The 64,767-nt window shown below is 54.9% G+C and overlaps 5 protein-coding genes, 2 long non-coding RNA genes and 1 other non-coding gene across 21 annotated transcripts in view; 7 read left to right on the forward strand and 1 right to left on the reverse strand.

Annotated features, from left to right (window-relative positions):
* The first annotated feature begins 3,230 nt into the window (after positions 1–3,230).
* On the forward strand, positions 3,231–20,912 carry ERBB3 (erb-b2 receptor tyrosine kinase 3). Its single transcript, XM_037514964.1, has 28 exons — positions 3,231–3,312; positions 7,063–7,214; positions 8,177–8,363; positions 9,065–9,190; positions 9,852–9,917; positions 10,079–10,197; positions 10,300–10,441; positions 11,108–11,221; positions 11,304–11,424; positions 11,887–11,960; positions 12,135–12,225; positions 12,823–13,028; positions 13,225–13,354; positions 13,544–13,634; positions 13,852–14,006; positions 14,398–14,451; positions 15,010–15,151; positions 16,020–16,139; positions 16,255–16,353; positions 16,523–16,708; positions 16,862–17,017; positions 17,188–17,263; positions 17,423–17,569; positions 17,664–17,761; positions 17,855–18,046; positions 18,186–18,257; positions 18,463–18,757; positions 19,229–20,912. The coding sequence occupies exons 1-28, from the start codon at positions 3,231–3,233 to the stop codon at positions 19,750–19,752; spliced, it is 4,017 nt and encodes a 1,338-aa protein (XP_037370861.1). The 3' UTR covers positions 19,753–20,912.
* Positions 20,913–21,848: 936 nt separating this feature from the next.
* Positions 21,849–29,608, forward strand: PA2G4 (proliferation-associated 2G4). 3 transcript variants are annotated; one of them, XM_054696699.1, is made up of 14 exons: positions 21,913–22,094; positions 23,921–24,049; positions 24,290–24,395; positions 24,486–24,555; positions 24,774–24,866; positions 26,631–26,694; positions 26,949–27,027; positions 27,210–27,288; positions 27,374–27,507; positions 27,773–27,867; positions 27,984–28,111; positions 28,261–28,314; positions 28,484–28,550; positions 29,375–29,608. In XM_054696699.1, exons 1-13 carry the CDS (start codon positions 22,007–22,009, stop codon positions 28,547–28,549), a joined length of 1,185 nt encoding a protein of 394 aa, XP_054552674.1. In that variant the 5' UTR covers positions 21,913–22,006; the 3' UTR covers position 28,550; positions 29,375–29,608. The 3 variants fall into 3 exon arrangements, with proteins under 3 accessions (XP_037370865.1, XP_054552674.1, XP_054552675.1); XM_037514968.2 differs by lacking the exon at positions 29,375–29,608 and having other exon boundaries at positions 21,849–22,094; positions 28,484–28,815; XM_054696700.1 differs by lacking the exons at positions 21,913–22,094; positions 29,375–29,608 and adding an exon at positions 23,023–23,168 and having other exon boundaries at positions 28,484–28,815.
* A 1,394-nt stretch (positions 29,609–31,002) lies between these two features.
* On the forward strand, positions 31,003–32,525 carry LOC119248045 (uncharacterized). 2 transcript variants are annotated; one of them, XR_008552315.1, is made up of 5 exons: positions 31,003–31,017; positions 31,279–31,391; positions 31,506–31,530; positions 31,904–31,926; positions 32,165–32,525. It is a non-coding gene; the product is annotated as an uncharacterized LOC119248045 (long non-coding RNA). The 2 variants fall into 2 exon arrangements; XR_005125856.2 differs by lacking the exon at positions 31,003–31,017 and having other exon boundaries at positions 31,169–31,391; positions 32,165–32,524.
* A 369-nt stretch (positions 32,526–32,894) lies between these two features.
* ZC3H10 (zinc finger CCCH-type containing 10) lies at positions 32,895–37,191 on the forward strand. 4 transcript variants are annotated; one of them, XM_037514965.2, is made up of 4 exons: positions 32,895–33,051; positions 33,809–33,872; positions 34,709–34,889; positions 35,227–37,191. In XM_037514965.2, exons 3-4 carry the CDS (start codon positions 34,876–34,878, stop codon positions 36,587–36,589), a joined length of 1,377 nt encoding a protein of 458 aa, XP_037370862.1. In that variant the 5' UTR covers positions 32,895–33,051; positions 33,809–33,872; positions 34,709–34,875; the 3' UTR covers positions 36,590–37,191. The 4 variants fall into 4 exon arrangements, with proteins under 4 accessions (XP_037370862.1, XP_037370864.1, XP_037370863.1 ...); XM_037514966.2 differs by lacking the exon at positions 32,895–33,051 and adding an exon at positions 33,321–33,471; XM_037514967.1 differs by lacking the exon at positions 34,709–34,889.
* A 5,102-nt stretch (positions 37,192–42,293) lies between these two features.
* ESYT1 (extended synaptotagmin 1) lies at positions 42,294–57,513 on the forward strand. Of its 2 annotated transcripts, none has more exons than XM_037514970.2 (31): positions 42,294–42,378; positions 43,484–43,525; positions 43,689–43,823; positions 43,942–44,015; positions 44,120–44,192; positions 44,320–44,409; positions 44,579–44,634; positions 45,578–45,701; positions 45,783–45,959; positions 46,074–46,156; positions 46,415–46,463; positions 46,591–46,677; positions 46,779–46,871; positions 47,065–47,136; positions 47,319–47,405; positions 48,466–48,615; positions 48,889–49,044; positions 49,151–49,327; positions 49,786–49,868; positions 49,965–50,013; positions 50,124–50,213; positions 50,326–50,421; positions 50,708–50,779; positions 50,876–50,962; positions 53,185–53,325; positions 53,457–53,611; positions 53,717–53,815; positions 53,896–54,027; positions 54,103–54,208; positions 55,067–55,116; positions 55,259–57,513. In XM_037514970.2, exons 3-31 carry the CDS (start codon positions 43,725–43,727, stop codon positions 55,296–55,298), a joined length of 2,847 nt encoding a protein of 948 aa, XP_037370867.1. In that variant the 5' UTR covers positions 42,294–42,378; positions 43,484–43,525; positions 43,689–43,724; the 3' UTR covers positions 55,299–57,513. The 2 variants fall into 2 exon arrangements, with proteins under 2 accessions (XP_037370867.1, XP_037370866.1); XM_037514969.2 differs by lacking the exon at positions 42,294–42,378 and adding an exon at positions 43,162–43,227.
* LOC119248049 (uncharacterized) lies at positions 50,456–62,592 on the reverse strand. Of its 7 annotated transcripts, XR_005125858.2 has the most exons (5): positions 60,425–62,592; positions 59,481–59,640; positions 53,453–54,327; positions 51,395–51,496; positions 50,456–51,217 (listed from the first exon to the last, which is right to left on the reverse strand). It is a non-coding gene; the product is annotated as an uncharacterized LOC119248049 (long non-coding RNA). The 7 variants fall into 7 exon arrangements; XR_008552319.1 differs by lacking the exon at positions 53,453–54,327; XR_008552317.1 differs by lacking the exons at positions 50,456–51,217; positions 51,395–51,496 and adding an exon at positions 52,511–52,860.
* LOC119248521 (small nucleolar RNA U13) lies at positions 54,230–54,333 on the forward strand. Its single transcript, XR_005125951.1, has one exon. It is a non-coding gene; the product is annotated as a small nucleolar RNA U13 (small nucleolar RNA).
* The window catches only part of MYL6B (myosin light chain 6B), a 5,286-nt gene continuing 2,463 nt past the window's right edge, over positions 61,945–64,767 (forward strand). The window contains exons 1-3 of the mRNA XM_037514971.2: positions 61,945–62,112; positions 62,797–63,027; positions 64,117–64,339. Of these exons, the coding sequence (XP_037370868.1) occupies positions 64,163–64,339 (177 nt within the window). The 5' untranslated portion in view covers positions 61,945–62,112; positions 62,797–63,027; positions 64,117–64,162. The remainder of the gene's footprint in view (positions 62,113–62,796; positions 63,028–64,116; positions 64,340–64,767) is intronic.

The following is a 64,767-nucleotide window of genomic DNA, read 5'->3' on the forward strand; positions in this document are numbered from 1 at the left end:
TTAAAAACTTAAAACTAGATAAAAGCTTATAAACATTTCTAGGATACAACTAAAACTTTAATTATAAATGTAGAATGTTAAATACATTTGTAAGAAACAAAAAGTTTGGAAACTAATGAACAACGCATTCAGCTCAAAAATGAATCAACTGTGACATCTACAGATTTTAATACATCCTCTCAGGAATTGATGCACCATGCAGACAAACAGTACGCTGCAATGCAGAAGTCTAAAAGGTACAGCTACCATGCTAAATCTATTTAGAAACATAGGGAAGACATAAGGATAATGAGAATAATATAATTAATGAGCCAAACAGAAACAGAAAGAAAATTCTAGTTAGCATGGCTAAGAAAAAAAGATGCCAGTAAACAAAATACAGAGTGAAAGTGAGAAATTACTAGACACAAGTTCCATCCATGAATATGGCAAGATTTTATCTTTTTTCATGGCCAAGTAGTATTCACCTGTGTGTATATAGCACGTCTTCTTAATCTGCTCAACCTCTGTCAGGCACTCCAGTTGTTTCCATATCCTAGCTATTGTAAATACATATGAACATGGGTGTGTATGTATCTTTTTATTTTTTTTAAAAAAGATTTATTTATGTATGCACATAAGAACTGGGGTACAGGCCAGAGGTATGGGGGGGGTGAGAGGATTCACCAGAGACAGAGTAGGGAACAGAACAGGCAGATGAACTGAAATACACTGCTGGGGGGAGCAGCGGGCGAGTCAGGAGAGGTCTGCTGAGCCATGTGGGTAGCTCCCTGGCTGGCCGGGAATCGAACTCGTGCTGCAGAGGCTGCAGACAGCTTCATAGGTTGTGTCTTAACCCCTTGGCGCCACCAGGGAGGCCCCATAGGTTGTGTCTTAACCCCTTGGGCCACCAGGGAGGCCCCTGTCTTTTTATTTTAATGATGGGTTTCACAGTGCAGAAGCTTTTTGTTTTGATACGGTTCCATTCATTTATATTCTCTTGTTCCATCAGGGCAGACACCAGCAGAGATGGACTCTTACTTATCCGGTGTTTATATCCCTGATGTTTAGCATGAAATTTCCCTAAGTATTGAAGAATGGATACCAGCAACATACCTTGGGGCTCTAATGGGGAAGGGAGTTGAGATTGGTAATAATAGGAATTAATACACTAGCATTCTTTGAATGCTTCTTGTAGGTCAAGCACAACAGGATAATTATGAGCTCTCCCGGCCTTTACTCATTAAATTCAAACAACAATCTTATAAGTAAATATAACTGTTTTATAAACAAGGAAATTAAGGAGGGCTTCTTCCTTCACAAGGAGGACCTGGGACACAGCTTGAAGAGAGGAGTAAAATGCAAGTCCCCATAGGTAGGAGGTATTAGCTCAGCTACACGACGGGAATTTGATTCCAAGCAGGTCAGACTCAGGCTTTGTGTGAGGTGAGCAGCCCTAGACGAAAAGCGGACCCCTGCCTCTTTCCACCTGACCCCTCATTCCCTGGGAAGCCACACACTCCCCGTTCTGTGAAATGGAAGACGACGTCGCCTAGTGCAGGTAACTTGTACCTGATCTGGCACATTCTTTGAGGAAGTGCTACTAAATGAAGTATTAATGAATGTAGGTTAATGATTTTGCTGTGGCTATTACTACCGTGATCCCTTTGCAAGTGGTCGGGTCCCGCCAACACCCCGGGGGCAAAGGCAAGCCCGGGCTGGGAGTGCGTCCTCCAGGCTGCATATCAACACCCGGCCCGTTTAAAGGGTTTCAGCCCCAGTCTGGGCTTAAGGGTGAAGGTCGCAGCGTTTTATCGAGCTTCGACAGTTCTTGGAAGTCTTAAGGCTTGAAAATCGGGGGTAAAAATTAGACTCGGGGGCCTCCCTGGTGGCTTAAGACGTGACCTATGAAGCTGTCCGCAGCCACTGCAGCACGAGTTCGATCCCCAGCCAGGGAGCTACCCACAAGGAGCAGCAGACCTCTCCTGTCTCCCCGCTGCTCCCCTCGGCAGCATGTTGCAGCCAGTCTGCCTGTTCTGCTCCCCACTCTGTCTCTGGCGAGTCCTCTCAACCCCCGCGTCTCTGGCCTGTACCCCAGCTCTTGCATGCATAAATAAATCTTAAAAAAAAAATTAGACTCTGGGAGATGCCGACTGCCAGTTGAAGGGATTTGGAAAGCAACGCCCTGTGGGGTCTCCCTAGCCCGCTGGCCCCAGGGGGTGCCCGCTGGATCGGACTGGGGCTCGGCAAGGTTCTGGGGCGTCGGGCCGCTCCGGGCAGGGTCGGGATCCGACGCGGCGGTGCCGGGGACTCAGGCCCAGCGTTCTCTCCGCGGGCCCTTCGTCGCTCGCCCCTTCTCTCCAGCGCGCGGGGGTTCGCAAGGCGCCGAAGGCGGGGCGCGGGCCCACGCGGGCCCCCCTCAGCGGCAGGGGCTCCCGCCGCCCCGACGGCGCGGGCGGACCCGCGGAGGCAGCTGTTCTCCCAGGCGGCCGTGGGGGGCAGCAGAGGGGACAGCGACAGGTGCGGGAGCCCCCCGGGGGGAAACAAAAAGGCGGGATTCGGGGTCTGTTCCCAGGCTGGAAGCCACCCCCGCCCCCCGCCAAATCCCCCCGGGAGGCCGCGCCGGCGCCGGGCTGGGGGCGGACGCGGCCGGAGACGGCGCGATTTCACGCGGCCTCGGGGCTCGGGTTCCCGCGGCGCGGAGGGGCGACGGGGTCGGGGGCGCCCGGGGAAGCCGGGGTGGCCCCGGCGCCCGCCGAACCCGCCCCTCAGACGCCCCGGGAGCGGCGCTCGCGCGCGCAGAGAAAACCCCAAGTGGCCCGACCGGCTCGGGGAGTCGAGCGGGTGGCGGATGGGCGCGGCGGCGGTCTGGGGGCCGGGCCTCGGCGTCTCCCCACCCCCCGCACCGCTCCCCCTCGGGGGCGTCTGGGGGCGCGCGGAGCCGCGCCCTCCCGCGGCCCGACCCCCGGGGCGGGTCCCGCGGGCCCGTGGGCCGCGCGCGGCCGGGGGCGGGCTCGGGGCCGGACCCGCGCCGGAGGGGGCGCGGCCGGCTCCCCTCCCCCGCGCGCCCCGCCGCGCTCGCGCCCGCTCACCCCGCCCCGGCCGGCCCGCCCCGGACTCCGGCTCCGGCTCCGGCTCGGGCGCACTTCGCCGCTCGCGGCCGCCGCCTCCGCCCGCCGCGGCTCAGGTGGCCCCGCGAGCCCCAGCGCGGCGGCCCCGCCGGGGCGACCACCTGCGCGCCGCCGGGCGCCATGAGGGCGGGCCGCGCGCTGCAGGTGCTGGGCTTGCTGCTCGGCCTGGCCCGCGGCTCCGAGGTGGGCAGCTCGCAGGCAGGTAAGCGGCGCGGGCGCCCGGCGGCTCCGAGCCCGGACCCGAGCGGGGCGCGCGGCGTCGGGAGGGCCGGGCGGGCGCTCGGCGGCGCCGGGCGGGGGTGCTGACTCCGGGCCCACGGGGACCCCCGGGGCCGCCCCGGCTGTGTGGGTTTGCGCCGTTTTCCGCGCGGGGGGCGCGTCCCGGACCCTCCCCGCCACCCAGACGCTGTCACCTCCCGGCGCGCGGCGACCCCCGAGCGTCTCCCCGGAGGGCGCACTGGAAGGGGCGGACGCAGCCCGCGCGCCCCGGAGCTGTGCCCGAGGGGCCGGGACCTCCGCTCGGGGTGCGTGAGGAGAGGCTTGGAGGGAGCGTCCCTGGCCCTAGGGGGAGGCTCGGTTTGCGCCCCGGCCCCCTCCCCCCTGGTTTCGGCAACCTCCAGTTTCGTTGTTTTGCCGACAGGGCGGAGCTGTGGAAGGGTTGAGGGAGTTGTTGTTTTCTGATGTTGGAAAACAGGGGTGGCGCCTCCCCTTCCGTGAGTGGCCTGCCCCGGGCACGACTGCGGTGAACCCGAGGGCCAAGTACAGGTGGCATCAGGGCGAGGCCGGGCGCCGGCCTCAAAACACCTTTTCCTCAGGATCCGTCTGCCTGGGTCCCCCCTTTGACCAGCCGGTCTGTGGCAGCGCCTGGACGGCGCCCGCTTCCGCTCGCTGAGCATCTGCCGTGGCTTGGGCCCAAGCTGGAGGGTTTGCTTCCAGTAGGTGCTTCTCTCTCCTCGCCCCTGACTGGTAGCCAGCAGGGCACCTTCTCAGCCCACGTCTCAGACTTGCCCTGGGAGTGTGTCCCGGGCCCAGCACCTCTGGCCCTCCCCACCCCTCCCCTGCTTGTCTGAGGCTGTGTGTCGGCATCTCGCAAGGGTCAGATTGCTCTTCTGGTCTTTCTCCCGCTCCCAGGACATCCGAGCCCAGCCTTGGGGGTGTCCTGGGACCACAGGCACCTGAGGGGTGCTGGCCTTGCTGGCCTTGGAGGAATTTGTTGACTTCCTCCCCTCCCCCCAGACCTCTGCTTGGGGGTTGGCACAGCCAGGGCCCCTTGGCCAGGGTGGGAGTGGGAGAAACACCTGTGCTTGCCCCACAGTTGCTGGGCCTAAATTTAGACCCTGGATCTGGGGAAGTGAACACTCCCAGCTGGGGAAGGGCGGGGGTCTGGGGACCGGAGTGGGAGGGGCCAGTAGAGTGACTGTCACACTGTCCCAGCCAGACCCCTGGAATCCTCAACCTGGAACCCGGGCGTCCCAGATCCTGGCCACCCTCCCCAAGGAGACAGGAGGCAGGCTTGGTTGGGTCTCTGTACCCTTTATCTGGGTCCTGCAGCCTCTGGGCATCCGGCCCTGTCTCAGCGCTTCTATAGCCCCTTTGTCCTGGCTGTGATGGGGGTGGGGGATCTTGGAGGGAGGCCTCTGCTTGAGGAGGGGCTGGAGATTCTTGCTCTGACCCACCCCAGTGCGCTCTACCAAAGGAGGGTCTGTGCATGACTCTGTCCGTCCTTGTGTCCCGGCCTTGGGTACTGCAGGGATTTTTAGGATTCCCTTTCTCCTGCGTCCGCCCCAGGCTGCCTGGTTCTTCCTCAGAGGCATTCATATTCTCTTCCCGCCCAGGCCTTTGCTCCCTGTTTGTGTAAAAGAATTGTACGGACTTTACCCTTAGGGTGGCGGAGCTGGGCCCTCCAACACTGTAGCCTTCCCAGCACAAAGTCTGCCCAGACACCTACGGACAGACAGATGGAAGTGGCCACTGAAATACTTCCAGTACTCCCAACAGGGAACCCCAGGGACAGAACTAACACAGATTTCTGGGCCAGCACAGAAGTGTACATGTTCGTCAGTGTGTGTGTGTGTGTGTGTGTCTGTGTCTTGGGAGTATGTGCATGTACACACGTGCGTGCATGCACACACGCGCACACACACACACCACTTCCTTGTACAGAAATCTTGGTTCCTCTATCTGGGCAGAATGATTGGCACCTCAACTTGGAAGAGAGGGTGTCCTGCCAGGAAGGGGCACAGGGTGGGGCTGTTGGAGAAATGACTAACCGTCCTAGTCCTAGTCGCTTTCTTTTCAGCCCTAGGACCCTGGAGTTCCCAGCCTCCTCTGGGAGCTCCAGCCCGTTAACTCCTGCTGGGCCTACCCTTCTGCTGGGTCTGACCCACCTGCTTGCTTTTGTGGGGCGGGATAGGGATTGGGAGCCCTTACAGGCCAAGTGGTCAGACAGGGGTATAAGGAGGATGAGAAGTTGGAGTCTTACCCTCACCCTTTCCCTCCCATTCCCACTGTTGCCTCCCACTAGGCTGCCACTGCCCCGGGGAAGGGTGGTGTTTGGAACAGGTGCTGTTTACTAACCCCCATCCCCCTCTCAGCTCTTCACTGAGCCAGAGGACAGGCTTCAGGATTCAGGCTTCAGGATTTCCCATGGTCCCACGTCTGCCATACTCACTAGGTCAAGTGAACCCCCAAGACTGACATACCTCTAGCACCTTGGGTCTACTAGGCTCTTCCTGATGCAAATGAGGATTGCCATGGGGAAGCCTTGTTAATGAAGCTCTTTTTTTTTTTAAAGATTTATTTATGCATACAAGAACTGGGGCACAGGCCAGAGGTTTGGGGGGTGAGAGGATTCACCAGAGACAGAATGGGGAACAGAACAGGCAGATGTATTGAAATCCACTGCTGAGGGAGGCCGTGGGCGAGACAGGAGAGGTCTGCCATGCCCTGTGGGTAGCTCCCTGGCTGGGGATCGAACTCGTGCTGCAGTGGCTGCGGAGAGCTTCATGGGTTGTGTCTTAACCCCTTGCGCCACCAGGGAGGCCCTGAATCTCCTCTGACAATGACATTGGCTGGAAGACTTAGAATGCAGAGAGTCCGCTGCTGTTTCCATCCAGGCTGCTCTGTATTTGCTGAAAAATACTTTAGGGTTGGAAAGTGTGATGCTGAGGGGGATGGAGTGAGCTGGAATAGGGGCAGAGAAAAGGGACGCCAGAGCTGGAGTGGGGAGGCAACTAACTCCTTATCTTCCAGTTTTAAAGACAAAGCTCACATTGAAACACCCCCCCTCCAGCCAAAGCTCCCCCCTCTAGTGAGGTCACTTGTCTGAGCCCAAGGTTTGAGGTTGGAGGGGGTGCTGCTGAGGACTGGGTGTCTGGGGATAGGGTGGGGCAGCCCCCTCCTCCTAGACAGAATTGCCTCATTGTGGGCCCGCCTGTGGCCCCAGGCACTGCCCCCACCCTCTGCCCCCATCCCACCCTCAGGAGACACAATAGGGGCTGTGTGTTAGCCCCAAAGAGATATTTATTCCAGGACCTAGAGAGAGGCAGGGTGGGGGGGAGAGGAGTAAATGCCCTAGTTGTAGGGGGGAGGGGAGTGGAGGGTAACCCAGTTGTGGTCCTTTTCTAAGTTCTTTCTAGGGAGAGGAAAAAACTCCACCGCCTTGTTGATTAACCCCTTAGTACCCAAAACAGCATCTGAAAGAGGCCTTGCTGGAAAAGGGAAACCTTTTCACCTTCTTGTCCAGGGGGATGGGATTCTGAGGAGAGTGGAGGTGCAGGTTCTCAGTCCAACACAGACCGTCATGCAGACCCCCAGGGCTGAGGGTGGAAGCAACCATCTTCTGACCCCGTTGCATGTGACTGAGAGGCAACGGAGGGGTCTCGGGGGAGGCGGGCAGGGGGCTGGAAACGCACGTGGCGCCCTCAGCCATGGTTACCTCCGCTTTTGCCAGTGTGTCCCGGGACTCTGAACGGGCTGAGCGTGACTGGCGATGCGGAGAATCAATACCTGACGCTGCAGAAGCTCTACGATAGGTGTGAGGTGGTGATGGGGAACCTGGAGATTGTGCTCACAGGACACAACGCCGACCTCTCCTTCCTGCAGGTTTGCATGCCCGACCCCCTTCCCTTCGTGCGCCTGCTCTGCTCTTAGTCCCCAGGGCAGCCGCCTCCCCCTCCTCAGGGCTACCCCCAGCTGGAGTTCAGCCTTCCCAAGGTCCAGACCTGTGTGTTCTGGGGGCCTGCAGCGGAGTCATAGCCTGGGAGACTCAGGGCCTGGCCCGGGAAGCGGGAGGGGCAGGGCCGGGAGCACCAGGGACTAAAGCAGAGAGTCACCTGGGGAGACAACCTAAAGAAGCAAGAGTCCTCCAGCTGTTACAGAGCAGCCCCGACTTTGAACGCGTTCCTGGCTGTGGGTCCTCACCCGCGCGCTTATAAGGGACTTATGAATACTCCACTGCAGGCACACACAAAAGGTTCATAAAAGGTTTATTGACAAGGGAAAGGGAAATAAGGAAAATGGACAACTCAGGGAGAAAATAGGGAAATAAAGTCTTTAATGCGTCCTACCCGATCCGATGACCTGGAAACCCAAAGGCACTCTCAGAGCTGGCCGGACGCTGGGAGCTGGTGGAGAGCCAAAATGGGGGACCCCCCCTCCAAAGCCCACGTGTCTGGCTTTATACCAACCTGGCTGCTTCACCCCACCCTCAGGTCCCAGCCACCTTCCCTTGGGTGGGGATGGGGTTTGGAGTTCCCAGTGTCTTTGGCTTGGCCTGGGGTGGGGGAGGAGTCCACGAAGCCTGTGTGGAATCAGCTTTAGGACAGCCTTTCCCCCTAACACTGACACCAGGAGCTCTGAGGAGGAAAGGGTCGGAGACTAGGACGCCTCCATCATTTCTGCTGCTGTCTTCACGGCAGCAGGGACGCAGCCACGTGACCGTGCTGCCTCCCCCCCCCAAAAAAAAATAAGAGTTGGAGCCGGGGATTCTGCGATGCTTTAGGGAGGGAGGGGGGCTGAGGCCGTTGCCTCTCGCCCCCTCCCTGACACACTCTGTCCCATCCCAGTGGATCCGAGAGGTGACAGGCTACGTCCTCGTGGCCATGAATGAGTTCTCTACCCTGCCGCTGCCCAACCTTCGAGTGGTGCGCGGGACCCAAGTCTACGATGGGAAGTTCGCCATCTTTGTCATGTTGAACTATAACACCAACTCCAGCCACGCGCTGCGCCAGCTTCGCTTTACCCAGCTCACCGGTCAGTTCCCGATGCTTCCTGGGGTCTTGCCCTTCAGCCAGCCTCCTGGCAGGCACCTCCTCGACAGGGACCCAGACTGCTCTAAGTGCCCCTTCAAGGTGCCCACCGCCTTGACCGCTGTGGTCTGGAGGCCATGACTCCTCAAACGAGAGGGCCCCAGTAGGAGGTTTGGGGTCTCTGCCCCAGCGGGGAGGGTCTTTTGTTTGATGGGGCCAGAACTGGAGCTGTTCCCTGTGCCTTAAATGTTAAAGTGTGGTTTTCCTGGATGTCCCTCTTTCTCTTCTCATGGGAATCCTACCTCCCTACCCCCCAGGAACCGAAGGAAGTGGGGGATAAATACCACCCAGCCACCCGGGCGCTGTTTACTAACCCCCATCCCCCAAACCCAGTTGGTTTGAAAACACACAGGTAGTGCTGGGGTAGGGGGTGTTGAGTCAGGAGCAGCCTCTCCTTCCCCGTCCCCTCCCCCACTGGCTAAACCGGATCCGGACAGGTGTCTGAGGAGGCAGGAATTTCTTTCCTCCTGGCTCCTCCTCTGTCTTACTAGGCAAGGCTTCTCTGCAGTTTGAATTTAACTGGATTATTTGTCTGCCCCTTCCCCAGGCACCTGAGTCTCAGGTGTCCTTCTGGACTGGCGGGCAGGTCGGGCAGAGGAGGCCTGCTGTAGTCCTTAGCCCCGTCACTTCTCTTCCCTGCCACAGAGATTCTGTCAGGGGGTGTTTACATTGAGAAGAACGATAAACTTTGCCACATGGATACAATCGACTGGAGGGACATCGTGAGAGACCGAGATGCGGAAATAGTGGTGAAAGACAATGGCAAGATCTGTGAGTGGCTGCACCCAAGACATTCCCCGACCCGGCAAGCCAGGCTGATTCCTTTCCCGCTGTCCTTCTATCCCTCAGCGGAGCCACCCGCTCCACCGAACAGACACCTCGTACCCTAGACCCTAGGCGCCTGGCAGGAGGGAGCAGATAAGCCCCCCAGATCTAAATCACAGCACTGTGTCCAGAAAGGGAGCAAAAGATCTCTGTCCTCAGATGTTTAGTCGCCACATCCATTTCTGTCTCCACTGTAACATGCTCTTTTCCTGGGGACCTACTGACCCCACCTTTAAGCTGCTGCCCCTGTCCACTCACACACACACACACACACACACACACACACACACACACACACACACACACTCAGTTTGCTAAGGAGGAACCAGGTTCCTGGGCTGGGGCTGAAGCTGAGCCTGGCGAAGCCCCAGCGCCTCCCCTTCACCCTGCCCTGTGGGTGGTGTGGGGGCGGGGCCCCACCCCTTGTTGACAGGTTCACTTGAGCCCAGCCCAGTTCTGCAGGGCTAGGAGGGACACTGCCTGGCTCTTCCCTTCCGGGGACTGGGGTGCCTGTGTGCTGACATCATAGCCTGTTGATTCGAGCAAGTTTTTCTGGGCCCTGATGGCCCCTTATGTTGCTTTCCTCCCCCCCCCCCCATTCCCACAGGTTCCCCTTGTCATGAGGCCTGCAAGGGGCGATGCTGGGGTCCTGGACCGGAAGACTGCCAGACATGTGGGTTCCTTGCTTCTAAGTTCTTCAGACTCATACCCTTTCGTGTCCCTGCTTATCACTTGTCGACACTGGTGGGGTGTGTGGGGAGAGGGAGGGGTGAGCGGGGGCCTCAGAATACAGCAGTAGACGCCCTGACGGTCTTGCTTTCTCTCCTTCCATAGTGACCAAGACCATCTGTGCCCCTCAGTGTAATGGTCACTGCTTTGGGCCCAACCCCAACCAGTGTTGTCATGATGAGTGTGCAGGGGGCTGCTCAGGCCCTCAGGACACGGACTGCTTTGTACGTACTCTTACTATTTTCTGGGCTCTGAGATGGGGGTGTTGGCTTTGGGGAAGAAGTAGGGGCACACATAACGTGAGTTTTGTGGATCTGTGTCTCTAGGCCTGTCGCCTTTTCAATGACAGCGGAGCTTGTGTGCGCCAGTGTCCACAGCCTCTTGTCTACAACAAGCTGACCTTCCAGCTGGAGCCCAATCCGCACACCAAGTATCAATATGGAGGAGTTTGTGTAGCCAGTTGTCCTCGTAAGTGTCCAGAGGGAAGTAACTGTGGTCATGGAACCAGGATTATAGACATTTTTAGGAAGCAGAGGGATCAAGTTGGGTGGTAAATGGGGGATATACAGGGCAGTGGTTGTGATCATCCAACCATGGCCAGAGAGAGCCCCATTGTCCTTCCCTCCACCTACTTCCGTAACTTTCAGCGACTGTTCCTAGTTCTGCTCTTTACAGCAGCAGAGAGCAAGGGACTTTCTATTCTGTAGGGCAGTACTTAAGAAGTCTTTATTTATTTTTATTTATTTATTTTTTAAATATTTATGCATACAAGAGCTGGGGTACAGGCCAGAGATGTGGGGGGTGAGAGGATTCACCAGAGACAGAGTAGGGAGCTGAACAGGCAGATCTACTGAAATCCACTGCTGAGGGGAGCAGCGGGGAGGCAGGAGAGGTCTGCTGTGCCATGTGGGTAGCCCTCTGGCCGGGACTAAACTTGTGCTGCAGTGGCTGCGGATAGCACAGGCTGAGACTTAACCCCATGTGCCACCAGGGAGGCCCAGCATTCAAGAAATCTTTAGATGGTAGGTTAGGGCAAATCCAGTTCAGAAAAGGAGGGAGCCAGAGGCCGGCTGAGGGGCTCAGTGGGAAGCTGGCAGTTTCCCTCACCGCCAGTGGTGCTCTCCTTTCTCCTAGATAACTTTGTGGTGGATCAGACATCTTGTGTCAGGGCCTGTCCTCCTGACAAGATGGAAGTAGATAAACATGGACTCAAGATATGTGAACCTTGCGGGGGGCTTTGCCCCAAAGGTGAGTAAGAGATGCAAGGAGTTGGTGAAGACACATCCCAAGGCTTCTTAGCTCCCTCTCTGAACCTCTTTTGTGTTTGTAGCCTGTGAGGGGACAGGTGCGGGCAGCCGCTTGCAGACTGTGGACTCCAGCAACATTGATGGATTTGTGAACTGCACCAAGATCCTGGGCAACCTGGACTTTCTTATCACTGGCCTCAATGGGTTAGAGATTTCCTTCCTTGATCCCCGACTCCTTCTGTCCCCTCGCCCTCGCTGGTCACTGCATTGCTCAACCTTTCCCATGTGGAGCTGATTAGGAATCTAAATGTTAACATTTTAGAGGCTGCAAAGGACCTGACAGTGCTTTTTTTTAAGATTTATTTTTACTTATTTATTTATTTATGCACATAAGGGCTGGGTGTAGGCCAGAGACACGGGAGGATGAGAGGATTCACCAGAGACAGAGTGGGGAGCAGAACAGGCAGATCCACTGAAATATACTGCTGAGGGGAGCAGCGGGCGAGTCAGGAGAGGTCTGCTGTGCCAGTGGATAGCTCCCTGGCCAGGGCTCTAACCCCTGCTGTAGTAGCTGTGGATAGCGTCATAGTGCTGAGACTTAACCCCTTGCACCACCAGGGAGGCCCCTACCTTTACCCTTTTGACTGGTTTTTGCTATTCTCTCAGAGATCCCTGGCACAAGATCCCTGCCTTGGACCCTGAGAAGCTCAATATCTTCCGGACAGTTCGGGAGATCACAGGTGAGTAGGAGGAGAAGCTGCCTTTTTTGAGAGGAACAGATGAACCATTGGCACAAGTTGCAGTATGACTACGTGTAAAATCACATCTCAAGCGATGGGGAAGGGAGCAAGAGAACCAGAGAAAGAGGAAGGGGAGAAGACTCCCTGTTCATGTGCCTCCCTCCAACCCCTCAGGTTACCTGAACATCCAGTCCTGGCCTCCCCACATGCACAACTTCAGTGTCTTTTCCAACCTGACAACCATTGGGGGCAGAAGCCTGTACAAGTAAGTAAGGGCGGAGGTGGTAACCTCTCCAGGCCAATGGCCCTGTTTCTTAGGCATCCTTGAGTGAAATACAAGGCATTCTTCCATCTAGCAGGCCTCAAGGGTCTGAGTTTGATGGGGAAAAGGAGGAGGGAGTCCCTCTTGGTTGGTCTGACTATCCCAGAGCAAATCTGTTGAATGAACCCACTGCACAGTCAATTTTCTTTTCTTTTTTTAAAAGATTTATTTATTTATTTTCAGAGATTGGCTTATTTATGCAAGAACTGGGGTACTGGGCAGAGGTGCGGCGGGAGGAGTGGTGGTGAGAGGAGTCACCAGAGACAGAGCGGGGAGCAGAACAGGCAGATTGACTGAAATCCACTGCTGAGGGGAGCAGTGGGGAGACAGGAGAGGTCTGCTGTGCCATGTGGGTAGCTCCCTGGCCAGCCGGGGATGGAACTCGGGCTGCAGAGGCTGCCGACAGCTTCATAGTGCTGTGCTTAACCCCTTGTGCCACCAGGGAGGCCCTTAAAGATTTACTTACTTATGCATACAAGAGCTGGGGTGTTGCACGGTCAACTTTCCCTTTGTCGTCTCATCCTGTCTCCTTGTTCTCAGCCGGGGCTTCTCACTGCTGATCATGAAGAACTTGAATGTAACATCTCTAGGCCTCCGATCTTTGAAAGAAATAAGTGCTGGGCGTATTTACATAAGTTCCAATCGTCAGCTTTGCTACCACCATTCTCTGAACTGGACCAGGCTGCTTCGGGGTCCTGCAGAGGAGAGACTAGAGATCAAGGATAATCGGGCCCCCAAAGACTGCAGTAAGGGACAGGGCCCGCTGGGTGGTGGCGAGTGGGAGTCAGGAAGGCGGCAGTGAGGAAACTTCTGCCCTGGAAGTAGGAGTCGGGATGGGAGATGGAGGCTTGGGAGGGAGGTTAGGCTGAAAGCAATAATGAGGCGTTCAGGAGAGTGCTTGTTAGGAAACTTCACCTTCCTAACCCACCCCTTCCTTTCCAGTGGCAGAGGGCAAAGTGTGTGACCCACTCTGCTCTGGAGGATGTTGGGGCCCTGGCCCTGGCCAGTGCCTGTCTTGTCGAAACTTCAGCCGAGGAGGTGTCTGTGTGACCCACTGCAACTTTCTGAATGGGTACAGTGAGGGGAGATAGAGTCAAGAGGGGGTGAGGGTGTGCCCCTGGGATGGAGCTGTTCAGGTGGCAACTGAAAGCCTTTAGAGAACTACCTGCATGTGCTGAGGTGGGAATGAGGCCCTGTGCGTGGGGGATCAGGGTATAAAGCTCAGGACTTGGAAGTGACCTCCCTTTACCGCCCACTCCAGGGAGCCTCGTGAGTTTGCCCATGAGGCGGAATGCTTTTCCTGCCACCCGGAATGCCAGCCCATGGAGGGCACTGCCACGTGCAATGGCTCGGTACAGTAGTAGCCCCAGAACCTCGAGGGAAGGGCGGGTGGGGGCAACACTGGAGGATCTAAAGAAGGATATGGCCAAATCTCAAGGCTGGCACAAGGAGGCCAGATCATCTAGGGTTTGTGGACAGAGGATCCTGAATGGCTGGGTGGGTCTTTCTGGAAGTATTTATGGAATTGACGTTGGGGTCCAATTCTTCCTGACCTTCTTTTCCACCCAGGGTTCTGATGCTTGTGCCCACTGTGCCCACTTCCGGGATGGACCCCACTGTGTGAGCAGCTGCCCCAATGGAGTCCTTGGTGCCAAGGGCCCCATCTACAAGTACCCAGATGCTCTGAATGAATGTCGACCCTGTCATGAGAACTGCACCCAGGGGTCAGTGATGGCATGTGAAGAAGAGGGGCTTGGGGCGAGTAGAAGCATAGAACTAGGGGGAGAGGTAGGGCGAGGGCAGCAGAAAAAAGGAACTATGATTTAAAAATCATCCCAGCTGTGTAGAAGAAGGGGCAATTCAGCACAAAATTAAACCACAATTTTGGGAACCTGGAATAATCTCAAATCAGGGAAGTTTCATTCACGAGAGGGGCTCATGAAAGGCTGGTGAGTGAGAAATGGAGATCACTTGGCCTTAGAATATGCTGTGGGCTGCAGGACGGGTTAGCAGAGTCGGGCCTGAAACAGTGCTGTATGTTGAGGCTGTTGGAACTGAGCCTCCTGTGGGGGTATCCCAAGCTCCCCCGCTTAAGAACGTGACTTTCTTCCCTAGGTGTAAAGGACCAGAACTGCAAGACTGTTCAGGCCAAACACCTGTGCTGATCAGGTAGGAAGAGCGTAGAGCATCAGAAAACTGGGGACATTTGGGGGAGAAACGGGAGAGGGCGGTTTCCTGCTGACAGGAGTTGAATCTCTTATCGCTGGCCTCGGTGACACAAGAGTCCAGGCTTTGGCCTTCCTGTTTTTTTCCTTCGAGATTTATTTATATATGCCTACAAGAAAGACAGAGTGGGGAGCAGAACAGGCAGACCGGCTGAAATACACTGCTGAGGGGAGCAGTAGGCGAGACAGGAGAGGTCTGCTGCGCCCTGTGGGTCATCAACCTGGCCGGGGATTGAACTCATGCTGCAGTGGCTGCTGATAGTTTCATAGTGCTGAGGCTTAACCCCTTGTGCCACCAGGGAGGCCCTGGCCTTCCTTTCTTAAAATTCACTTCTAGCCCACAGGGATCCAGATTTAGGTTAATTTCTCCAGTGTCAAGGGTCCGGGTTATGTGAATGCTCTCTTCTTGCCCCAGACCTGCAACATACTTTCGGTACTGGTGTAAATGACATTTGTAAGGGAGGTATGAGCCCAAGATAATGCTGGATTCCCTGTCCCACAGCAAAACCCATCTAGCGATGGCTTTAACAGTGGTAGGAGGTTTGGCAGTGATTTTCCTGATCCTGGGAGGCACTTTTCTCTATTGGCGTGGTCGCCGGATTCAGAATAAAAGGGCTATGCGGCGCTACCTGGAAAGGGGTGAGGTGAGTGCCCTGCTTATTCTTGAAAGTACCCTGTATCCTCACTCTTTCAGCGCCTCTTCCTTCCCCTGAGACTTGATCCCTTTCTTCAAGGAGGTAATATGGCACACTAGAAGAACTCTGGCCTGAGAAATGGGAGGCACACATTCTAGTCCTGATTTTTTTTTAAAGTTTTTTTTTTAAAGATTTATTTATTTATGCATACAAGAGTTGGGGCACAGGCCAGAGATGTGGGGGGTGAGAGGATTCACCAGAGACAGAGTGGGGAACAGAACAGGCAGACTGACTGAAACACACTGCTGGGGAGGAGCGGGCGAGACAGGAGAGGTCTGCCGTGCCGTGTGGGTATCTCCCTGGCCGGCTGGGGATTGAACTCGTGCTGCAGAGTCTGCGGATTGCTTCATGGTGCAGTGCTCACCCCCTTGCGCCACCAGGGAGGCCACCTATTCCTGATTTTGTCATTAATTTGCCACAACTTAAAAATTACCTTCCTTCACGTATCTCAATTTCTGCATGTATAAAAGGAAATCTTAACAATCATCCTGACAGGATGGCCATAAGGGTGAAAGGAGATGATATACATGAAAGCACTTTGAAAAGTGAATCGTATAAATGTCCCCAAGGGGCTGACACTATCAACTCTCCCCCATCAAAGGGAACACCTCTTGATACTCGATCTCTGGAGCACAAAAGAGTTCTTCAAAGTTAGGGTTAATCCGCAATGTGCTTGTAATGCTTTCAAAGACTAAAGACAGTTTCTCTTCCTGCCCCTATCCTTTTGGGTTCTGCTGCTGTTGGCATCCCCCTGTGGGGAGGGGTTGGAGTGGGATGTAGGCGTGGACTTTCCTGAGTCTCTCCCCCTGCTTCTTAGAGCATAGAACCTCTGGACCCCAGCGAGAAAGCTAACAAAGTCTTGGCCAGAATCTTCAAAGAGACAGAGCTGCGGAAGCTTAAGGTTCTTGGTTCGGGCGTCTTTGGAACTGTGCACAAAGTAAGTGGCCCACGGGAATCTGGGCAGGCGGGGGCAGGACCCAGGGCAAAGGGAAGAACGATTAGGGAAAGGACTACCCTCAACCTTGGACTTCTTCCTGCCCATAACTTTTCAGGGAGTGTGGATCCCTGAGGGGGAATCAATCAAAATTCCAGTCTGCATTAAAGTCATCGAGGACAAGAGCGGACGGCAGAGTTTTCAATCTGTGACAGATGTAAGTGAAGGAGGGGGGCTGCGTGTGCCATAGGAGAGCGGCTGAGACCAGAATAATCCTGTAGAAGCGTAGTTAACAGATACTGTTAGCCGTGTGTTGATGTATGTAATTGTTGGGGGACCCCTGGTCTGAGTGTATGTGAACCTGTTTGACCCTTTGTGTCTTCTAGCATATGCTGGCCATTGGCAGCCTAGACCATGCCCACATTGTCCGGCTGTTGGGGCTGTGCCCGGGGTCCTCTCTGCAGCTCGTCACTCAGTACTTGCCACTGGGTTCCCTGCTGGATCACGTGAGGCAACATCAAGCGGCGCTGGGGCCACAGCTGCTGCTCAACTGGGGAGTGCAGATCGCCAAGGTGAGAGGAGCCTGGAGTGCTCTGATGGGACTGCCTGGCTGGGGGCTGCTGGGAGTCAGCAGGGACCTTGAAGTTCTGAGGTGTCTTTGGGGTTAGGGGTGATTCTGCCTTCCCCCAACACTGAGAACACTGAGAATATGTCTTCCTTTTTAGGGTATGTACTATCTGGAGGAGCACGGTATGGTGCACAGGAACCTGGCTGCCCGAAATGTGCTACTCAAGTCACCGAGTCAGGTTCAGGTGGCAGATTTTGGGGTGGCTGACCTGCTGCCCCCTGATGATAAGCAGCTGCTACACAGTGAGGCCAAGGTGAGGTGACATAAGGGCTGCGGTAGGAGGTGGGGGCCAGGCACGGCAGAGGCAGGGGTCCGTGGGCTCTTTCAGAGACAAGTTGGTGCTGCATAAAAGGAGGATGGAGCACTTGGTGTTTAGAAGTGCTAAGAAATTTGTGGAAACCAACCTCTGTCTTTACTCTCCAGACTCCAATTAAGTGGATGGCCCTTGAGAGTATCCATTTTGGGAAATACACACATCAGAGTGACGTCTGGAGCTACGGTCAGTCCATCCGGATGCCCCCCGTGCAGCGCTGTCCCAGAGTCTGTAGTTAGCTTTTGAGACCCTTTAGGATCTCCAAGCCCTTCAGATCCTTGTGTCAGATCAAGTTCCACCTTATCTACTATTTTACCATCAACTGGACATGTCTTCCCATGCCAGGTGTCACGGTTTGGGAGCTGATGACCTTTGGGGCAGAGCCGTATGCAGGACTGCGATTGGCTGAAGTCCCAGACCTACTGGAGAAGGGGGAGAGGTTGTCACAGCCCCAGATCTGTACCATCGATGTCTACATGGTCATGGTCAAGTGTGAGTCACCTACCAATCCCAACCATTTTGTAACTAACTTCCCTCTCTGCTTTTCACGCTGCTTATGGCTTTACTGCCGAAACCTTCCCTCCAGGTTGGATGATCGATGAGAACATCCGCCCCACCTTTAAAGAATTAGCCAATGAGTTCACCAGGATGGCCCGAGATCCACCACGGTACCTGGTCATAAAGGTGAGTAGGGACTAAGGGGTGTGAGTGAGATTGGAGAAAAGGGGGCTTGGCTGGAACCAGGATCTCTACCTTAATAATCACCTGCCCCTGCAGAGAGAGAGTGGGTCTGGCATTCCCCCTGGGGCGGAGGCCCCTGCTCTGACAGACAAGGAACTGGAGGAGGTAGAGCTGGAGCCAGAGTTGGACCTGGATCTGGACCTGGACCTGGAGGCGGAGGAAGACAACCTAGCAGCACTGGGCTCTGCGCTCAGCCTGCCGGTTGGAACACTTACCCGGCCACGTGGGGTAAGGCACTGTCCTGGCACCCTTGTCCTCTGCGTGTCTGAGCCCTCCTAAACCCTACGGATATCTAAATTAAGTATGATGCCCGTGGAGAGTAGATTTCTCCCTTAATCTAAACTTCCTTTTTTTTTTTTCATTCTAGAACCAGAACCTTCTAAGTCCATCTTCTGGATACATGCCTATGAACCAGGGTAATCTTGGGGAGGCTTGCCAGGTAAGGCTCATCTTTCTAAGAAGCTGCTGAGAGGGTGGGTAGCAGGGTGTCTTGGGCCAATAGGGGGTAGTGTGGGAGACTTCAGGAACCCTCGAGGCTTAATCAATGTCCTATAAAAAAAGAAGGCATTGAGGAATAACCAGTCTCTCCCTAGTAAGTATCTGTTCTCTCCTGTGTGTTAATCTCTATGTATTTTCCTCCTTAGGAGCCGGCAGTTTGTGGGGGGAGTGAACGGTGCCCGCGTCCAGCCTCTCTGCACCCAGTGCCACGGGGCCGCCTGGCATCAGAGTCATCCGAGGGCCACGTGACCGGCTCAGAGGCTGAGCTGCAGGAGAAAGTGTCGATGTGCAGAAGTCGGAGCCGGAGCCCGCGGCCGCGCGGAGACAGCGCCTACCACTCCCAGCGCCACAGCCTGCTTACTCCTGTCACCCCACTGTCCCCACCAGGCTTGGAGGAGGAGGATGTCAATGGTTATGTCATGCCAGACGCACACCTCAAAGGTGCCTGACTCTTGCTGGGGCTTTCCCTCCTTCTAAGTGTCTCTAATCCTTTTCCAGGGTCCTCTTAATCCTTCTTTATTCTCTCATTATAACCCTCCCTAGTCATTTTTTTTTTCAAAGATTGATTTATTTATGCATACAAGAACTGGGTACAGGCCGGAGGTGTGTGGGGGGGGGTGAGAGGATTCACCAGAGACAGAGTGGGGAACAGAACAGGCAGATTGACGGAAGCAGATTGCTGAGGGGAGCAGCGGGTGAGTCAGGAGAGGTCTGCTGCGCTATGTGGGTAGCTCCCTGGCCAGCCCGGGGATCGAACTTGTGCTGCGGAGGCTTCGGACAGCTTCATAGGTTGTGTCTTAACCCCTTGCGCCACCGGGGAGGCCCTCCCTAGTCATTTTTTCCCAACTGTCCCCTCCTCCCCACTGCCTATTACCATGACTTTCTTCATATACCCACCCTCTCAACACCCAGGTACTCCCTCCTCCCGGGAAGGCACCCTTTCTTCGGTGGGCCTCAGCTCTGTCCTGGGTACTGAAGAAGATGATGAAGATGAGGAGTATGAATACATGAACCGGAGAAGGCACAGTCTACCTCGGCACCCGAGGCCGAGCTCCCTCGAGGAGCTGGGTTATGAGTACATGGATGTGGGCTCCGACCTCAGTGCTTCTCTGGGCAGCACGCAGAGCTGCCCACTCAACCCTGTGCCCATCACGCCCAGTGCCGGCACAACTCCAGACGAGGACTATGAATACATGAACCGGCGGCGTGGTGGCGGCAGTGCTGGGGGAGATTATGCAGCCATGGGGGCCTCCCCAGCAGCAGAGCAAGGCTATGAAGAGATGAGAGCTTTCCAGGGGCCTGGACACCATGCCCCCCATGTCCATTATGCCCGCCTCAAAACTCTACGTAGTTTAGAAGCGACTGACTCTGCCTTCGATAACCCTGATTACTGGCATAGCAGGCTTTTCCCCAAGGCTAACGCCCAAAGAACATAACCCCTGCTCCCTGAGGCACTCAGGGAACATTTAATGGCAGCTAGTGCCTCTAGAGGGTACCCCTCTTCTCCCGAGCCCCTCTCTCTCCAGGTCCCAGCTCCATTTCCCTAGTCCTAGACAATTCCAGTCAACCTTTGGAGGCTTTTAACACTTTGACACAAAATGTTTGTGGTATGTAACCAGCTGTGCACTTTCTTCTCTTGCCCAACCCTGGGAAAGGAGAAGGTTTTCCCCTATTTTATGTGCTTTCCCAACCCCATTCCTCAGTTTCCTCAGGCAAACTCCCTGGAGATATGAAGGATTACTCCACTCCCCGTTCCCTTTCTCTCAGGCTCTGGCTTGTTGAGACTAGCCTTTCAAATGTGCCTTTGTTTCTCATCAGACTCCTAAGGAAGAGGAAAGGGGAGAAACTCAGCAGGGAAAGTAAAATTGTGGCTTATGACTCTTAACCCCCTAGAAGGAAATTTTGGCTTAAAGTTTTGGGGAATGAAGAGGTTAGGAGTAGATAGTGATTACCGTTAATGAAACACTGTGTGCAAAAAGCATCATGCTGAACTTTACTACTATTATCTCATTGAATCCTTACAACAATTCTGTTTGAAAAGCAATTCTGAGCTGAGTATCATCTCATTTTTACATATAGGAAAAATGAGCCTTAAAGAGATTAAGTAAATGTAGTGGCAGATCCAGTATTCATTATCTTCTAATATGTGCTCTTACTGTAAGTTAGCAAGGAAAACCAGAAGTTCTTGTAAGGGGCATTTTCTTGTTTTTGCACTGAAACAAGTCTAAATCCAACAACCACAGCCTCTTTCTATACCCAGCTTTTCATCTCAGGAAGGAGTAGGAGGGTGGGTTAGTCAGAAGGAAAAATAATTGGACATCTTTGTGTAAATCATGATCTACACATGCTGTAAAGGATCTTCACTTCTTACCCAAGGGACAGATTCACAAAGGTCCCAAGAGCCACTTTTAGGAGCTTTTCTCATTTAGTAGTTGGGAAGCTTCCAGTTGGGGTGGAAAGAAGACCCAACTTCAGACCTCTGTTCCCTTAGATGGGAAACCGGGGGTATCTGTTGTTTCACTCGTTTTTTTGTTTTGTTTTTATACGTGTCTGAATAAAATTGCCAATTCTTTTAGCTTCTTGTCTGTCAAATGAAAAGTTTTAATGAGACATCACCCACCCCCTTTCTCTGCTCACAGTATGCTGCTGTTTTCTGACAATCCTCGGTCCCAAGCAGCTTTCTCCTGCCTTACTTTTCCTGGTAGTCTTTTAAGACAAGCAGGGTGCACCGTTCCTTGCGTTTAAAGGGTTTCCTACAAATCTCTACGGGGCAACCAGCTGAGAATAAGAGGAACAATCACACGACAGCACGTGTGGGGAAGTTAGAGAAAGTCCTATCGATGTGCTCCCTCAAGAGGCGGAATACTGAAAGCCCGACGTCTCGGTACAATTCTCCTAAGTGAATACTTCCCGTGGGTGCAGCCAAGGTCCACCGCTGAGCACGAGTGCCCTCTGCAGTGCGGCCGCCCTCCCAGCGGGGAGGCTGAGCACGGATAATCTCTCCGGAGCCCGGCTGCCCGGTCAGTCCCTGCTCCTGGCTCTCCCAGTTTCCGTCCACACGCGCTCGGCCCTGCCCGTCCCGGTCCTCCCAGCACACCCGGACCGGCCGAGCCGGTCCCGGCAGGCCCGACGACCGGGCTGGGGCGCGGCCGCCTCCCGCCCTTCGCTGGGTCTCGCCCCGCGCGCCGCGGCTCCACCTTGCCCCGCAGCCTCCTAACCCATTTTCCCCGCCGTGGCCCCGCCCTCAGCCCGCCCCGCAGTATTCGCGCTCCCCACGCCGCTGGAGGACGCGGTTTCCCCGGCAGGGACCACGCTTCCCCTCAAGCTCCCAACGGCTCCGCCTTCCCGCCGGAGCCCGACCCTTCCCGGCGTGCCCGGCGATTCGGCGTGCTAGGCCCTCCGAGGGCAAGGCCCCAGGGCCTGGCTTAGGGCCGCGAAAGGCAGCCTGGGAATTGTAGTTCGCGGGTGCGCAGGAGCGGCTGGAGGCTGGCGGTGAAAAGAACTCGTTATCCCAGCGTGCCTTGCGCTCAGCCCGCGCGCTCGCACTTTCTCGCTCTCGCCTGCCCGCTCCCCTGTAGCTCGCGCTCTCCTCGCGGGTTGAGGGGTTCTGCGCGCAGCCCGCGCGGGGACGGGGACCGAGGCGGCGGCTCGGGGGGACCAGGACCGCGGGGTGCTGCTGGCGCTGGGAAGATGTCGGGCGAGGACGAGCAGCAGGAGCAAACTATCGCCGAAGACCTGGTCGTGACCAAGTATAAGATGGGGGGCGACATTGCCAACCGTGAGTGCGGCCTCGGGGGTCCCGGGATGGGGTGCGCGGGCGGGCGGGGGCGCTGCGGGGCTGGCCCCGAGGGCCTGGGGCGGCGGGGCCGTGCGGCGCCGGCTCCGGGGGCCCCTCGCGGACCCCGCGGCGGCGCGGTGGGCGGACTGTCGCCGCGGGGCGCGACGGCGCGGCCTGGACCGGGTCCGGGGGTGCCGCGGCGGGCGCGGAGCGGGGCGCGGCGGGCCGGCCCTTCGGCCGTTGGGCGGGCGGCAGGTGCACCCCTGCCCTTCCCTCCGGCCCGCAGCGGCGGGGCCCCCGCGAGGGGAGGCGCCCCTCCGCCGGGGCGCGCTCGCCGCCGGCACGTGTCGCGGGGTCCCGGGGCGCCCGCCGGCCGCCGCGTCCCGGCCGCCTCCCCGCCACGTGCTTTGCGGGAGCCGCCCGGCCGCTGCTTCACCACCCTCCCTGGCGGGGGCTCCCTTTTATTCTCGGGCCGGCTCGGGGGACCGTTGGAGGCGCCCCTGGAGCGCCTCGCACAGCTCTTGGAGACGCAGCTGGCTTTTCTTGAAGTTGCTCGTAGCCACCACCCCTCCGGTCTGTGCAGGTGGCCATAGTGAGCCTTCAGATTTGAGCCTAGGGGTTTCACAGCTCTAGGGTCCCCCTAACTTTTCAACTAGGCAAACTAGTGGGCTGTGCTGGAAAAGCCGGGGGACTGAATCTAGTATGATCAGAAGTCATCCTTGCTGCAGCTGTGCCTCACCTTCCTCAGCAGCTGCTTACCTCTCAGGGCAGATGTTTCCTTTTCTGTTTTTTCTAAATCACCTTCTCACTTTTACGCCAGGTTAGGAGGATAGAAAATGCTAGTCTTTGGGTTTTTAAATTACCTTGACAGTAAAGATAGTTGGGGAGGATGTATTTTGGATGCCTTTGGTCCTGTGTCTGAGATGTTGGTTTTTTTCAGAATTCTAAGGAATCACCAAAACTTAGATCTCAGAAATCGAGCCTGAAGTTCAGGATGGACACGGAGGGAGCCTCCAGTGAACAGAACAATGCTTTATGACATGATGGACGTTTAGTATAATACCTCCATCTTGGGTACATTTTAGCATTTGGTATTAGTGGTTTGACTCAGGAGAGGAAAACTTCCCTGTGCACTTTATAACTTCTGAGGCGCTTGTGATCCCAGATACCAGTTTTGAAACTTTTGGGTCACAACACCTCTTTGAGACTGTCTGAAAGCAAGAAGTCGTGCTCAGGGACCTTAGATTAAGTTCCCTGGCTTGTTTATGAGGAAATAAATCTACATAAATTGAGGTTACTGACACCTAATTGGTGTGTCTGAGAAGGGAAGAAGGTAGCATTTAACAATGCATCAGCTTTGAGTCAGCAGTTCCGCAGCTACCCTCCTGTTGTCCCAAACGCCTATAAATTTCTTCAGGTCTGCTTGGCATGTATGTGGGGTACTTTTTTAAAAAAATTTTTTATTTTCTTACCTCATGGGTCATTGTTCTGTAGTTAATATTCCCCTTATGTGGGATACTTTGAAAGAGCTCTGGTGGTTGAAGTTCACATATCTATCACAGATTCCATGTCTGGAAAGTCATCCTTGTCTGAGGAGACGGATTGTGTATCTCCAGCCTCCCATATAAGCGAGGAAAGGGAGTGTTTACCTTTTTGTTTTAGGACAGAAAGGTAGACAATGTAGAGATTGCCTTTCCAAGAGGCAGCATTGTTCCCTCTGGCAGCCTGGGGCAGTGGCACCAGGGCAGTGACACCAGGGAGTACAGTATTTGGCTGGTAACTCAGCGAACACATGGAAGGCTGACAGGGCTGGCTTCTGTCCCCAGGGGTGCTGCGGTCTTTGGTGGAAGCATCCAGCTCAGGGGTGTCGGTACTGAGCCTGTGTGAGAAAGGGGATTCCATGATTATGGAAGAAACGGGGAAAATTTTCAAGAAAGAAAAGGAAATGAAAAAAGGTAATAAATCCCCTACTGATTCCCAAGTTTGACCCTTATTCTGTCCTTTTTGTTTATTGTAAATGATGGAACCCCCACCACAGCTCTGGGCGCACTCTCTGGGATAAGTGGGAGACAGTTTTTGACCCAATCCAGGCCAGTTAAACCAAGACCTGAGGAAACGTCTTCCATTTTTTCTGCTGGGCAACAGGACTCCTGAGAGAGCCCAGCAATGAGTTGCTGACAATTCTGTCTTTACAGGTATTGCCTTTCCCACCAGCATTTCGGTAAATAACTGTGTATGTCACTTCTCCCCTTTGAAGAGCGACCAGGACTATATTCTCAAGGAAGGTGACTTAGTAAAAATGTAAGCTCAAGTCAGTTTAGAGCACTTGTCTTTTTCCATTTGCATCGTGTCCGTTCCTTATGCTGTATTCTACCCTTGCCTGTCTTTCAGTGACCTTGGGGTCCACGTGGATGGTTTCATAGCTAATGTGGCTCATACTTTTGTGGTTGGTGTAGTTCAGGTAGGTGGGGGTGGAGGTTTCACTGTTTAATTTTTATTTCTACCCCTTCTCCTGCCATCACTTAAATTTTTGAGATAGTCTCTAGAGACATAAAAGGAGAAAGGCTGTTTTTTCTCCTGCTCATTTGCCTGCGTTGTATTTTGGGCACACAGATACTTACTGGATGAACCAACTAAGAGTTTGCTAGGAAAGTACTGATTGTTGTTCCTTATCTACAGGGGACCCAAGTAACGGGGCGAAAAGCAGATGTCATTAAGGCAGCTCATCTTTGCGCAGAAGCTGCCCTACGCCTGGTCAAACCTGGAAACCAGGTAAGCTGTTTCTTTCTTTTTCTTTTTTCTTTTTTTTTTAATTAATTAATTAATTAATTTATTTATTTATATAAGCACTGGGTACAGTCAGAAGCACAGGAGGGTGAGAGAATTCACCAGAGCCAGAGCAGGCAGACCAACGAAATACACTGCTGAGGGGAGCAGCGGGCGAGACAGGAGAGGTCTATCACGCCATGTGGGACCCTCGCTGGTGGCCGGGGATCGAACTGGCACTGCAGAGGCTGTGGGCAGCTTCACAGCCCAGTGCTCAACCGCTGCGCCACCAGGGGAGGCCCATAAGCTGTTTATTTCAACTACAAAGCTTAATAGAGCCAAAGATACATTAGGCATCTGTAGCTATTCTATATTGAACTGCTAACTTCTCCCACAGTTGCCTTGTAATACAGATAGCTTATTTAAGTTGCCGAGGGTGGGATTTCTGAAAGAGGCAGGAACTAAAGAGTTCAGTGCTAAACAGTTCCAGGTTAGATGATTAAGAGTACATGGCCCCTTCCTTGCCAACTTTATAGGGAATCTTATTTTTCATGTTTTAGATGTGCAAGATAATTTGAAGTAGTTTACAATAAAACATGGAAAATAAAGATTCAGTTTTAAACATATATAATAAAAACAAACATCATAAAAAGGACAGGAGAGCATAAATGGCACTAGTAAACTGGTGGTAAAGAGGCCAAGAGTTGTACCTTGCACAACAATATTAAAAAGGCCAAACGTCATAAAATAACTTGAATTTCCAGAGACGTGTTCAGTACATAAAACATTGTCTTTCATTTTGCTTTCTCCTTTTTTGGGCTTTCTTTTTCTTTATCCTTTTAATTTGCTATATTTCCATTATTACTTAATTACATCATTTTCATTTAAACCTCTCCTAGTTTCCTTATAAGACCTACTTCATAGAGCTGTTACAAGGCACTTTGAAATAGAGCCTGGTGCATAGCAAACACTTGAGTTAGCTATAGTAATTTTGCATATTTATTACTTATATAATTACTATTGTGTATCATCACTGGAGGTAGTATTGTACAGCTATGAAATCAGACTTTCTGGGTTCTCAGTCTATTATCATGACCCTTACTGTTTAAAAATAACTTAAGCTTCAAGTTTCCTCATCTGTAAAAAATTTTTTTTGTAAAAAAAAGAAAAAAGAAAGAAAGAAAAATTGTGCCTTATTCTCATAGGATTGTTGTGACGATTGAGATAATGTTTGTAAAGTGATTATCATGGTACTCAGCACGTAGTTCAATAATATTAACTGTGGCTGTTTACTTTTTTGCCTAAAAACTATAGCTTAGAGGATCAAATCATGTTTGAAAGAAGTAAGGAGGGGGAAATAAAAGTTCACTGTCCCTTCTCAGGTTAGAATTCTAGGTACAATGGAATAAACACTGGAATTACCCATTGGAAAACTTGGGCTTTTCCCAGGTTCTTTCAATTAATACATGTTTAACCCTGGGTAAATCACTTAACCTTTCTGAGCCTGTTTCCTCTAAAAATTAGAATCTGAATCTACCCTGTTCACCTTTTAGAATTGTCAAATTAGACCATCCTTTGAAAGTTTTTTTGTGAAGTGATAGCAAACATAACGTATGTTTGACTTGCAGGGTTCATAGGACTGCGAAATGTGAATCACTCTCCTTGGTAGATGGAAGATATTAGAACTCTGTTCTTCCATGCTTAGTCTCATGATAGAGAAAATTTACTAACCTTTGGTATCTCACCTATTATTTGGTCTTGTACTTCTAGAACACACAAGTGACAGAAGCCTGGAATAAAGTTGCCCACTCATTTAATTGCACACCAATAGAAGGTAAGAACTCAGATAATTGGGTTGAGGGTTTAAGTGTGAGCGGTTTAGCATAATTGTACTCTTGTTCCATTGAGTGTCCATCCTGGCTCTAGCAGTCTGAGCCAAAACCATAATTCCCTGTCTCCATGGCTCCTGCGCCTGCCCTGGATTCCATAGCCAGGCACTTGACTTTCATTGCCTACCCCAGCAAAATACTTTGGAAGCTTTTTGGGACGCCAGGTGGCTGGTATCATAGGTTTCGTGCCATCTTACAGGTATGCTATCACACCAATTGAAGCAGCATGTCATTGATGGAGAGAAAACCATTATCCAGAACCCCACAGACCAGCAGAAGTAAGTGCCAGCCCCAGTCTTCACCTTGCATCGTACCAGACTAGTCCTGTGAATGTTCTTTTCTTTCATATAGCCAGCCTCATCTTGTCTACCTTTTATTCCAAGCACCAGAAACTACTTACTGCTTTTTATGGTTTTCTTTTTTTCTTTTCTTTTCTTTTTTTTTTTTCTTTTTTTTTTAGGAAGGACCATGAAAAAGCTGAATTTGAGGTACATGAAGTATATGCTGTGGATGTTCTCGTAAGCTCAGGAGAAGGCAAGGTGAGGAAACTAGTTGTAGCACAGAGGGGTGACTGAGGGTATGTTTAAGAACAGCAAACCGATGCGACCTAACTTACTCTTTTAGGCCAAGGATGCAGGACAAAGAACCACCATTTACAAACGAGATCCTTCTAAACAATATGGCCTGAAAATGAAAACATCACGTGCCTTTTTCAGTGAGGTTGAAAGGCGTTTTGATGCCATGCCATTTACTTTAAGGTACAGCCGCAGCTTCCCAGGACTGGAATTGGACAGGACAGTCTGACTCATTGACCATGTGCCCAGGGACACTCTTTCCTCTTCCCCCCTTTCACCAAGACTTGTAGCCCTGGTCTGCATGTACTCACTCTCCCCAGCTCCCTCACTGAGGAATGTAAAAGAGCAGTAGGAAGTAGGATTTCTGTAGGAGCTCTTTTAAGACATGAGTAAAATGGTAAGATTGTAGGGGAGTTAAGGATACTTGAATTTGTCTTCCCCTACCTAGGGCATTTGAAGATGAGAAGAAGGCCCGAATGGGTGTAGTAGAGTGCGCCAAACATGAACTGCTGCAACCATTTAATGTTCTCTATGAGAAGGAGGGTGAGTTCCAAGAGTTTGACCTTGGAGTCCGTGATTTTCTGAGATCTTCTCCCAAAGCTTACTGAAAAGAGTATGGCAAAGGAACATTCTGTCAAAACACTTTGCTTTTCCCATAGGTGAATTTGTTGCCCAGTTTAAATTTACAGTTCTGCTCATGCCCAATGGCCCCATGAGGATAACCAGTGGTCCCTTTGAGCCAGATCTTTACAAGTCTGAGATGGAGGTCCAGGATGCAGAGCTAAAGGTTAGTAGGGAGTGGGAAGTAGGGAGCATGTGGTACCTGTCCTGAGAGTGAAGACTAAATGTGAGCAAGGTCCTGAAACAAGCTGCAGTGCTATGAGTAACACTTTGTGTTTCGTCTACATTCCTCAAATTTTGTTTTCCTTCTTCCAGGCCCTCCTCCAGAGTTCTGCAAGTCGGAAAACTCAGAAAAAGAAAAAAAAGAAGGTGTGTTAATAGTTATCCCTCTCTCTGGCAGGGTGGACCTGATTCCTCTTTATTTCACCCTCCTGGATTGTGGTAGCAAGTAGAGATTTCTGTTCATCCTTCTTCCTCCCTTCTCAGCCTCATCAAACTATTGCAAGTAGTCTTCTCTCTCTCCTTGCCTTGAATATAGGCTTCCAAGACTGCAGAGAATGCCACCAGTGGGGAAACATTAGAAGAGAATGAAGCTGGGGACTGAGGTGGGTCCCATCTCCCCAGCTTGCCGTTCCTGCCTCATCCCCTTCCCACCACACCCCAGGCTCTGTGAAGTGCAGTTCGTCTTCTCCACCCAGGATGGCCAGCAGAGCGGGGGTTTCCCTGCCCCCATCTCAGTCCCCCAACCCAGTCCCCTTCCAACAACAACCAGCTCCAACTGACTCTGGTCTTGGGAAGCCAGGCTTCCCAACCACCGAAGACTACTTTAAATAGCAAAGAGAAATTGAATAATAAAATCAGGAGTCAAAACCCACCGTCTTCAAGCCCCTCTTTCTAGCCTTTTTCTACTACCCTCTGCTTGGTCACGGCCCCTACCACAGGGAGGGGGTGACGTAGCCACCGCCTCTAACAACACTGCTGAGGTTTTTATACCACTCCACTGTCAACATTTTACCATCTATTGGGGCTTATTTCTCTCTTCCCCACCCTCCCCAAGTATTTTATCTGGCCTCAAAATAGAGGGGAGTAATTCTTCAGATTGTTTTTATTTACATGTGGCTCCTTTTTGATCCAAGCTGTCTGGGTAGGCCCCTCCCGTTTTTAGGAGTGGAGCCTGCATTTATCAAGGGATTCTCATCTACCAAATGGATCCTCATCTGTAAATCTTTTTTAGTAACTTTGTTCTTAAGGTTTTTTTTTTTTTTTTTTTTTAATTCCACAAAGTTGTAAAGAAGTAATCCATCTCAACCATGTCCATTTCTTTGGAGTCATTGGGGTTTTTCTTTGCTCCATCTTACAAATATGAGCTGGAAGCTCAACTGTGGTTTTGTTCCCTGTTTGAAATATTTTGACTTCCCTCCCTTGAAAGAAAGACCAGGAACCAGAGGAGCAGACTGACTGAAGAGGCAACTCCTGGCTTTCTGAGGCTGCGGACTTGGATTGGGTGAATTGCTAGGGGTTTGGAGTGAAAACTGACGAATTTCAGTACCTCTGGCATGCTGTTCCAGGGAACTAGGGCTCCCACTAATTTATGAGGTTTTTAAACACATTGAAAATGACATGGCATTAAAATAAATTTGGATTTACTCAATCATGTCCCTTTGTCTGCTGCTTACTTGATGGAGGTGGGGAATGTCAATGTAATCACTTTGAATTTTTTTTTTAAGTTTTATTTTTATTTATGCATAGAAGAACTGGGGAGTAGGCCAGAGGTGCAGGGGGTGATGTGTTTCACCAGAGATGAGTGGGGAGCAGAACAGGCGGATTGACCAAAATACACTCCTGAGGGAAGTAGTGAGACAGAAGTAGTCTGCTGTGCCATGGGGGTCAGCTCCCTGGCTGGCCTGGATCCTGGATGGAACTCTTGCTGTAGTGGCTGACTACAGCTTGATTGCGCTGTCTTTAACCCTGAGGCCCCTGGAACTTTTTTCTATATTGCCATATTCTACTGTCTTAAAGCTAGGAATACTATGAGTTAGGTTAAGACAAATCCTGGATCCTCTGAATTGATAGAGTATATTTTCTATGGGAGTTTGTGACTTAATTTTCTAAAGTTGCTGCTGATGCATTGTTCATGACTAACATGTTTAATGTGTCCTATTAAAAAATAAAAACACGATATATAAGTGTTTATCTTGATTAGGAAACAAGGGAGAATGCCTTTTGTGATAGGCAATTTTCCAGAGCCAGGCCCAGACTGGATGAATAGTTACTGAGCTTTGAGTATCTTAAATGTTAAAAAAGCATTGCTGTATTTGGAAATAATACAGATCAGAACTGAACGCAGGTCCTTCACAAGATTGTATAAATAATGGGCAATCAACAGGTGGGATCCTTGTGGACTTTTTTTTTTCCAAACCCCAACTCAATTCTGCTAGGGTTTCTTTTTGTTTTTAAGAACCTTACATTCTTGGTAATACTTAGAACTATTTAAGTACTTGAAACAAAAGCCCTAAAGTTAAAAGTGAAATACATAAAAGTGAATCCAAAAGGGATTATAACGAAAACTTAAAAGTACGTTAAATAAGATGAAGTCTGATTAGGTATTGTTTTTCATTCTTCAGAGCAAAAATTTTCCGTAGCGAAATGTTGGGCATTTTGAAAACGTGCTTCTTGACCTTACCGAGACACCGGTAAGTTCTTAACACAGCATTTTTGCCTTAGAGAAGAGAGCTCATCTTGCTTCCTCTCAGTCCACTGGTTTTATCCTCACCACTAGTTAGAGGGGAATCACTAAAGTATTTTCTGAACAAGATGCACTGTGGCCAGGAATCAGATATTCGGCCTGAGACTGTGGGGAAGGACATTAGGGAAAAACCTTGAGCTAAGGAAATCATGACAAATGTACCTTTTTGTAGCATGACAGCTTTCTCGACTCGCACTTTACATTCATATTCTGGAATCTTAGGACCTTCGGAAGTTCCGAGATCGAATCTTCCTGCAGCAATTTTGTTCAGAAATAGAGCAAACCAGTGAAACCAGCTAGTTTCGAACCATCCGCACCTCTCCAGGGTAAGATGGAGGGTTTCCTCAGAAAACTGCAACTCCCGTGAGGCACTGCGAGGAAAGGCGGAAGCGCCCCGTCACTCCTGCGCCTGCCGTTCCCATTGGAAACGAGTTCACGTGGAAATAATGTCATGTCCTTACGATAAAACCGGGGGGAGGGGAGTTTGCAACTCAAAGTCAAAGTCCCCTTCCATCCCGTGAAAACTCCTAATCCTATCGCTGATCTTTTGGCGGAGAGAGGCCAAAACCCATTGTTACGCTCCCTAGAAAGCCCCGCCCCCGGGAAGGAGTGGAGAGCGGAAGTGACGACACCGCGCGTCCCATTAAATAGCCATAGGCGGGCCGCGGGCCCTCTCTCGGCCTTAGCGCCATCTTCCCGGGTGAGTGTTACTGCCGGCTGCGTTCAGATGCCGTTTACAATCCATTAACATCTGCCCTTCGTACTAACCATCACTATCGCAAATTAATTGTGGTCTTTTTCTCTTTGCCCATAGAAGCCTCCGCGCCATGAGAGCCAAGGTAAGCGTTCCCCTGGCAGGAGCTGTAGGAGTTAAGAGTAGGGAGGAAACCTAGGCGAGGGAAGCCCGCCATGGCTCCCACACCTCTGGGTTCGTAAGTGTTACGAGCACTTAGTGGAAAAGGGGAGCAGAGCTTGTGAGAAGCATAGTAGGAGGGGCTCAGTGCTGTGGGGAGGGAGGGCGGCAGTCGGGGAGCCCCACCCGACTTTTGGTGTTTACGTCTGGGGCGGGGGTCCTTAGACGGCTGCTGCTTCCTGCACTTACACTCGGGCAAGAACCTGCTTAGCCCTTAGTATAACCGCACATAAGCCGTTGCCAAAACTCATAACCTTTTGTTGTTTCATACTCTGCCTCTGGTCGTGCTCGGTTACCAGTGGAGGAAGAAGCGAATGCGCAGGTATGTTACAATGTTAGCGGCACGGGAGGCGGGAAGGGAGCGTACACCTGAGCCAACCTTGGGAGGAACATTTGGTTTGGAAACTAAAATTGCTGTGAAAAACGCGGAGTATTGACTCAGCCGTGGGATTGAACACATGCCGTGCTCGTCCTTTCACGAGCCCGTATTTGTGCACGTTGAAGGTTGGCGGGGAAAACTCGAGCTGGTGGGGAGATGCATTCTTACGTCTGCTTTTCAGGCTGAAGCGCAAAAGAAGAAAGATGAGGCAGAGGTCCAAGTAAACTAGTAACACCCATGAAGCCACAGAAACAGAAGTAAGGAAAGCCGGAGGCCAGGGACGCTGGTACAAATTGTTGGACTGCATGCTACTGTCTAGAACTTTGTCTCAGTGAATCTAGAACATCCATCACCATCTGGTCGCTGCGAACACCTTTGAGAGACCCACCGTGCTCGTACCAAAACCAGTCCCTTTTGGTCCTTTGCCCTGGACCTGTGACATTCTGGACTAGTTCTGTTCTCAGTTGGCTGAATGTAACACGTGCACAATAAACCATCCCTTCTGCTGTCTTGGCTGAAGAAAAAAATTATCCTGTCTGTTACGTGGTTTTTATGGCTCCGTTAGGTGTGTGGGTTCTTGTGAGTGCAACCCGGGGGTTGCTACCCCCATGCTACAGAGAGTGCCGAGCTGCCTGGGCTGCAGTGTGGGGCGCGGCTCCCGCCCCTGGCCAACAGGTGGTCCTCGCACCTGGGAGCCGGCAGAGCATTGGGCGGCCTTTAGGTCCTGCAGAGGAGGTAGCGCCCGCTAGCATTGCAAGGGGCTGGCGGGCAGGTTAGTGGCAAAGCTGGTTCCGCCCCTGCTCGCTCCTCTCGGGGCCGACGCGGAGTTCCGCCTCGTGCGCTCCGTACCGCGCTGTGCGGTTGGGTTGCCATGGTGACGCGCAAAGCTTGCTGGGAGCTTCCTGCGGCTGGGCGCCCGGACGCCTCGCGACCATAGAGTATGATTCCGGGTCCGGCGCCCAGAGCGTCGTTTCTTCCGCAGGAAGCGGAAGAGCGACTGGGTAGGCGGCTCTTTGTCGAAGCTAGAGGACCGGCAGGCGGCAGCAGCAACTACGGCGGCGGCGGCAGGTGAGGGAGGCGGGAGACTTAGGCGGAGGCCGCGCCCGGAGGGGAGGAGTCGGGGCCGGCCCAGCGGCTGCGCCCGGCCGGGATACACCAGCCCCCCAGGACCTGGCTGGCGCCTTCTCACGCCCGTGGACCGAGCCCCCTTTCTGACTGACCCCGCTTAGTGAGCAAACGCCAGCTCCGTGACGTCACAGCCCTGCCCATCCCCTCAGCCTGATGTCACCTGGAGTCCCTTCCCCTCCTGACGTCGCGCTCCGCTGGTGCCCTAGTCACCTGTCCCGGGCGAGCCCGGCGCGCCGCGCGGAGTCGGCCACGCTCGAAGACTCGGCGCGGCAAACTCGTCGGACTTTCTCCGCAAACTCTGGGGTGTTGCGAAGCGTCACAATCACCGCCCCCAAGTCTAATCTGCCGTCCCATTGCACTGTCAGTCGCTGCCCCCGCACGGATCCCCCTGCGGCGCCTCTAGTCCGGACCGCAGGCCGGGCTCTGGCGCTCGAGGCGGGGCGCCCCTCGCCCTTCTTTGTGGACTCGACTCGTTTTCAACCCGCCCTCCTCGCCTCTCCAGAGGAGTTCTGCCCCTCACCCTTCCTACTGACAACTTGTCCTTTTGCTAGAGGAAATCCAGGGGGAGTCCTAGGGAAACCCTAAAGTGCCCAGAGCTCTTGCCGTTTGTCAGACATCTTTCTCGTACCAGCCCCCCGTAGTTCTCTCGTCTTGCTTTCCCCTTCTCCCACCCAGACTCTGTTTTTTTCCTGTTCAGAACCCAGCAGTGATGTGGAGGTGGAGACCCACAGGAGCCCCGGACTTCACCTGAGCTACCTCAGGTATCGAACAAAGCTGGGACAGCTGGGTGGGAAGGCGGATTCGCTTATTTGTGTCTGGTGGGACCTGCGTGGGTCAGACCTGGACAGATGGCACTTACTTTCCCTCCGGTCATTTCCCTTTTAGTAAAAGTTTGTGTCTTTCACTGCTGCTTTTTCCCTTGGTTATTTGTACTGACTGGGACTGCATCGCTTTGGAGGAAGAGGACCCCTCTTTTACGGATTCTCTTGTAACTCTGGCCTCTGGTCCGTCCATCTGAGAGGATTGGAAGGCCATGAGTGCGTTGTTGGGGGCCATCTAGGCCAAACAGGAGAGTCCCTTAACTTAAGGGGGAGCAGTGTGAAATGTTCCTGGTTGAACTGCAGGGGGAGCCTCAGCACTGGCCGGGAGAGGCTTCGCCGGACAGACACGTGGTAGCAGGGACTCCCCATCTAGTTGGGGGGCGGGGAGAGGAGGGCCAGAACCAGGGCAGTGGACTGACATTCCAGAGCTCTCTTGGGAAAGAGGAGGCTTAAAAAGCTTTTATGGAGTCTATAAATAAAGAGGATCTTTGCAGGGTGAGGAACGGTGTGGTTTGAAGTCAGTGGGATCTTCCCATGGAGGCTTAGGAGGGTGCAGGATGGGGAGAGGAGGGGTTCTGTAAAATTAGCTCCTTGCTCCATCTTGACCTTGCCCCAAATGATTTCGTCCTCCGGGAGTCTCTTATTTGGAGCTCCCGGCTGTAGAACTCTCCCCTGGAGGGGAGGGGTGGGGGCCCCTGCTGGGATTGCGAGTGGCGGCGAGCTGGGAACGAGTAGCAAGAAATGACAGGGTTAGGGTCTGCCCTCTCTCCACTCAGGCGTCCTGGAGCCTAGAGACCTGACGCGTCACAGAGTTCTCACCTGAAATCCCTTGGAAGAGGCTTAAGGAAAGTTTTGGCACCGATGTTCCATTACCCAGAGACCTAGTAGCTCACCGCCTCGCTATGGCCGCGGTTCCCAGGCTCTCTTTAGCTGCTTCACTTCCATGACTATGATAAGGTCAGTTCAGAGCGGGAAATAAAATCCAACTCTATTCTTTCCCTACCCCCTCCTTGTCCTATTATCGTTAGTGAGATGAGGTGGCTTCACCCCAACTCCCTCCCTCTTCCATTAGCCAGGCAAGTGTGAATCAGTCTGACCCAGACCAGGTGCACAAGGGCCTGGGCGGGACTTCTGACAAGCTAACCAGTCCAGGCCGAGTTCTCATCTCATAGATTCTCCATCTCCAAAGCCGTTGCCTCTTTGGCCTGCCTCTTGCCTGACTGCCTGCTTTATAGTCGGGAAGAGTGTGGCCGCTTTGGAGGGCTCCTGTTTGACACAGTTCTCCTCTTTCCAGCAGTCACCAAGGGTGGCAAGAAAAGGAAGAAAGCCCTGAGTTGGGGGGGACCAGGATGCCTGACCGGGACAGCTATGCCAACGGCACTGGGAGCAGCGGCGGAGGCCCTGGAGGTGGTGGCAACGAGGAGGCCAGTGGGGCAGGGGCAGGCAGTGGCGGGGCCAGCTCGGATGCCATCTGTAGAGACTTCCTGAGGAACGTGTGCAAAAGAGGCAAGCGTTGCCGCTACCGTCATCCAGACATGAGTGAGGTGTCCAACTTGGGGGTGAGCAAAAACGAGTTCATCTTCTGCCATGACTTCCAGAACAAGGAGTGTAGTCGCCCGAACTGCCGATTTATCCATGGCTCCAAGGAAGATGAGGATGGATATAAGAAGACAGGAGAGCTTCCCCCTCGGCTGCGGCAGAAAGTGGCAGCCGGCCTGGGCCTTTCACCAGCTGACCTACCAAATGGCAAGGAGGAAGTCCCGATCTGCCGCGACTTTCTCAAGGGTGACTGCCAGAGAGGCGCCAAGTGCAAGTTCCGTCACCTGCAGCGGGATTTTGAGTTTGATGCCCGTGGCGGAGGAGGTGCTGGCGGTGGGGGCTCCGCCGGCCCAGTCCCCCCAGGACGACGTCATGATCTCTATGACATCTATGACCTCCCTGACAGGGGCTTTGAGGACCATGAGCCAGGCCCCAAGCGCCGGCGAGGTGGGTGCTGCCCCCCCGATGGCCCCCATTATGAATCCTACGATTATAGCCTGGCCCCACCACGCGGAGTGGAGTGCAGACTGCTGGAGGAGGAGAATGCCATGCTCAGGAAGCGAGTAGAGGAGCTGAAGAAGCAGGTCAGCAACCTGTTGGCCACTAACGAGGTACTGCTGGAACAAAACGCCCAGTTCCGCAATCAGGCCAAGGTCATGACCCTGAGCTCTACTGCACCAGCGACTGAGCAGACTCTGGCCCCCACCGTGGGCACTGTTGCCACTTTTAACCATGGCATTGCCCAGACTCACACTACACTCAGCAGCCAGGCTCTCCAGCCTCGCCCCGTGTCCCAGCAAGAACTGGTGGCTCCCGCTGGGGCTCCAGCCGCTCCCCCAACTAATGCTGCACCTCCCGCTGCTCCACCCCCCCCACCCCCACATTTGAACCCAGAGATCACGCCACTCTCAGCTGCTCTGGCTCAAACAATCGCCCAGGGAATGGCACCCCCACCTGTCTCCATGGCTCCTGTGGCTGTGTCGGTGGCTCCTGTGGCCCCTGTGGCTGTTTCGATGGCCCAGCCCTTGGCAGGAATCACAATGAGCCACACCACCACTCCCATGGTGACTTACCCCATCGCGTCCCAGAGCATGCGTATCACAGCCATGCCACACTGATGGGGACTCATGGACACTCCTCTGGTATAGCCTCCCAGGGCTGGGGTCGAGGGCCCTTACCCACTTGCCTAGCCCTCCCAGGCCCTGTCTGAAGGGCTCACGCAAGAACTAGGACAAGAGACTATGAGGAGTTTGCTTCTGAGAAGGGGTTGAGCAATGTGGTTTCTCTCACCTCCCCTTGTGAGGGTCCTCTTGTCCATCTTCCGTCAAGCCTCAGAGAAGGGGCTTGCTAGGAGTGCAGACTGAAGCCAGCACAGAGGAAGGACTGACTGAGGGGAAGCTGGGGACATCCCTGTCCTTGTCCCTCATGCACAGCACAGGTTTCAGCACTGGCTTTGGAAGAAAAAGATACCCTGCCCAAGGGGAAAGCCAGGCAAGATTGGGAAGTGGGCGGCAAGGAGAGAAGGCCTAACAGGAGCCTTCAGGCAATTTGGGGCCTAGTTGAGTTGTACAATACAGGAACTCTTCCTGGTCCTTGGAAGGCGGGGACCATAATACTCCAGCCCAGAGACTAGGGAGGATTCATTACCTTGGCTTGGCCTGGAAGTCCATAGGGCAGGGCCCACAACTTTCCAAAGAAATAAAAAAAAAATTATTTTTAAACAAGCGAAGGCAGTGAGAACTTGCTTAGATATTCTGTGTGGAAGATGGAAGCAGTAAATAGAATTCATGCCAAAATGGGATAAAGAGCCCACCCTCATCAGCTTGGGTTGGAATGGACAGACGCCAGTGGAAGAGGGGTTGGGGCCCAGAACAAGACCAATTGGGGCTTTGAGGAAGGCACTTTGTGGGGTAAAAGAACTGGAGCCACCTAGTCTAGTTTAAAAATAGGCCCATCTGTTTCTGCTTTCTCCCTGCATGTGCTATTCCCAGGTTGCCGTAGTAACCAGGGCTCCTAGGGTCATTCAGGGGGGCAGGTGTGTGTGCTGGCAAATGGGAATGGGATATGTATTGACAGATCCTTCCCTATTCAAACAGCAGAGCAGGTGGCTTTTGCTCTCTGAGTGTTGATGGCAATTAGTGTCCCTCCTACCCCATCCCTTCCTTGGTTACCAATGCCTTAATCCTTCAAGGCTCGGGAGGGGCTGGGACAGGGGAGTTCCTCTAGGGACACGAGTCTCAGAGTTCATCCCTTTCTTCTCGGGCCTCCGCAGAGGACTGCAGCACTCTAGATCCAGTTAGGAGTCAGTTAAGACTCCTAAGGGGTCGGTTCCTCCGCAGCCCCTGGCTGATGTCAGGGAGACAACTCAGGTGTCTAAAGGGACAGTGGATTTGGGGGTAGAGAAAGTGATCCTAGGCGGGGTTCCCCATTGGACCTCCTGCTACCTCTTGCTTGCTTGTCTGGTTGATCACCCAGGGCGCACCTGGGCTTGGAGACGTGGGCTGTCAAGATGGCCATTTAAAACACAAATGGGTCTGAAGACTGAAAGTGGGCAAACACCGAAATATTGTTTGTGGGTTTCAGGAAGCACACATTGGTGAACGTAATGTTGACTTTCTGACATAATTCTGGATTATTAAAAGAGATGGTTTATGAACACTTAGATATGAACCTGTGATCACAGATACCAAGGTGAATTCATTCCAGCCAAGTCCTGACAAACTGTTTTCTTTGCCAGGTATTTCTAAAGACGTAGATTTGGGAAACTGGACGTGGTAGGTCCTTTATGATCGTGCTGCAGCTAAAGACCACCAGGACACCTGTAGTTGAGCAGACTGTGTTTACTGTTCACTGCAGCCCGTGCCACTGGCAACCGGTGTGTCTCAGCAAGGGGTGTTAAAAAAGAACTTACAGGATTTAGACTTCAAGTGATTTGGGAGAAGCAACATTCATGAAGTGGGGCTTAGCTCTGGAATAGGTGCCACCGGAGAAGCAGGAATAATTCTTCAGCTTATCTAGTACGAGGGCAGAGTGAAGCGGAAGCTGTTTGCTCTTGGTAACTAGTAATGAAGCAACAGTCATTAGCTAGGAGCGAGGGGTGTTTGCTCTTCTGTGGTTTACACACAGACCTTGTTTTTTATTTTTTTTTTTAAATTGCAGTTTGATTTTTTTAAAGATTTTTTTATTTATACAAGAACCGGGGTACAGGCCAGATGTGTGGGAGGGTGAGAGGATTCACCAGAGACCAAGCGGGGAACAGAACAGGCAGAATGACGGAAACGTGGGCTGCTCCGTGGCCGGCGGGGATCGAACTGGCACTGCAGAGGCTGCGGACAGCTTCAGGGCGCTGCGCTCAACCGCCTGTGCCACCAGGGAGGCCCTGTTTTTTACTTTTAACAAAGTGATCTTGTGAAATGATCTTGTTTTGTGCCTCACTTCATAATAGTCACCACTGACTGTCTGCTGTTGGTGTTTTGTGCAGTTGTGTCTGACAGGAGAACATAATTTCCTAGCTAGGAGCCCCATCTTAGCTCCTCACTCAAGTCTAGCTGTTCTCAGGCCAGTTCCCAGATGGCAGGCACTGCTTTCCTCTTTCTTAACCACTAAGTCACGACAGATAAGGGAATAACTACAGGTCAGTTAATAGAGTTTGGTGTAATCCAAAACTGAACATTTGTGTCTGGTAAATGTTGATGTGTGCACTAACGTTAGAAACCTCTAGTGTCCGGTGATACACCACAGGCCATGTTTCACTTTTTTAAAAGGTGTAAAAATATGAAAAGCCATGTTAAGGAAATACTAAGTAATACTGAAAGTGGAACTTGGACTGACTAAATTTATCCAAGGAGTAAATCTGGATCCATTTGAATTGACCCACCCCACCTAAAAATTGCTTACACTTATCTGAGAAAGAAAAGCAGAGATCTGCATTAGCAATAGTTACATGAGGACAACACAGAACTTTCAACTGGCTGCAAAACAAGATCTTAGTCCTCAGAATATGTCAATTCATACATGTTAACTGCTGTGTGCTAGGCATCTAGGCGCTCCATAGAGTACCAGAACCAACGTTAGGCGTTGTAAATACAGCAGTTCTGCCGTGTGTGTATGAGCGGAGTCACTCCTAAAGTATTGTGTGTTCTTCTAAATGTAGTTTTTAAGGCGGATCATTGACAAACCAGTGGGATAGTTGAAAAACTTAGCAAGAGAAGACTAAGGGGAGACCTAATAGATGTGCTCAAATACTTGAAGGGCTGCCCAGTGGAGGAACGATCCTGTCTTGCTGCATAAGAGTTCTGGAATAATAGCTAACATCTTTGGGTAGTTAGTAGACACCAAGGCACTCTGCTGGGTTCTTCACATACAGTATCTCATTGACGTGACGGGTACTATTGTCATACGCGTTTTGCAGAGAAGGTTTAGGGAGAGTAATCAATGCAGGGTTCCACAACTGGTAAGAGAAGCCAAGAACCTCTTCAGGCATCCTGAACCCAGACTTGGCATAAGAAAGTTCTAATAGTAGAGCCACCCAAGAATGGGGACACACAACACAAAAACCGGGACCATGCTTTGTAGTAACTTTTGGGGATTAATACAGAAATTTCCTCAAATCCTTTGGAGAGCAGGTTGGGACCTTTCCGCTCGGAGAGTCGCTTGATTACCACCTCTTTTCCTCGGCCTCCGCCAGGAAGCGCTGTCGTTCACATACAAACGCAGCCTGCAAATCCAGTAAGTCTGGCTTCTCTCTGCGCTCAGAGACTCCCTGTAACAAATGGCCTTTCTTTTCCGTTACCTACTTACTGCTATCACCAGCAGGTGGCACCTGGGCAGCAGAATTGTCGTGGGCGGGGACCCACCCTGTTTACTTGTTCTGGTGCCTGCATTGCAGCTGCTGCTAATGTGGTTCCAGGGTCCCAGGTGGGAAGAGACCTTCCTGAGGAGGCGCTGTCATCCTCCGTATACTGTCCTCAGAAGGAGGATCTGATGAGCTAGCTGGGGTGAGAAAAGGGGGAAGTTTGGAAAAGAACCTCCATGAGTACCCTCTGCATCCCCCAAGTAAGGGGGCGCCCTCCCCCATGCCATTGCTCGGCAAGTTTCAGTTCATAGCGTCCTGCTGTGGAGATTCACTAGTTTTCCTGCTGTAGTCCTGCTTCATCAGTCCGCGGGCTGATTATCTTCCCTCCCCCAGACCCTGACCTCGTCTACCTACTCACCTTTGAAAATATGAAGGACACAGGAGGAAGATAGACTGTTGTTCTTTACTCTGCAGTATGAAGCAGTCTGGAAGAACAGTGAGCCCCCCGAGAAGTAGAGAAAGGGAAGTAAGAAAGTTTAGGACCACGGGAGGAAGGCTGGGCAGGGACAGGCTTTAAGCAGCTTTGATGAAACACAGCAGGATGAAATCTACGCCTTGCAGAGCTAGAGAAGATTCATCAGCCGCAGACCTGCTTCTCCCCCAACAATCAACACGAGCTCCCCCTCTGCACGAAGTGGAATACTGTCTCATCTCACTGCACTAAGAGACACTCATCTTTGGCCAGTGGTGCCCTCCTGGGTGTCCAGTTGATCTAGTTTCCAGTCCCGGCCAGTCTTCCAGGCGAAGCCCAGTGACCGGTCGGTCCGTGTGAGCTGCGCCTCCTTCCCCGGCCCTGCGCGGCCCAGCCCCGGGCAGTGGTCAACACTCGCCTCATCGCTCTGGGGTTCTTTCTAGTGCCCGAGGAGTTGCTCAGGGTCAGAGTCTTGGAAAATGTAATTCTGCGACCGTGGACCCCGCCCCGCCCCAGGGAGCCGACTTCCTTTTAATTCGTCCCCTCCCACAGACGAGGACCTCCCGGAGGTTCTGGAGGAATAAAACCTCGCGTCCTCGTCACCTCCTCCGCGGCCCTCACCTGAGGGCTGGGCTACCCCAACGGTGCGACTCTGACTCGCCAGGCGTGTCCAGCGTCTGCCGCGGCACCGCAGAGACGGGCCGGCCGGGCCGGGCCGGGGCGGCACTTGGGTTCCGCACAGGCCGTTTCCCTCCCGCGGGGCGCGGGGAGAGGCCGGCGCTCGGGGCGGGGGCGGCCGGGGGCGCGCGCGGGAGTCCGGGCCGAGCGTCCGAGCGGCGCGCAGGGACACCCCGGCCGCGGGACCCCCAGCTTCGCGGCTCGGGGGCCGCGCGGGCGCTGGTGACGTCACACGGCGGGCGCGCCGCCCGCGGGGCCCGGGCGCCCCCGTCCGCAGGCCCGGCACCCCCCTCCGTCCGCCCGTCGGGGGCCGCCCCTGAGCTTCCTGCCTCCGGGCCCCGCCGCGGCGGCCGCCCCCCGGCGCTCGGGCCCAATCGGGGGCGCCCCGCGCGGGGCCGCGCCCGGGGGAGGGGGCAGGGCCTCGCGCCTCTGGCTCCACCTCGGCCCGGCCCGGGCCAACCCGGCGGGGCCGGGCGCGGGGGCGGGGCCTGGGGCCCCTCCCCGCCGGGGGTTACGGTTTCCTGGGGGGGCTCCTCGCGGAGGCGCCACCCCGGCGGCCTCCAGTCGGCGGGACCCCGCAGGCGGGCGGCATGGAGCGCCCCGCCGGAGCCGGCCCCCGCCCCGCCGGGCCGCCCGCGGCCCCCGCGCCGCCCCCCGCGCCCGACGCGACGCCGGCCCCGAGCGCGGGGCAGCGGGCGGCCGGCCCCGGCGCGGCGGGCGAGGCCCTGGCGGCGCTGGGCGCGTTCGGGCGGCGGCTGCTGGTGCTGGTGCCCGTGTACCTGGCCGGCGCGGCGGGGCTCAGCGTGGGCTTCGTGCTGCTCGGGCTCGCGCTCTACCTGGGCTGGCGCCGCGTCCGCGACGGGAAGGAGCGCAGCCTGCGGGCCGCGCGGCGCCTGCTGGACGACGAGGAGCGGCTCACGGCGCGGACGCTGCTCCTCAGCCAGCGCGAGCTGCCCGCCTGGGTGAGCGCCCGGCCCGGCCCGGCCCCCGCCCCCCGCCCCCCGCGCCCCGCGGCCCGGGACTCCCCCTCCGGGCCGGCCGGCGGCGGCCGGGACCCCTGGGGGCCCGTCCCGGCGCGGGCGCCCCCCGGCCGGCCGTTGGGTGGCCCCTCGCCCGGGCGCCGTGCGTGCGCCCCTCGGGCAGCCCCGCGCCCCCTTGGGCTTGTTTGTTTCAAGCCCTTTGAGGGCCACCAAGTTCTCCCTTTTCCCGCCGGGACCTTGGGACGCGGCCCGGGACCCTGCCCCGCAGCACCGCGGAGGCGGCCGCTGGCCCGAGGGCGGGGAGCTGCGGGAGGGGAGCTGGGGGCGGCGGCGGGGAGCTGGGGGCGCTGGGGGCGGCGGCGGGGAACCGGGGGCGCCGCGGGCGGGCAGTGCGGGCGGGCAGTGCGGGCGGGCAGTGCGGGGCAGTGCGGCGCGGCTGCTGCAGTGGCGCTGCCCACGCCCGCGGCCACACCCTTTCCGGACTCGCGCCAGGACCCCGCTGTCTGCGCCCCCGCCGGCCCGGCTGGGGCCTCCCGCGCGCCCGGCCCGTTACCCGGCCCCTCCCTTCCTCGCTGCCGCGGGCGCCCGGCCGTGGAGTCGGAGTCGACGGTGGCAGGCGCGGCCGCTCGCCCGCCCCGCGACATGCGGAGGAAAGTTCCTGGAGCCCCGGAGCCCGCGCGGCCTCTGTCCTCCGCCTGCCATCGGGGAGCTGGTCCCGGGCCGCCCACGGCGCCTCACTGAGGAGAGGCGACCCCGCGGGGCCCCTCCCCGCCCCCAGAGGCCGCTCCCGCTCCCCGCCCCGCCTCGGCCTGGAGCCCCGGGAGGTGGAAGGTGGGGAGAGGGGCCGGATTTCCCCAGCTGTGGTTGACAGGACCCCCCCAAGAATGTGCCGCCGCCCTCCCCTCCTTGCCACAGCCGCCCCGCCCACTGCCCTGTCAGTACCACACCCCAAGGGAGACCGACACCCTGGGGTGCCCAGCCCTGCCGCAGCCTGGCTGTGAGGAAGCTGGTTTCCCTTCTGCCGACACCCGCCGGGCTCTGGGGGCCGCGGCGGGGTGTGCTCACCCCCTGCCTTTCCCGCCCGCAGGTCAGTTTCCCGGATGTGGAAAAGGCGGAGTGGCTGAACAAGGTGAGGACAGATTGTCTGCATTTTCTTCTCCACGGGTGGAGCCGGGTTCGTCCTTGCCAGAGCTTCACCCCGGCGCGGCCCGGCCCCAGCCTCCTTGCAGGGGGACCCTGTCTGGCCCTCGAAGGGTGGCCGGGCCTCCCGTGACACCGCCCTGTCCTCTCAGATCGTGGCCCAGGTCTGGCCCTTCCTTGGCCAGTATATGGAGAAGCTTCTGGCTGAAACTGTGGCCCCTGCGGTTCGTGGCTCTAACCCCCACCTGCAGACGTTCACATTCACGCGGGTGGAACTGGGTGAAAAGGTTTGTGCGCTGAAGGGAAAGTCATGGAAGGAGGAGATGGAGCAGGAGAAGGTGGGTGGCCAGGGGGGCTGAGGTACCCCCCCCCAAACCCCTGCCTCAGAAGCTCATCTCTCTCCAGCCCTTGCGCATCCTCGGGGTCAAGGTTCACACTGGTCAGAGAAAAGACCAGATCCTGCTGGACTTGAGCGTCAGGTAACACTTCCTGCTTCTCCTTCATCGGGGTCCTGGTCAGTCTCCCCACTTCACTCCCCTGCCCACTTGAGCCTCGGGCTGACCCTTTTCTCGCCACCCGCCAGCTATGTAGGTGATGTGCAGATCGATGTGGAAGTGAAGAAGTATTTCTGCAAAGCCGGACTCAAGGGCATGCAGGTGGGGCGAATGTCAAGGGTCCCCATGGAGGGGGCCTTTGCCCTAAGTTTTGTTGGACTTGGGGAAGCGGGAGTCTGGAGGGGGAGACGGCCCTTCCTGAGGAAGACTTTCATCTTCTCTTGTCCAGCTACATGGTGTCTTGCGGGTGATTCTTGAGCCACTCGTTGGGGATCTCCCTATTGTGGGGGCTGTGTCCATGTTCTTTATCAGACGCCCGGTAAGGGAAACACGGAGAGGGGTGGGGAAACAGAACTGGGAGGAGCGGGTGGCCGGCCCTGGGGATGGGGGGTGTGGCAAGAAGGCTGAGGGGCTGTTAGATTAGAGGCGGCCGGGTGGCGTGACCGCACTGTGTGGTCTCTGCTCATCTCCTTGCTCTGCTCTTGCAGACCCTCGATATCAACTGGACGGGGATGACCAACTTGCTCGATATCCCAGGACTCAGGTATCGAGGCTTTATTGCGCACCTGCTGCCTGTTCCCGCAGTACAATAAGCAGTGGGCGCCCGCCGGGAGTTGAGTTGGGAGATTACACAGAACCGTGGCGGTTGGATACTTTGGCTTTTCTTGTGGGGAGCACGGACTAGGGAGAGGATAGAGAGGGCTGCGAGGTGCACGGCAGCGGCAGAGAGAGGAAGGAGAGCAGGAAGCGGGTTGAAAGTAGGTCAGTGAGGGGGAAATCAGGGTAAAAGTAACAGAAAAGGTTTTTCTTTTTTTTAATTAAAGATTATTTATTTATACAAGAACCGGGGTACAGGCCAGAGGCGCGGGAGGGTGAGAGGATTCACCAGAGACAGAGCGGGGAGCAGAACAGGCAGACTGACGAAATACACTGTTGAGGGGAGCAGTGGGCGAGACAGGAGAGGTCTGCTGCGCCATGTGGGCTGGCCGGGATTGAACCTGCGCTGCAGAGGCTGCGGACAGCTTCACAGCGAGGTGTTCAACCCACTGCACCACAGGGGAGGCCCCAGAAAAGAATTTTCAAGAAAGAACTTTGCGGGCCTCCCCGGTGGCACAGCGGTTGATTGCTGGGTTGTGAAGCTGCTTGCAGCGCTGCCTCTGCAGTGCCGGTTCCATCCCCGGCTGCTCCCCAGCCACCGGAGGAGGGCCCCACGTGACACGCAGACCTCTCCTGCCGCCCGCTGCTCCCCTCAGCAGTGTACCTCGGTCCTTCTGCCTGCTCTGCTCCCCGCTCTGGCTCTGGTGAATTCTCTCACCCTCCCGCGCTTCTGACTGTACCCAGTGCTTGTATAAATAAATAAATAAATAAATCTTAAAAAAAAAAAAGGACTTCGCTCTAGCTTTCCTGCTCTTTTGGTTATGGAAAACACAGTTGGGGTGGGAGGATATTGGAAGTTAGGGCCCCACTCACCTCCTCTGCCCGTTCAGCTCACTCTCTGACACCATGATCATGGACTCCATTGCCGCCTTCCTCGTGCTGCCCAACCGGCTCCTGGTGCCGCTCGTGCCCGATCTCCAAGACGTGGCCCAGCTGCGTTCTCCTCTTCCCCGGGTATGGCCGCTCCCCATGAGGTAGGCCCCTTTCTCAGGCACCCTGTGCTGGCTCCTGAAGTTTCTCTGATTGCTCCCCCAGGGCATTATTCGGATCCACCTGCTGGCTGCTCGAGGGCTAAGCTCCAAGGACAAATATGTGAAGGGCCTGATTGAGGGCAAGTCAGACCCCTATGCGCTCGTGCGCGTGGGCACCCAGACATTCTGCAGTCGTGTCATTGATGAGGATCTCAACCCCCAGTGGGGAGAGACATATGAGGTGGGAGAGCTGAGGAGTGGGGCGGTGTGAAATGGGGAGGCCCCAGGAGGCTGTGAGCAAAGATGCTCCTCACAGCTGTAGCTCATGAAAGCCTTATGCCTCTGTGCATTGCAGGTGATGGTACACGAGGTGCCAGGGCAGGAGATCGAGGTGGAGGTGTTTGACAAGGATCCTGACAAAGATGACTTTCTGGGCAGGTGAGACGGTCTATGTTGGGGTTGTAAAGCCCCCATGCTACCAGAGTCCCAGAGGTAATTGTAACCTGTTCTGGGCCTGTCAATTGTGTCACCCCCTTCCCAGGCGCCCCCCCTCTCGCCCCCTACAGGTGTGCACAGACAAGTCTCTCGAGAAAAGGGGGAGTGAGAGCTGCCAGGTTTTTCTGGGTAGATGAGTAGAAGCCAATGACCTGCTACTGATCACAACCTCCTCCCATCTCTCCCTCTCGCCCTCCCCAGAATGAAGCTGGACGTAGGGAAGGTGTTGCAGGCTGGAGTGCTGGATGATGTAAGTTGAGAGCAGAGGAAGGTGGGGTGTTCTCACCCGCTGAGCAGACAACTGTTGCTTTGCTGTCCTGACGGGAGAGAGTTTGAATGGGAATCTGAACCTCGCTTTTTTCTGCCTCTCATTCCAGTGGTTCCTTCTCCAAGGAGGGCAAGGCCAAGTTCACTTAAGGTTGGAATGGCTGTCGCTTTTGCCAGATGCAGGAAAACTGGAGCAGGTGACCACCACAGCAGACAGGAAGCTGGCGGGGGAGCAGCAGGTAGCTGGAAGCATAAGAGACTGGGGGGCCAAGGTCTGACTACTGCCACTTTCCACCAGGTTCTACAGTGGAATCGCGGCGTCTCCTCCCGGCCAGAGCCCCCATCAGCAGCCATCTTAGTGGTCTATCTGGATCGGGCCCAGGATCTCCCTGTGAGTGGCTTCTGAGGGCAGGTGAAGGGGCAGCCTGGAGCAGTTTTCCCACACCCGCTTTTGCCACTGCCTGCTGTGCTCCCGCGGCAGCGACATGTAGTGCGAGGGTTCCCAGGAGGGGAACCCACCTTCCTTCGCCGAAACAAAACCCCAAACACCTGAAATGGTGACCCCTGAATTCTACCCCCTGCAGCTAAAGAAGGGAAACAAGGAACCAAACCCCATGGTGCAGCTGTCAATTCAGGACGTGACTCGGGAGAGCAAGGTGCGGGCCACGCTGGGTTGTGGGAGAAGTTGTATGTGTTAGGGGCTGTGGGAGGAGGCGGGGCCCGGAGAGGCTGCTCTTGGGAGAAGTGTCCTTTTTGGAATGCCTGTAAGACAAGCATTTTCTGGAGAAACAGGAATGTGCTGAGGCATGTGCCCTTAATCCCACCCTGTGCACCGCAGGCGGTCTACAGCACCAACTGCCCCGTGTGGGAGGAGGCCTTCCGGTTCTTCCTGCAAGACCCTCGAAGCCAGGAGCTTGAGGTGCAGGTGAGTCAATCACCATGTCAGCCCCTGAGCACCTGAATATGCTCTTTTCCCGGATGTGTTCCATTTCTTGTCTCCACTTTCTCCTCGGATCTCCATTTTCCATCCAACTACCTAGACTCTGCACATCCTCTGTCTTTCTTCACTACCCATGTATGAGTCCAGAATTGTGTTTTATTTTTGTTTATTTTAAAAAATTTATTTAATGTGGGGGGGTGAGAGGATTCACCAGAGACAGAGTGGGGAGCAGAACAGGCAGACTGACTGAAGTACACTGCTGAGGGGGGCAGCGGGCGAGCAGGAGAGGTCTGCTGCGCCCTGTGGGTTTCTCCCTGGCCGGCCGGGGATCGAACTCATGCTGCACAGGCTGAGGATTGCCTCATAGTGCAGTGCCTACCCCTTTGTGCCACCAGGGAGGCCCCTCAACACCATTTTTAAAGATCACAGAAAGTATGAAATACTGTCTCTTCTTCACAAAGCTTATCAGCTGCTTTCATAAACAGGACACACATATAAAACCATGAATGATTAAATATTAACTAGAGGGAATAAGATGCGGAGGCGTGCTGCTAAGGATGACCAGAGAAAGGCTGGAGTAACAGAGTGTTAGTGAAGAAAGTAAGATTTTTTTTTAAAGATTTATTTATTTATTTATACAAGCACTGGGTAGAGTCAGAAGCGCGGGAGGGTGAGAGAATTCACCAGAGTCAGAGTGGGGAGCAGAGCAGGCAGAAGGACCGAAGCACACTGCTGAGGGGAGCAGCGGGCGGCAGGAGAGGTCTGTCATGCCATGTGGGGCCCTCCCTGGCAGCCCAGCACTCAACCGCTGTGCCATCAGGGGAGACCCAAGAAAGTAGAATTTTAAGTGGACTTTGAGGACTAAATAGGATTTAAATAGGTGGGGGGAGGGAGGAGAAAAAAGCAGAAGGGAGAAGAATGAGAACTTTCCAGGTAATGGAAACAGCAACAGGCGTGCGGTTGACAGAGTGAAGCGAGAGTCGCATTAACTTCCCCAATGTGCTCCCCCTTCCCCCAATCTCTTCACTGCACCCCCTGCTCCCAGGTGAAGGATGACTCTAGGGCCCTGACACTCGGGGCTCTGACCCTGCCGCTGGCTCGCCTGCTGACTGCCTCTGAGCTCACCCTGGACCAGTGGTTCCAGCTCAGCAGCTCTGGCCTAAATTCCAGGCTCTACATGAAACTGGTCATGCGGGTAGGAGGGCGCGCTGGGCGGGGAGGGGCCCTGGAACTAAGAGCAAGGAAGGGGCATCCTCTCAGATGAAATGAGCTTCCCCCAAGGTGGCAGCAGCCAGCAGGCACACAGGACAGTCTGCTCCTCTGGCTGGGGGAGAAACGCTGTACGGGTGGGGTGAGTGCAGAGGGCACCCTTCAGGTAGAGGTGAGCCCAGCCACACCCTGCCAGAGCCCTGGCTCTGCCCACCACCCCGACTAGCTGTGCTTTGCTTCCCGACCGCCCACCCTCCAGGTCTTGTACTTGGATTCCTCTGACGTGCGCTTCCCCACTGACCCCGGGACCCTCGGTGCTTGGGATGCGGACAGCGAGAGCTCCCAGAAGGGCAGCAGCGTGGACGCCCCACCGCGACCCAGTCTCACTACTCCTGACGGTCACTTTGGAACTGAGGTGAGTCTCTCTGGGAAGCACTAGGCTCTGCTTGTGCGCAAGCCCGTGTCAGGCTGGTTCTGACTGGTTTCTCTCTGACGGCCATCTGGTGCCTCGCCCTTTGCAGAATGTGCTTCGGATCCACGTGTTAGAGGCCCAGGACCTGATTGCCAAAGACCGTTTCCTGGGGGGACTGGTGAAGGGCAAGTCAGACCCTTACGTCAAACTAAAGCTGGCAGGTCGAAGCTTCCGGAGCCGTGTCGTTCGGGAAGACCTCAATCCCCACTGGAATGAGGTTTTTGAGGTTAGAATTGTGTGGTGGAGACTCCCCTCCATCCTGCCCTTTTTATTTATTTATTTGTTTATTTATTTACACATGCACTGGGCACAGTCAGAAGCGCGGGAGGGTGAGAGGATTCACCAGAAACAGAGCGGGGAGCAGAGCAGGCAGAAGGATTCGAAGCACACTGCTGAGGGGAGCAGCGGGCGGCGGGAGAGGTCTGCGCGCCATGTGGGACCCTCCTCCGGTGGCCGGGGAGCAGCCGGGGATCGAACCGGTGCTGCAGAGGCTGCGGGCAGCCTCGCAACCCAGCGCTCAACCGCTGCGCCACCGGGCAGGCCCCATCCTGCCCCTTTACTCCCCTAGCTCTGAGAGTAGTTGGAAAAATGTCTGGGGCTCAAGAGATTGGGAAGGGGTTCAGTCGTTTTGAGAAGGGCCACTGACTGCTTCTGAGGAGAGAACTGCCCTTTCGTCTGCACTAGGTGATCGTCACATCAATTCCAGGCCAAGAGCTAGACATTGAGGTTTTTGACAAGGACCTAGACAAGGACGACTTTCTGGGCAGGTGAGCGGGTGAGAGCCCAGGAGTCCAGGGCTGGCCTCGGGGAGACGGACTTGGCTCCAACCATCCACCTCTTGCCCAAATCGTCCTCCTCCACAGGTGTAAAGTGAGCCTCACCACAGTCCTGAACAGCGGCTTCCTTGATGAGGTGCGTATGGAATTAGGTGAGCACGGAGACCGAGTCTCGACCTCATGGTCTTTCTGTCCCCACGCCCCATTCTCTTAACAGTCTCTCCCCTTAACCCTGCCGACTTGCAGTGGCTGACGCTGGAGGACGTCCCGTCTGGCCGCCTGCACTTGCGCCTGGAACGTCTGAGCCCCCGTCCCACTGCTGCGGAGTTAGAGGAGGTGAGACGGGGCCCTGGGTGGGTCGGAGTAAGCTTTCCTGTCAACTCCAAGCATATGCCAGATCCCGGGGCGTCAGTTACTGCTCCCCAACTCCCCGTGGGTCCCCCGCCAGGTGCTGCAGGTGAACAGTTTGATCCAGACGCAGAAGAGTGCGGAGCTGGCGGCGGCCCTGCTGTCCGTCTACCTGGAGCGGGCTGAGGACCTGCCGGTGAGACCTGCCCCCACCCCCAGAGCCCCCCGCCCTTTCCCCACCTCTCTCAGGCGCAGATCCTCCGGGTGGATTTGGAATAATACATTCCAACTCCTCTTTCCTGGGGTGTTGCTGGGGTGGGAAGAATCATCTGCTCAAGGCCAGGAAGGCGGTGGCTGTCATGTGACAGTGGGGACATGGCTGCTGGCTGGGGATGTAATTACTGAGGCGAGAGGCGGGATCTACCCCACTAAGTCCACATTTAAGACGGTTTTTCATACTTAACACAATATCCTCTGTCTAGCTCCGGAAAGGCACCAAGCCTCCCAGCTCTTACGCTACCCTCACCGTGGGAGACACTTCTCACAAGACTAAGGTATGCGGAAATGCCCCTGCAGGGCTAAGACTGGGAGGGTAAGAGTTGAAGGAGAAGTGTCAGCTACTGACGGTAACTACCCCTCGTCTCCACCAGACGGTGGCCCAGACCGCAGCTCCCATCTGGGACGAGAGCGCCTCCTTCCTCGTCAGGAAACCGAACGCGGAGAGCCTGGAGCTGCAGGTACTGCCACTGCTCTCGCGGGCCTCTGCGCTGACCCAGGCGCGGGGCGCGCGCGAGAAAAGGTCTAGTTCTCATCCTTGTGGCGCTCGCGTTCTTCGGGGAGAAAAATGACCGTCGAGCACTTCCAGGCTGGAAAGGGCCGAGGGAAAAGGCGCTGTGTGGGGAAAGGAGGTCCTAACGCGGACGAGCTGACCAGGCAGGGGTAGCGAGGCCGGCGTCCTTAAAATGACCTCTGAGCTGCAGGTTCATTAGGATCTGACAAGAAAAGAAGGGCAGGAAAACTCTTCAGGTGGAGAAAAGAATAAAGAACAAAGAGACAACTTTTAGATTAGAGAGGCGGGGAGGAAGGGACAGCGGCTCTGGAACATCTCGCTGAGCATGGGGACTACTTCCAGGGGGCCAGGGAAACGTGAGGAGGGAGGGCGGACAGACCTGTACGTGCATTTCAGGAAGATCCTGCTGATCGCCAGGGACAGGGCGGACGGGGAGGGACAGCACTGCAGGCAGGCGGATCAGTTAAGAGGCTGTTAGTCACTGAAGCAAAGAAATGACAAAGGTCAGGTGGTATTTGGTGGTGATTTTAACATGGCAGCGGAAAGAATAAGCGACAGCCTAGTTGCTGGCTCCTGAGTCTTTACCGTGGGGTGACTGAACAGAAAACGGTGCCACTGCTGACACAGAGAACTCACAAAACGGGTGCTTTTTTTTTTTTAAATTTTAAAAAAAAGATGTATTTATGCATACAAGAGCTGGGGTGAGGATTCCCCAGAGACAGAGTGGGGAGCAGAACAGGTAGATTGACCAAAACACACTGCTGAGGGGAGCCATGGGGAGACAGGAGAGGTCTACTGCGCCATGTGGGTCACCTCCCTGGCCGGGGATCGAACTTGTGTTGCAGTAGCTGGAGACAGCGTCACAGTGCCGAGACTTAACCCCTTGCGCCACGAGGGAGGCCCAAAGCAGGAGTTTTTGAATTTGCAATCTGTGAGGAATAACCACCCAGAGGTCAGCCTGCAGCCCACTGGGGCGGTCCTCCCTCCCGTTTGACCATCACGAGCAAGCAAAGAGGAGGCAGCTGCAGTCAGAGTGCAGACAGTGAAGGGGGGCCGTGGTGGGACTCCAGCGGGGAAAGGGCAAGGGAGGAAGCAGAGCCCCTCACAGCAGCCGAAGTGGAGCTTTAGGACACTTGCCAGGACAGAGTGGGAATGGAAGCCAAAAGCAAGCAAGCGACCAGATGTTGCCAAGAGGGTAAAATCAGATGACTGAAAACGATTCGTTGCCTGTGGAACTTGGAGGTCACTGATGATTGGGGAAACTTCAGGGCATAACTGGAGTAGAAACCAAATTTCTGTGGGTTGAAGGTGGCACAGAAAGTGAAGAGAGAAGGGAGGGGGGGGAGAGGAGAGATGGAAGGCAATAGGAATGCTGAGACTTAGGAGCGAGGAGTCAAGAAATACCTTCTGAAGTTGATAGAAATTGGGGCCTCCCTGGTGGCACAGGGGTTAGTCTCAGCACTATGAAGCTGTCTCCAGCCACTGCAGCCCGAGTTCCATCCCTGGCCAGGGAGGTGACCCGCGTGGCACAGCGGACCTCTCCTGTCTCCCCTTTGTTCCCCTCAGCAGTGGATTTCAGTTGATCTGTCTCTGGTGAATCCTCTCACCCCCTGTACCTCTGGGCTGTACCCCAGTTCTTGCATGCATAAGTAAATAAATTAAAAAAAAAAAAAAAAGCAGAACAGGAAATAGAGAATTTCATGAGTAGAAACCAGCAGAATTTAATGTAACTATGAGCAACACTCGCAGAGGTAGGGAAGAGATGCAGATGAACTTATCATCTTTCAAGGCAGGGGTAGATACTGAAGTTGGCAAATCAGGAACGCGGATGGGCATATTAGGAGGCTGCTGAGACAAAGGACACAGGCAGGGTTAAAGACTGTTCCATTTGGAATACGGAAACGGGGGTAGGATAGGCATTTTCCATTTTTCTGTTTTCTCCACTCTCCAGATAGTTCTAGAATAGTGTGCGCGCTCTTGGGGCGTACGGCTCGTCTTCCCTGGATGAAAAGGGAAGGGAAGCGGGGGCCGGCAGCGTGCCACGGCTCCCTGCCGGCACAGAGGGGGACGGGTCTCATTAAATCCACCCCATCTTGGCCCGCAACGCCAGGATACACTGATGTATTGGCAGGCGGCTTGCGTCCTGATGACAGCCCTGTTGCCCCACAGGTTCGGGGCGAGGGGACGGGCACGCTGGGCTCGTTATCCCTGCCCCTCTCGGAGCTCCTCGGGGCCGACCAGCTCTGCCTGGACCGCTGGTTTTCGCTCAGCAACGGGCAAGGACAGGTGCTCCTGAGAGCACAGTTGGGGGTGAGTGCCGGGAGATGGGGGGCAGGAGGAGGGCAGGGTGGAAGCAGAGTGTGTTCAGAGCCGTGCGCGCGCGTGTGCGTGTCCCCGGCGCCCCCCACCCCCCCAGGCTCACTGCTTCGTTGCCCACCTAGATCCTGGTGTCCCAGCACTCGGGCGTGGAGGCGCACAGCCACACCTACAGCCACAGCTCCTCAACTCTCAGTGAAGAGCCAGAGCTCTGGGGGGGGCTCTCTCACATCACATCCTCGGCCCCGGAGCTCCGGCAGCGCCTGACGCACGGCGACAGGTAAAGGGTGGGGCAGAGAGATGGGGTGCAGTCAGGAATAGAAAGGAGAAGCTGCGGGTGCCCTAGGTCCCGGCTTCCCCCAGACCCGTCCCCGTCTCGCCACAGTCCGCCGGAGGCTCCGGCCGGGCCTCTGGGCCAGGTGAAGCTCACCGTCTGGTACTACAGCGAGGAGCGGAAGCTGGTCAGCATCGTTCACGGCTGCCGGTGAGCCCCCGCCTGCCCCATCTCCCAGGTGTCCCCCTCCCTCCCCGGGGCCGCCTCATGACGTTCACCGTCTGCTGCAGGGTCCTTCGACAAAGCGGACGGGACCCCCCCGACCCCTACGTGTCACTGTTGCTGCCGCCAGACAAGAACCGGGGCACGAAGAGGAAGACCTCCCAGAAGAAAAGGACCTTAAATCCCGAATTCAACGAACGGTCAGTCGGTGGGCAGTCCAGGGGGGACGGCAGGCTCGGGGCGAAGCCCGGCCCTGACAGCCTGTCCCGCGCCAGGTTTGAGTGGGAACTGCCCCTGGATGAGGCCCTCCGGCGAAAGCTGGACGTCTCTGTGAAGTCTAACTCCTCCTTCATGTCCAGAGAACGTGAGCTGCTGGGGAAGGTAAAAGGGCACGGGCGGGCGATCCTTTTCCGCTTCATAAGCATGATGACTGGGTGTTCACGCGGCTGTGTGAGACGTGCCTCCCTTAAACCTTGTTACGACGTCAGCACGTTACCCTTCTGACGTGGGGAGAAAAAAAAAGGCACGGGCGGGTGGATAAAGGTGAGAGTTAGAAGTTGCCAGACCTGGGCCTCCCAGGTGGCGCAGCGGTTGAGCGCTGGGTTGCGAAGCTGCCAGCGGCCTCTGCGGCGCCGGTTCGATCCCCGGCTGCTCCCCGGCCTCCGGAGGAGGGTCCCGCATGGCGCCCAGACCTCCTGGGCCTCCTCAGTGGCTCAGTGGTTGAGCCCTGGGTTGCAGGGTTGCCCGCGGCCTCTGCGGCGCCGGTTCGATCCCCGGCTGCTCCCCGGGCACTGGAGGAGGGTCCCACGATGGCGCGCAGACCTCCTGGGCCTCCCCAGTGGCTCAGCGGTTGAGCGCTGGGTTGCAGGGCCGCCTGTGGCCGTTTCGATCCCCGGCTGCTCCCTGGCCACCGGAGGAGGGTCCCACACGCTGCCCGCTGCTCCCCTCAGCAGTGTGCTTCAGTCCTTCTGCCTGCTCTGCTCCCCACTCTGGCTCTGGTGAATTCTCTCACCCTCCCGCGCTTCCCAGTGCTTGTATAAATAAATGAATAAGTGAATAAATGAAGTTGCCGGAACCAGGGCTGTGGCCCCACCAGGGAGGACGCAGCTGAGCGACACAGCTTTCAGGCGGACTCCCCTCCGCACTGGCTTGGGACCGGGGGTGGGGTGGGGTGGGGCTGATAGTGGATGTGGTCTTGGGAGAAAACAACCCCTCGTCCCTCCCGCCCTCTACGCACAGGTGCAGCTGGACCTCGCGGAGATAGACCTTTCCCAGGGCGCGGCCCAGTGGTGAGTGTCTGACGGGCCGGGCGGGCCTGGACACTGGGGCGGTCACGGGAGGGACGGAAGGATACAAGCCCTCGGGTCGTGCCTCGTTGACAAGAGGACGCGGAATCACCTGTGTGTGGGCCTTCTCTGCTTGTCCTCGCAGGTATGACCTCACCGATGACAAGGAGAAGGGCAGCTCCTAGGAGCCAGGGGTTACCAGCCTGATGCTGTCACCTTGCCTTGCCTCTCGCTGCATCACCGCCTCAATGTGAATGAGCCTAAAGCTAAGGCTCCTGGGGGAGCCTGCGCCCCTCAGCCCGCTCACCTCCCAGGCCCACATGGGGTCTCTGACCTAGCCAAAGAAACTGCACAGCCTTTACCCTCCCGGGCTCTGGAGCAGGGGCCTGAGCTGGCCGCTCCCACCTGCCTGCGCCCTTTCTCCCGTCCTCCCAACTCCTCAGGGCCTTCCGCGCCTGTGCCTGGCCACTGGCAGCACTAGCAGTGGCATCAGCTTATGCCAAATACAGCTTTTGGGAGTATTTTTTCTTTCACTGGACAGTCTCCCCTACTGGGAACAGCCGGGCAGGAAAGCCGTGGGTGGGGAGCTGCGCGGGCGGCGCGGCCCGGCCCCTCGTCCAGGTGCCTCCCACCCTCCTCAAGCCTGTCCTGAAAGCTGCACCTGCCGCGGTGACGGGGCAGCCTCGTGACTCACTCTGGGACGGGGGGACACGTCTCCCCCTTCAAGTAGCCGAGACCAACTTCTAACCTGTGCCGCAGTCGTGGAGGACTCGGGCCAGCCGGGTCGTTTTTTGTCCAAGTGCCTTGGCTGTTCACTCACTGACTAGAACTGAGTCTCTTCATCTTGCAAAACTCTGCCATTCCACTGTATCGGAAACATGCTCAGCCACATTCTACTCAGCCGCCTGTGTCTCTCTTCCTTAGGGACAGGGAATCCAGTCTCCCCATCAAATGTGTGCTATTGTTGTTTTTTTGAAGGTTTATTTATGCATACAAGAACTGGTGTGCAGGCCAGAGTGGGTGGGGGTGTTTACCAGAGACAGAGTGGGGAGCAGAACAGGCAGATCTACTGAAATCCACTGCTGAGGGGAGCAGTGGGGAGACAGGAGAGGTCTGCCGCACCATGTGGGTCAGCTCCCTGGCCGGGGATGGAACTCTTGCTGCAGTGGCTGCAGACAGCTTCTTAGTGCTGCATCTTAACCCCTTGTGCCACCAGGGAGGCCTGAATCACATCAGTTTTAATTGGTGGTCGCAATCTACTGTGGTTGCAGACACTGAGACCATTGCAGGGCCTCCCTAGAGGTGCAGGGGTTAAGTCTGCAGTGTATTTCAATCTACCGGTTCTGCTCCCCACTCTGTCTCTGGTGAATCCTCTCACTCCCCACACCTCTGGCCTGTACCCCAGCTCTTACATGCATAAATCAATCTTTAAAAAAAATGTCCTAAAGAACTCAAAATCCAGGAAGGAACAGTGATCAGGCGCATGAATAACTATTAATACGACACATAATTGAACATAAGGAAGGTACAGGGAATCCCAGGGCTCGCTGACTGCCCTGACTCTCTCCTCGGCTCCTCTCCCTCCCTCTCAAACCTTTCTGCAAACCTAGTTCTACGTGACACTTCCCACCCATGCCCATGCTACTGTCTGTACCCATATTTATACAAAGCTCACTCTGGCCTCCCCTGAAACCTGGCTCACCTCCCAGGAGACCTTATTCACCTAGTGCAACCTCTAGCGGCGAATGTTTCTGAATTTCATATACTATTCTGGGAGGTGGGATCTGCATTGTTTTGGGGCCCCAATCCTGTTTCCCAATTGTTACTGTCAGTAAAAATCTCAGTTGTTTTGGAAATGATGCCCACCTGGTAGACTCTCTCTGCCTTCTCTCAGCGCTGCCATTCCTTCCTACGTGGACGCGCAGCATTTACTGAAGGGTCTGGCGCCCTGACCGCTGCTATTGTTCTGTTGGCTTCAGTGTACACAGTGAGTCATTCAATAAACAGCAGCACAGTTCCTCATTGTGGACACTGCTGTTTTCTTCCCCATGCCCTTTCCACTCCGCCCCAGTTAGCTGGAGTCCAGCCACCCCCGGGGGCAGGAACACATCCCTGGAGGCCTCATCAACCCTCCTTGCCCCAGGACTTGGCCAATCAAGGCCTGGTATTTCCTGGCCCACAGCGCCTACTTTGAGGGTGGATGGGGCGTGCGTTTCTCTAAGTTGGTCTAGTCAAAGAGAAGAATCGAGTCTAGTGGTCAAGAGACGCTCACTCTCTTCCTCTTGTGGTTTGTGATCGCGGAACCACTGGACCTGAGCCACATCTGGCTCCTGGAGGGGACCCGGGAAGCTAACAAACAAACAGTAGCAAGAGAATTAGAAACTACCCTGAACTTCTGGAATAAAATGAACCATCCTACCTTGTGCCTATTCAATAACATAAACCAATAAATCCTCTTTTCTTCTTGCAATCAGAAGAACAGAATGAACTCTCCTCAGACCCACTGAACTTCACCTAACTACCCTCAACATGCATTCCCATGGCCGCCTCCGTCTTTCTATCCCTTGAAATTTTCATCTCAAAAGTGTCATTTTCTCCAATTGTGAGCTCTGCAACTCTCACCTCACTGAGCCTCTAGCCTCTTAGAGATTTTCCCTACTTTTTCAATATAAAAGGCAACTTGTATACCTACTCCTTCTTTATGTGACCTGGACCACAAATCCTCTTTCACTCAGACCCTCAGCTCCCTTACTTCCATGTTCATCCATTATCCTTATTCCACAAAACTCCAGTCACTGCCACTCCAGCTGCCTCTTTTCTCCTGCTCGAGGAGCTGAGTACTGCTGGCTGCTGGAAGGAGGAAATCACTACCCGTGGGCTGCGCCATTACAAATTCATGACCTTCCATTGCAACCAACCTCCATGCTGCTCAGCACGTTCCTGTGCAGAGAACAGAGGCGGCTCAGCATAGGCCCAAGGAGTACTTACTACCCAGTAAGCTGTCTCCCGTCTTCAGAGCACCCATCTCAAACCTTCACGTCTTTCTCAAGTTACCTTCTCCTACTTCCTCTTCTAATAGCAAATTGAATGACCTCACCCACTTCAGAGTTAAAATAAGAATTCTGGGCCTCCCTGATGGTGCAGGGGTTGAACGCAGCTCTGTGAAGCTGTCCGCAGCCTCTACAGCGCGGGTTCAGTTCCCGGCAGGCCAGGGAGATACCCACATGGCGCGGCAGACCTCTTCTGTCTCCCCCGCTGCTCCCCTCAGCAGTGGATTTTGGTAGATCCACCTGTTCTGCTCCCCACTCTGTCTCTGGTGAATCCTCTCACCCTCCCGCATCTCTGGCCTGTACCCCAGTTCTTGTCTGCATAAATAAATCTTTTTTTTTAAGGATTCTTTTTTTTTTTTAAAGATTTATTTTTATTTATTTATACAAGCACTGGGTACAGTCAGAAGCGCGGGAGGGTGAGAGAATTCACCAGAGCCAGAGCAGGGAGCAGAACAGGCAGAGTGACGAAGTACACTGCTGAGGGGAGCAGCGGATGCAGCAGGAGAGGTCTGTACGCCATGTGGGACCCTCGCCGGCGGCTGGGGATCGAACCGGCGCTGCAGAGGCTATGGGCAGCCTCGTAGCCCAGCGCTCAACCGCTGCGCCACCGGGGAGGCCCATAAATAAATCTTTAAAAATAAATGAAATGTAAAAATAAATAAAAATAAGAGTTTGATACATGGGAACTCTCTTCCTCGGCACTGCCTACGGACATGGCTGTCTCCCATCTGGCATCAGGGCTGCCCTCAGACCCCTCAGGAACCCCAAGACCATCAACAAGAGGACCAAGAAATTCATCCAGTTTCAGTCAGACCAACATGTCAAAATTAAGCGTAGCAGGCAGCACTCCCTCTGCCTACCTGTGACTATGCAGGTGCTTCTTTTCACCAACTCTCTCCCTCTGCAGGGCAGCAGCCTTCCTGCCTGCCCCTGAGCATGCCAGGAATTCTCACTGACCTCCCTCAGCAGAGGCAGCTCTCCTCACGGCCGCCTGCCTGCAATCATGCGGCCTCTCTCTTAGCAAACCTGTCCCTTTTGGGGCAGCTCTCCCAGCCCGCTGGTGTCTATGCATGTGTCTTTTACTCTTTTGTCCCTTTCCCTAATAAACATGCCCTTTAAATATTAAAAAAAAGTGTAGCTGGCAGAAGCCCCTGGCATTGACAATAGGGTGCGCAGAAGGTTCCAGGGCCAGATCTTGATGCCCAACACTGGTTATGGGAGAAACAAGAACATAAAGCCCATGCTGTCCAGTGGCTTCCACACGTTCCTGGTCACATCAGGGAGGTGGAAGTGTCGCTGATGTGCAACAAATCTTACCGTGCTGGTGTCGCTCACGGCGGCTCCTCCAAGAACCGCAAAGCTACCGTGGAAAGCGCAGCACAACTGGCCATCCACGCCCAACCCCAGCGCCAGGCCGCGCCGCGGAGCACGAACAGCCAGCTGGCGTGGACGCTATCGTGTGAATAAAACAACGAAACTGAAAAAAACAAACACACAGAGGAATCTTCAGTCTTTTGAATCCCTAACGAATCTCCCCATCAACATCGTGCTGTTAAGCGTCTGTCCTTAACTCTTCCCTTTTACCCAGAGTCTCATGCATTTTGTAATTTGAGTTCTTGGTACAGGCCAAGCTCTGTGTTCCGCTTGGCCCTGGCAGACCATGGGTGAGGCGGGGGAAGGGGCAGAGGCATAAAAGATGGAGGCCACAACCTGAGCACAGAGGACATCGGACCCCTTTGCAGAGCTGAAGGCGAGCAGGGGCGGCTCGTACGGGTTTGGCGGGTACAGGCAAGTGCTGCAAGCTGTGCGAGCTTCTGTGGGCCAGTAAGGTTTAGGCTTTATCAAAAGACTAAACATCCTTCCATGGAAGGATATTAAGTAGGGAGATGACAGGATCAAATATACGACTATGAAAGCTGGGAGGACCTGTGTTAGCTTCTTCTCTCTGCTTTCCAGTAGCCTAAAAATATTTCAAACAGATTCCCTGGCCCTTCAACAGACACAGAGTCAGAATCTCTGAGGCACAGTCTGGAAGATTGTGAGCTTACAAAGCTCCTAGGAGATTCTGTAGACAGTTAAGACTGAGAATCACATTTTGAACATAGCTTAGAATACTATTCTAGAACATTTCCAAAAATGAGAGCAGCGCGCTGTAGCGGCAGGAAGGGCACAGGTCAGGTTCTCTATGATCCTGTGCAGGCGGGTGGAGGAGGGGAGTCCTGGAGCCCTCGGTGGCTTTTTCAGGGTTTTATTGTGTTTACCAGGCAGGCAGGCTGGCAGGTCTCCCAGCCCCCGGTGAGTCTTCACTCTTTCTGGGCTCTCCGGCCTTCTCCCGGGGCGTCCCCGCTGTCTGTCACTGTTCTCCTTCTGGTGGTTCTGCTCGTTCAGTTCCTCTGGCGTCCCGTGAAGCCGCCCTCAGGAGCCCAGTCTCTCAGCCCAGGTGTACCCACCTACGCACGCCCACGCCCTCCTCCAGGTGCCGCCATCATCCATCCTAATGGCGGGAGGGCAGGAAGGCCTGACCATCATTTACCCTACACATTCTTAACACACGTTTTTTTTTTTTGTTTATATCTTGCATCTAATAAGGGTCTTCAAAATGGCACTTAGAAAGGACTATATTTATAAGCTACGTAAATATCGTAACACATCATCCTCTCTCTTTATCATGGGAACCCACTTGCTGGTCAAAGTGCCAGACATCTTCCTTAACAAATCCCTTCCTATTCACTTAGGGAACAGTATTCTCTCTACAGAAATGATTATCTAAACATATTAACTAGTGCTTAAAGAGTCAGTTCAGCTGGATAGGATGAACTACAGTAATTCAAGTTACTGAGACTAAAATTAGAAGTAAGTATGCAATTCCTAAGAACACAGAAATCACACAGGTGGGGAAGGGCAGGCATTTGTTACAGAAAAGCTACACTCACGAAGGCTAAGTCACCTATGCCCAATTAAGATCACGTTCAGCTCAGTCTGCATTAGGATTAAGAGACAGGAACAGCACAGAAAATGAAGCACAGTTCTCCACCTTGCATTTGCCAGTGGTCTCTATCTTTCCTCCTTGCACTACTTCTCTACAAAAACAGACCAAAATGCTAGAAAGTATAGCTGATACCATAACCCTTCTAACTAGCAAAGTGCCAAAAGCGGTTTCCAGCGAGAGGAGGAGGGGAAAAAACCAAATAGATCTTATCTTTAAATCAACTTCTGTGCAGGCAATGAAAGACGCAGAAAGACATCTGTGGGGGCAACGAGTCTTCTAACCAAACACAGGAGAAATGCATTCCTTTCTGCTCTCTTCATGCCTAGTGATCCTTAGTGGATGGAAAGCAGAAAATACCAAGCACCTCATTATGTAAGCAAGATTAGAGGAGCCCTATTTACATAAACCACTTACTCCGTGCCCAGCCCATTCGATCTTGCAAACGTGAACACATCCCATCCTCCCAACAGCCCTAGGAGGTCGGTTTTGTCCTTATTTTACTGAGGCAGAGAGAACTAACTTGTTAAGAGGTTACCAGCAACCACCTGGCAGAACCTGGCTTCCAATCTGAGGGCTCTGCTCTGAGCCCAGGCATTAGCACCCCCCATGCTGCCTCTGAGATAATTTAGCGCCTTCATGCAGTGCTGGCGTGCGAGGCCTCCAGGGACGGCTAACATCCTCCCCCTCCTATTTTTTTGCACGACCCATTTCTAGTCTCCCAGGAAACTGCCCAATGAGCAACGTCACTTACTGCCCATAACATCCACTGTGACTCACCCCCCAGACCTCCGCGGTCTTCTACTCTGACCCACTCCCAGCAGGACCGTGCACCCCCGCGCCCCAGCAAGAGCTGCGCCCCAGGGCAAGGGATGGCGGGCCTGCGGCTGATTTCCTCCAGGGGCGGCGACCTTTGATAACCGTGTGGGGGAAGGAGGCGTCCTGGGCTGTCCGGTGCTCAGGGTAAGGGCTGGGGAGCCCAGTGGGTTCCAAGGAGCCCCGTGAGGACCTGGCAGGGCAGCTGCGGTCGAGTATGAGGACGCGCCCTCCCGGGGGAGGCTTGGGAAAGTAACGGGGCTTCATTGTAAACCCTAATATCCACTTCCACTACCAGCTCATTAAAAAGTAACTTTGGGGGCCTCCCTGGCGGCGCAAGGGGTTGCGCCTCTGCAGCACGAGTTCGATCCCCAGCCAGGGAGCTCCCCACAGGGCGGAGCAGACCTCTCCTGTCTCCCCGCTGCTCCCCTCCGCAGTGGGTTTCAGTCCGTCCGCCTGTTCTGCTCCCCGCTCTGTCTCTGGTGGGTCCTCTTACCCCCCACCCCGCACCTCTGGCCTGCACCCCCGTTCTTGTATGCATATTTTTAAAAAAACTTAAAAAAAATAACTTTGGAGTTAGTGTTCCAAGTCACACAGCCACTGTTCCTGGTCAAGCCGCGAGAGGAAGCCACAGACCGCCCCACTCCCCGCGGGGGGGCCGCGCCGCCCCCCCCCCCCGGCCCCCGCCGCAGGCCCAGCCGCCCGGCTCCGGGCTCTCGCCCCAGGGCCCCCAGGCGACAGCCCGCCCACGCTCGAGGGCCCGACGGGACGAGACTCCGGGCGCCCCCGCGCGCCGCAGGGTCAGGGGTGAGGACGGTAACTGCCTTTTAGTTCCGGGACAAGAGCCGCAGCCGGGGGCGCCTGAGTCACCAACCGCCGCCGCTGCCGGAAGCCGCTGCACCCGCCCTGCGCCGGCCGGGGAGAGGCGCTTCCCGTGAGCCCCCGGGCGCCCGAGGACTACAACTCCCGGCAAGCCCCGCGGCCGCCGCAGTTAACCCTTGAGGGCCCGCGGCCGCCTGGCACCGCCCCCCACCCCCTCTGCCCCTCACCTGGACCTGCAGGGTGAGTTTTAGGGGTGGTGGTGGTGTGTGTGGTGCGGTGGGGGGGGTGTGTGTGTGTGTGAGAGTGTGAGAGAGACACACACACACACTCCGGGCAGGAGGGATGAGTGATTTTCCTAAAACGGGACAATTTGCAGTGATGACACTCAGATGCTTTGTGCCAGTGGAGACCCAGCATCAACTCTGAGTCGGGGTTTTTCATATGCACCTGGTGGGGGTGCGCGCCCCTGGAGCCCACAGGACCTCCCCATCCTTTTGGATTAGAGATTTTAGAATTTAGACCCTTTGCCTGTTAGTGTGACCATCCCCCTGGTGACACCACGGAGTCCCTCGGGCTCAGCAGGCGCCCTTTGACTTCCAAGACCACGGTCTCTGGAAAAGGTTTTCTTCCTCGAAGTGTGGGTGGTGGGTGTAAAACGAGATCTTGCCCCCACCCCCTCCCCTGAAGATACACGGGGTGCAGCCGCGGTGGGCAGCATGGATGTCTTTCTCTGTGGTGCACACACAGCTCCAGTTCTGGCTGCGAGGGCGGGAGCTAAGGACTCTTAAGTATCCCGGATTATCAGGCTGGGGTTCAGGAACAGTTCCCCTGTTCCTCATTCATGGGGGGGGGGGGTATGGATGAGCTGCTGATTGTTCTTCACCTTTTACTGCTCCAAGACCCCACTTTATCCCAGCTCACAAGGCCCTTCCCTGCCTTAGCTTTCATGAATCTAAAAGGCCTACTGTGCCAGAGTTAAGGGCTGCTCTGAGTCAGGGTTAAGGGCCTCCCGTGCCTGAATCCCCTTCTTTGCCTCCCTCCTACCTCATTGTCACAGGCAAGCATCCTAATCCTCATGGGGAATTTAACTCCCCTACTCTGAGCAGTCTCTGGCTTCCTCCCCCTACCCCCAAGGGGCCATTGTTCTGGCTAGTCGTTGGGCTGGGTGGACAGAAGAGAAAGACCTTGGGTGAGGGAACTAAGCCGTTGGAGGCCAGGGGAGCTAGGGCAGGCTGGAGCTCTCCTCTGCCTCTCCCTCCCCACTGCCAGCTGGCTCTCTGTCCCTGCCCCCGCCCCTTGACATCCCAGACTCCCTGACTATTTAAACAGAGATGGGTGCCCCCATCGTCACACTGTCCTCTGGCCACTGGACATCATGCCTCCCAAGAAGGATGTACCCGTGAAGAAACCAGCAGGGCCCTCTGTCTCCAAACCTGCTGCCAGGCCAGCACCAGGGACCCCTCTAGCCAAGGGCAAGGCTGAGCCCACGCCAGCTGTCCCCCTGACTCCCGGAAAAACCCAAGAGCCCCCCATCGATCTCTCCAAAGTGGCGGTGAGTCTCCAGAAAGTGAGGAGAGAATTTGGAGGGGGTGGTACAGCCTAGGGAATGAGGGGGTATCTAGAAAGTGGGGTATCAGTGAACAGTGGAATGATATTAGAGGCTCCTCTTCGTCCTCCATTTGGAAGCATTGGGGTTAGTGACTCTGCTGGAGTCTGTTGTTTTCTCTAACCTGTAGCACGGATTCGTGTGTGTGCGCACCACACACGCACACATTCCCACTGATCCCCTGCTGGAGGCAGGGATGGTGAGATGGGGAACATCTGGGTTCTGGGGACAGTTAGTTTCAGGGTGAAGGGAAGGAGCTGCTGCGTGACTATGCAGCTCTAAAGGCCACAGCTCTGAAGTCCAGAAGGGAAGGCTGAAGAGGACAGACTTGTTAGACAATCACAGCTGGGGGCCAGGGGTAAATTTAGCCTTTG

Source organism: Talpa occidentalis, unplaced genomic scaffold, assembly GCF_014898055.3.
Source record: "Talpa occidentalis isolate TD23 unplaced genomic scaffold, MPIMG_talOcc4v2.1 talOcc4.16, whole genome shotgun sequence".
Classification (NCBI taxonomy): Eukaryota; Metazoa; Chordata; class Mammalia; order Eulipotyphla; family Talpidae; genus Talpa; species Talpa occidentalis.

Bases quoted from the DNA above. Each gene is read 5' to 3' on its own strand.
- ERBB3 (XM_037514964.1), top strand. From the start codon at position 3,231: ATGAGGGCGGGCCGCGCGCTGCAGGTGCTGGGCTTGCTGCTCGGCCTG. The intron at 3,313-7,062 runs GTAAGCGGCGCG...CGCTTTTGCCAG, and splicing joins GGTGGGCAGCTCGCAGGCAG to TGTGTCCCGGGACTCTGAAC. The intron at 18,758-19,228 runs GTGCCTGACTCT...CTCAACACCCAG, and splicing joins GCCAGACGCACACCTCAAAG to GTACTCCCTCCTCCCGGGAA.
- PA2G4 (XM_037514968.2), top strand. From the start codon at position 22,007: ATGTCGGGCGAGGACGAGCAGCAGGAGCAAACTATCGCCGAAGACCTG. The intron at 22,095-23,920 runs GTGAGTGCGGCC...TTCTGTCCCCAG, and splicing joins GGGGGGCGACATTGCCAACC to GGGTGCTGCGGTCTTTGGTG. The intron at 24,396-24,485 runs GTAAGCTCAAGT...CCTGTCTTTCAG, and splicing joins GAAGGTGACTTAGTAAAAAT to TGACCTTGGGGTCCACGTGG.
- ESYT1 (XM_037514970.2), top strand. From the start codon at position 43,725: ATGGAGAAGCTTCTGGCTGAAACTGTGGCCCCTGCGGTTCGTGGCTCT. The intron at 50,214-50,325 runs GTGAGACGGGGC...GTCCCCCGCCAG, and splicing joins CTGCTGCGGAGTTAGAGGAG to GTGCTGCAGGTGAACAGTTT. The intron at 55,117-55,258 runs GTGAGTGTCTGA...TTGTCCTCGCAG, and splicing joins TCCCAGGGCGCGGCCCAGTG to GTATGACCTCACCGATGACA.